We start from the raw sequence: 72,089 nt of genomic DNA, 5'->3' as shown, positions 1-72,089 counted from the left end.
TACTTGGTGATTGGTTTCCCTAGCAGACCCTGAGAAGGACTGACTGCCCTAGTGGGTGTCTTGAAATCTCTAGTTTCAATGTCCTATAGCGTCTGTCAACTCTGCTAGATACTATAAAAGATAAAGTCAACAGGCTGCACCTAAACTGGGCTTTATTCTGAAGAGAGAAAGGGTGTGGTTTCCGTCTGACCCAGTCTGGTATACAGGATGGATGACCTCAGGTTTTCAAAAATCATGAGCAAGACTTACTCCAACCTAATCACAAGATATTATAGTGCAAAAATGATAACTTGGCATTTGAATTACCTTCTGGTTTTCAAATTCAGTTGAGTTTTTTTGCCTCAGTCAGGAAGGGTAAAAGCTTTTTTTTTAATGGAAGCTGATGATCTGTCAGAATAATGTAAGTATAGGACCTTTATGAAAGACAACAAATATAGCAGCGTCATGATAAAAATCACTGACACTGGATCCATTTTTTGCCCTGAAGCATGCAGAGTGACAGCCCTTAGAATTTTTATGCCAGCAATAGTAGCTGCAGTTTCTATTATTATTTACCTAAATGAAATGTATAATCCTTTTACTGAAACATTTTCATCTAGAAATCAGCCCTAATAATTTAGTGGTTTCAGTCCAGGTACTTATTCTCTCCCCATCAATCCAGTATATGAACAGCCTCGTAAAATCAAAATATACTAAGAATTTCAAGGTCACTGCCTGTTGGCATTAATTAGTCTTTCTTCCCATGAAGAACTGATTGCTCTTTTTTTTTACATAGGATTCTATATTTGGTTTTATATGTGGTCTGTCAATGCTAGAAGATCACGGGATCAAGGAGTTCAGATTTGAATGTGAAATGAGGCTAGTTTGTGATTTTGGTCATTAATTGTTCAGAATAAGGTCAGCTATTCCACAAAATTTAAGTGTGTTTATGATCTCTGACTTTGAGGGGAAAAAAAATCCCTTGCTCCAACAGAACAGGAACGTTAACAGTGGCCAAAGACTAGGCAGGCAAGGCAGTTTTTTTAAGTCACCTATTCCTACAGCATTGAGGACATGAAAAATGAGACCAGGAGACAAATACACATGAACAACGAGATGTCTAAAATGTAATATAAATATTTCATGGCTCACCTCCTGGATTTAGAGATTTGAAAAACAGTCAGACTCAATAATCTAGATGCTTTTGTAAATCTTATTCTTTATTTGTCTTCACAATTAGGTGGCCTAGATACCTTTGTAAAGGCCCTCTCTGTCCTAATAAGAATGTGATAATAATGCAAAGTTGAAAAAACATGAATAAGGTTTGATTAGAGAGTCCCTCCTGTTAGGACAGTGGGGTTTTGATTCATGCACCAGGTCCAGCTTTTCAGGTACGTCTAAATATACTGGATTCAATATTATGGGACCACAAATATGACATGATAACATGGTCATTAACCCAAAGGATGGGGGACAGTTCTTCTGGTAATCAGTGTTTTGTGATACTCTGGACATGGAAATCTTGATATTTCTGCATGAATGGCTACAGCTGCATTAAATACAAGCTGTAAATGTATATCCTCTGTCACTAGCATGCTGCAGGGCTGGGCATGGGCCATCAGACTGTGTTTGTTGTCTTTCCTCAGCTAACCACTCTCATGATGTTATGGACTGAAGCAGGGAAACTAACTGCATCTTCTGTCCCCTCTACCAGGTTCCCCTCCCTATGTGTTACCCAAATATCACTGTGTTCAACTGCTGTCCCAGCAATGGCAAAGGGAGTTTGTGCCTAAGGGGTTAACAAGAAAACACATTCAAATTCTCAGAGACTCAGCAAATCCACCTTTCTCCACTCTAGGAGTCAACCTCCATGGCTCCCCTGTGAGGTAATTTGCCAGTGATTGTGTTAGACAAACCTGCTTTGTTTCCCTTGATTCAGAGATCAAAGTTGGGAGTACGGTTCTTTGGTATTTAGTACATAAATCCCTCCTGCTTCAGAGGCATCCACTTAAAAGAATACATTGGCCAGATATATGCATAAGTGTATATCAATTTAAGAGATTATATTTCCCACACAGCAGATGGAATGAAGAGCAGAATACCATGTTAAAAGGTGTATCTGAGAAAGGGATAAAGTCAGTAACTAAATATTCAAATTTCAATGCACCAGGTGGGGATGAACTTAGAGACCCAACACTGATGCAATTCATTTATTGCTACTGAGTTAAATTTCACTCTTCTGCCCCACAGTGTGGAAGGGAAGAAAGTCATGGGAAATTCATGTAAACCAAGCCTGACACACAAGCAGACCCTTACTTGTACCTCTGTAAAACACTCTCTAAAGCTGAAAAGAATGTAACTTGGTAGGTGTTTCATGGCTGCATAGCAGGAGAGCTATTAGGGAGCAGCTGTCCTAAAAGGCACCCCTCGTTCCCAAGTCACTCCATTTTAGTTGAACGTAGCAGAATTCACCATTCCCTCTTTTCAGCATCTTGGATGTGCTGTGGAGGGAGCTGCAGCAAGGAGCCTGCGAGAAGTGCTGCTGACTGCAGGTGTGTGATGACATGTGGTAACAGGAATGTATGGATGTATGAGATGTGAAGGTGAGGAGACCTATGCAAATTGCTACTGATGCACCCACAAGTTGATAAGCTTGCATCTCCTCCCCTGCCTTGCAGCAATCTCATTTTCCTGTCTCGTACTGACCTGACTCATGCTGGTCTTGCAGCAGAACTAGGATCCTGATCCCTGAGGCTTTTTAGGTACCCAGTCACCACTGAAATGAAGAAGGAAAAGATATCCAAAGTGCTGTTAGGGGCAGTGTCTGAAGTTCTTGTCTCTTCTAAAAAGAGGAATGCATTCGGTGGGAATGAAGCTGTGGTGAATACAGTCCCTGATATTTAGTAAGGAAGGGTCAGTGCAATCAGCACTGAAGAGAGCTGTTAGTGCAGCGTGTCTGCGTTCAGCCTCTTGCCACTGACACTGTCCTTTCTGTGACCTTGGCCATTTTACTTTTCTTTGGTGCAGAAAAATGAAAATGCTGTGGAAATACTTTAAGAGACTGGCAGTGGAGACTGACAGAATTATTGTATCTATGTGTGTGTTTGTTTGTATATACATACATATGGATGCACGCATACTTTTAGTTATCAAGGTTGGTTTTATTCCAGATATTTCCAAATTGCCTGTGTATTTTCATAGGCATAGTGAAATAAAGCAAACAAAACCCTGCACATATGTATAGTTTTTTGTTTCTCACCAAACCTACATAAAGGGTATCCTAAAAGGAAAGGTGTGGTTTGAAATCTCCCTTGAAAATAATAGAACAGTTGCACTGACAGTACGTGGATCAACACAGGCCTGTCTGGTCTCTGAGCTTTCAGTCTCAGACAGAGAATATATAGTCTTATAAATATATGTACCAGAGGTAAGAAGCATAATAAATTGAACAGAAAATTTGTATGTGTGTGAAAGAAAAAGGAAGAGACATCAATGAAGAGACGATGCCATAGTTCATTTCTGTCAGTTCTTACTGTAAGTTTAAGGAAATGCCCAAGTCAATCAGCTGGAGTCTTTCTGGTGCTACCAGTGATCTGAGGACTATGTGTAAATCCAGTCTTCAGACAACATCAGAACTGTGCAATGCTCAGACAAGAATGGAGACAGTGCTATTTTACTTTCACTTCAGTGCCTGTGATTTATACGCTCTGTAGGGCACTGTTTGTTTGATGTCCTGAATGCATATTATACATGAAGACTATTGAAGAAACATATTTTCACAGAAGTTAAAAATCTTGTGCCATGCAGCTGACTGCAAAAAATCAAGCCCCCTTTTTGCTTGCCTCCACGCATCAAGAAATTTCCACATGCTCTCACTCCAGATATTCCTGCCAAGCCCAGTGCTGCCAGGCCATTGGCACCCTGCTATTATGGTGGCAGGGACCCCCAGGAAAGCGGGAGAACTGTAAAAAATGCAGATTATCTCCCAGAAATCTGGGTGATCTCCTGCTTTTGGGGCCAGGGGAATGTCCTAACTAAATTTGTGCAGTTTGAATTCACTCAAAAGGCTCCCATTTGAGTCATACATTTCTAAGTGTTGTAGGCTGTCTGTAGTGATTTTTAAACACTGGGACTAGAGGTCTTATGCAGATTAAGAGAGGTTAAAATGTTGTGAATAGGAGACCAGGTCAATATACACCTAGTGATTTGTTTTTGTCTGCTCACTCGAGCAAATGAGCTTTTCTAGGTCAGCAGTTTTATTCACAGGCACTCTAGGCCAGATTATTCAGTTGTGATAAACTGGCAGAAGTGTCCGTGAGATTATACTCATATATACAAACTAAGAAGCTGCCCTGATGCCTCTAGCATTTCTTCACTATTTTTCAAGAAAACTCTGCCTCTGAGGGAGATGACAATACAGCCAGAAAAAAGTCAGAGTGAGGTAAAACTTGAATACAGACTAATTTGGATGTTTTTATAAAGTCTTGAAGACTTCTCTCCACAAACCATTAAGTCCTAATTGCCACACTAATGTTATTTTATATTGTAAGTGCAGCTCCCAGACTCCTGATATTATGGCACCCAGCGGAACTAAAGCAGGCATTTAGCTTTACCACCTTCTCTGCTGTAACCTTTTCAATCTGTGATTATTATTCTGCCAACGCACACTTGTTCATTATTACTTAAAGGTGTCGTCCATTCCGTCAGGACGATGTGCTGCTGTGTAAATTAGGGCCATAACTAACCTGGTTCAGTGCTGAAGCAAGCACCTTTCTTCTGACCAGCCATGAATTAAGGGCTTCTCTCCTCCCAGGGGAAGGAGCCTCTCTCCTTCGTTCCTAATAAGGGCAATGCTGAGGTGGTTTTAAAAGGCTCTTTTCTGTTAAAGGGGTTTGAGCTGTGATAATCTCCTGTAATCTGGAGACTAGGAGCAAACTGAGCATTAGTCCTGATTGCAAATCCACTTTCAGCCTTTTTTAAAATTATTTATTTATTTCAAAACTTGTTTAAATACAGTACCTTCCTTTCCCCTTCCATAAGGGACATTAAGGAAATACCTTTCCAACTGGAATTCAATTTTGATTAATTATTATTAGTTAATTGCAGTTCCAGTGATTGCATTCCTCCTTCAGGAATTTCACAACCTTTTTAGAAGTCATACAGTGTTGGACTGCAAACTGCATGCTATATCTGTATATTAGCCTCCCAGCTGATTTTCTTGTTCCGAATGTATATGGAGTAGATGCTGTGCAGTTCAGGAAACATCCTCATTTCCATTTTAACATTAAAGTACTTAGAGTTACATTTTCCAAATAAATCATCCAATGAATTTGGGGTTTTTTGTTCTTGTTGTGTTTTCATTCATGAATTGCTTCTGACCTACACTAATGTTAGCAAATCTTAGTCTCATCTGCACATAATTTTGGAGAAAGACATTTTATTCTAGCATTTGGGATTATATTGCTAATTTCAGCTGTTAAATTCCCTATATAGCTATTTGTGGTAGATCAAATGTTATTCCTTCTACTCCCTTGCTGGATGGGAATAACTTTTTCTATGGCCAAGTAATGAAGAAGACATGATGAACTGCAAATAATGAATAGAGAATACTTGTACTCATGCAAGAGTACTGTACGCTAATACAGGCAGTGGTAGAAGGACCATTCCCCATGCAGTCATATGAATGAAAAATAACTGACATAAATATTTATGAGTTGAAGATAACATGGGATAGACAAACCACACTGGAACCAAACACATTTTGAGTCTGGCTGGGTTTTCACCAACACAGGTGGTAAAGAGAGCCTCATTCCCTCATCAGATGCTTTGTACTAGGTAAAAAATAACAGGGAACAAAACAGCCAAGGGGGACTCTTACCAGTGCAGGAAAAGACTATCCCCCAGCTGTTTTGGGAAGGGCTGCTAAACAAATCATGCTGGGTGTGCTGAGGATGACAGAAAAGGAGAGAAAAATTTAGACCTGTAGAACTGTTATAATTTATACAGGTCTCTAGCACTGTCTAGGTTATACTGGGGGTTATAAGTCAGGTTAAGACCAGAAGAATGCAGATCCACCTCCGTTCAGCACATTTGGGGTTGAAGTTTTGTGCAGAAAGCATACATGAATATTTCTGTCAAGAGTTATTTCATATTTAGCTCTAATTGCCACACTCTGGTTTGTGCTTGGGTTATAAATCCAAAATAAATCCATTCTTGAAAGACTGGAGATTTACCCTGGTGGATTTTGGAGGATATTTGGTCTCATATACAGGATTTCATTCTGAGCAGCAGTATGGCCCATCTATACCTGTCACAAGTAGTACGGGTAACGGGATCATGCCACAGTGCAGTCTTTATATTTAAGGGGATGAAGTTATATAGATATATAAAATAAATATATAAAGTAATTAGCTCATTAAACAGATAGACCAGATTCTCAAAAATATCCAGGAGAGAATGAGGCCTCTGAAGAGTATGAGATTCTCTTCTCGCTAAAATGAGATCCAGGTCACCTGTCTTAGAGATTAATTCTGAAGCTTTTCACCAGGTGTAATCCATATTAATGCCAGATACAATTTAAACGGAGTGGCATTAACAGTAGATCTAACATACCTGACATAGTAATCCCTTTTAGCTGCTTGAAAACTGGGTCACCAGTATGATATTCCTAAGGGTTATACTTTGTCTTCCACTAGAACAATGACAAACCAATGGGTCTGTTTAGTCACTGTATTTATGGTCAATTTGTTTGTTAGTTTTATGATTGTTCTGAGGAAATCATCCTGAAATCGCCATCCCTAAACTACTAATCACAACTGAAAAGGTAGCAAGGCCCCCAATATTGAACTTTGTTCATGCCACCTCTTGGGAGAACACTGAAGGATGACAGATACCTCTTAGGAAATTCAGGTCCTCAGTTTGTGAGTGATGAAGGAGCTCAGTTCACCTGATCATCTTGTTACACTGAATAATTCAAACAACTGTAATTGCAATCATCAGTCACTGTAGTCAACAGCGAAGTTGCAGCAGGGTAACTGAGATTGGAGTATGGCCAGAAAATGCATCAGCCATATTCATCCTGCCCATTCTTCTGTGGTGTGCGGTTACTTCATAGCACCAACTGGGCTGAGATTTGTGGTAGATAAAAAAGAGCCTCTTGCCTGAAATCAGATGATTAATCAGTGAAGAAAGGGAATGGAGGAGGTAAGAAGCTTGGGGAGGTGGGGGGGAAGGTGCTGAGTCCCAGAAGGCCAAGCTAGAGATGTACAGTCCTTCCTTCTCAAGCAAACTCAAGCTGTCACAGGCTGATCTAGATGGCAGAAGCAGGGGGCCTCCTTCTAGACTGAGGTCCTGGAGGGATCTGTAACCTACATTCCCCAATGGTTTTGGCTGGGATAGGGTTAACTTTCTTTATAGCAGCTAGTATGGGGCTGTGTTTTGGATTTGGGCTGGAAACAGTGTTGATGCACAGGGATGTTTTAGTTACTGCTGAGCAGTGCTCACACAGAGTCAAGGCCTTTTCTGCTCCTCACCCCACCCCACCAGTGAGTAGGCTGGGGGTGCACAAGAAGTTGGGAGGGGACACAGCCGGGACAGCTGACCCCAACTGACCAAAGGGATATTCCATACCATATGACATCATGCTCAGTATATAAAGCTGGGGGAGGAAGAAGGAAGGTGGGGACATTTGGAGTAATGGTGTTTGTCTTCCCGAGCAACCGTTACATGCGATAGAGCCCTGCTTCCCTGCAGATAGCTGAACACCTGCCTGCCAACGGGAAGTGGTGAAGGAATTCCTTCTTTTGCTTTGCTTCTCCGTGCGGTTTTTGCTCTACCTATTAAACTGTCTTTATCTCAGCCCACGAGTTTTCTCACTTTTACTCTTCTGATTCTCTCCCCCATCCCACCTGGGGGGAAGTGAGCGAGCAGCTGTGTGGTGCTTAGTTGCCAGCTGGGCTTAAACCACGACACCCAAGGAGGGACAAGTTCCTCAACCTCATTCAGGATCATGCTTGATGGTCTTTGTGGAGGAATTCCAACTCAGGTGACTCTGACCCTCAGACTCTGGGTGACCAAGGCCAGCAGCAGCGCAGTGATTTGGGCACCCAGCAGCATGAACATAACTGTAGCCCAGAAGCTGCAGCCAAAACTGTATTGCTCTCATCTGAATTCATGACTGCTAACCAATGCTAACCATTAGCCAACACTCAGTGTATTATGGGCAGTTAGCTTTCAATCATTTGAGTCTGTGTAGTCATTTTGGATGTGTTTGTGTAGCAGCCCAACTGCATAGCAAGCTGAGGTTTTCTGGCAGCTGTTAAAAGCAGTTGTACTAATGGCCCCAGGACTGTGCATTTTCATGCACCTACTGAGCTTTGCACTGGCCTCGAAACCTGACTTTAAAGGTCCACAATCCCACTGGGGTTTCTTCAATAGAAAGCCATCATCTTACGGCTTGTATTAAACAGGAGGACAGATAACATCTTCTACTGACCTTAAATCTACAGACATCAGTTTCTTTGGATCAAATTTGTGCTGTACCTAGTGTTTCCTGTCTCATCTCCAAATATTACTACACAACCTGGTACTGTGCAATGGTGTCTTAGAAGATGGGATCTTTTTTCTATAAAAATTTTGTATTATATGCGTATCCAGAGGGTTATTTGAATGGAAGAGAGAATATCTGGTCTTTTGTTTCTCAAAACCATGTGAGAAAGGCACTTTTTGAGGTGATGGTGGCCTTTTTTCTGCATTATGGCACAGAATTTCATATTTGATAAAGTTGCTACTGGTTTTACTGTTGTTGCTGTTTCTGTACACATTGGTCTGTGTTTAGCAACAGTGAGACACACAGGAGGTGCACCCTAGCCTTCTTGCAAATGAGGAATGTTCTCATCATCCCTGTGAATACTCACCTGTCCATTTCCAAGCTCCTTGGGCAACCCAGTCTCATATGACAAGGACTGTCTTTTTTTAAGTCAGGCTTGACAGGGTCAGAGGCAGAAACTCCAAAACAGGAGGAGTCATTCAGAGCTTTCTTGTCCCAGTTTTAGTTCTAAGTTGTGCTTTAATTTTCGGGGTGTGAATTTTGGAAGAAATTCTTTGCTTCCTCATGGAGAATAAGATAAGGACTCCCAGCCCTTCAGATTTTGGGACAGAGCTCTCTGAAGTTTTCCTGAAGGTACTTTCTCTGAAGTAACTAGTGTTGAACACCACCACAAGATACTAGGATAGGAACAATTTATTGGACTAGCCAGGTCTAACATGTTCCTACATCGCCATGCCTCCTGTCTGTGCTGTGACCTGTGCAGCGATCCTCTCCTGGAGATCCTGCTTCATCAGGCCCAGCCTTTGTGCGTGACACCAGTTCCACCAGTGATCAGCATGCAACTCTCTGCTGCAATAACACTTGGATTACATCAGTGCAATGAGTGCCATTTTTCTGTCTCTTGTACATCAGATTTATAAGCCTAATTATTTGAAGTTTCACATCTCTGAGTCATGTTCAAAGGAAGGAAGATTAACACATCCCCTCTCTGGATTTCTGTTTAAGCCTCATTACCACAGGGTAAAAAGTAGACATTTCACTATATGCAGCCCTGCCTATACCTTCTCAGATCCTATATATCCTACCAATGTACCAATAACACTGGCAAAGAGGACCAACTTCCCTGAAACAACACAGTCTCTTTTTTCCTGTGCAGACACCAGTCTTGTGATTTGACTCATAAACGGTACGGGTGGTAATTAACTGCTCAGTATTAAAAATATTCCTGCATTGTTCATTGCAGGGAAGAGGATAGGAGTATTAATACTTTTAAAATAAACTAGTCCCATGGAAGGAACTTGAAAAGCATCACAAAAGACATCCATTCAATTTCTCATTGCATGAAAAATATTATGGGCAAACATGGCTGAGCAACTTTAACAATAATTTGATGCCCAACTCTGTAACTGTACAGGTAACTAATGGAGCATTCTCCTCTCCTATTTCCAAACTAAGATTTATGGATTTTAAAGTCAGGATTTACTTTCTCCTAGTACAGGCCATTGATTTTCAATGTTCCTGTTTCCCACCAGTTTCTCTAGCCTTGTGTCCAGGCTCCCCATATGACTGAGTATAATATGTGATGCTGTCCTCTCCCAAAAAACAAACCAACTAACAAACTAAAGCACAACATTGTCACCACATTTAAGAACACAAACAGGGGCAGTAAATGCAGAACAGTAGCTCTGTATGGCTGCTTGTCTCCCTGCAAAACATGAGTCCTCATTGACGGGAGACTTATCTGCACCATGTGATGGGAGAATCAGGTGAATAAATGCCCTAACATAGGAGTTGAGTCTTTGCTGTGGTCATATGAAATGAATGAATCCTTTCACCTCCATTTAAGTTCATTTGAAGTACTGAATTCTCCCAGCTGGGATGAGATGCAGATTATCAACTAATCTGCTTCCTAGAAAGAGGAGGTTTCTGTTCTCTCTCTTTCTCCCATTAGCATTTCATAATAAATGTAAATGTTCCTTTATTGCCAAACTAAGAAATCTGTACATCACAAACCATACAGTTAAAGAGCACAACATGTACATGTGTGCATGTGTTCACATGAACATGTATGCATGAATACAAATGCATGCACTTGCTGATATATCTATATCTGGATATATGTTTATATCTCTGGCATTTGCCATCTGTTGGGAGTGTAATACCGGGAATAAGCATCTGGCACTGTTTTGTATAGTAGGGCCTTTTGACAGCTGATGCTAGGGAATGCTGTACCTTTGGGGATTAAGGGGTAATTAATTAGGACAAGGAAAACATACTGCAGAACATAAAATTCCTATATTGAAAGCAAGAGTTTCAAGGTACTCTTTGATTAAGTTTTCATCTGGCCTACCTACAGCCTAAAACCAAACCTAATTTAATGTTTTCTGAGGGATCCCCTTATCATGTTTAGGGGAATTTAAAGGTGAACCATGTAAGATGTTAATAATGTCACTTGTCAATTCCACATCCAGAATATTATTACACATCCAGAATTGTTCAAGTATTGAATTACAAACACTGAACGCAGAGGGGAGAGTCACTGAGAAAAGGTTCCAGAGAAATAGGCTGTAGAAGGAGGTGCTGCATGTACCATATGGTGTGCTGTGCGTTACCCATGGATTAATGGGTACAAAGCATTGCAAACAGATGTGACATTCAAGCTATTCAAAGACTAAAATGTTTTCTTGGTTATCAGGTGGAATGACTCATTGGCCTCCAGGTCAGAAAGTGCTTAAATTGTTGCTGCATTTATTGCACTCACTCAGAAACCTTCAGGGGCTCTTTTTGGTCATCTGTCTTTGCACCCCTTTACTGAGTGAAGAGTGAGAATGAAGCAAGCAGAGTCTTTTGGACTGTTATTTTCTCCTGTTTCCAGAGAGAATCAATCCCATGGTGTGGGATATAAGCAGGTTTAGCAAAGGAAAAGCTACCACCTTTTCAGTCTTGCATCATAGAGAGCAGAGGTACCTTTCATTGTTTTGTTGTTATGCATTGCTTTATGAGTGAATTAATCCAAATTGTAACCAAGTACTGGGTATAGTCTGGAGATATATAAAAAGTTATCTTCCTCTAAGGGTAAGAGGAAAGCAAATCGGTTGCTGTTCTCTAGAGCTGGCAGACTCAGAAAAGACATTTGAATCCAGAAATATATTCCAATTCATGAAATCTGTAAGGAGGATATAAATTGTAAACAAACAGTATGGTCTGCTTTGCTACGCATATGTACATACTCAGACACACACACACTCTTTCATTTTCATTTCATACAACCATTTGGTTCCTAGGAGACATCAAATGAAGTCCACATCATGACTAATTTCAGAAATTTCCATTTCGTCATCTTGTTTAATAGTCTCCAGGATGATATTTTGGGGATTTGGGTTGTTTTTTTTAGGAGGACTAACTGTGTGCAAAATTTCACAGTGGAATCATATCCTGTTCTTTCAAGTAAATGGCATATCATATTTTTAGGAAAAAAGCTTATGCCACTGTTATAAAAGATGTCAAAAAAATTAACTTACAGGCATTACATGCTCATATGCAGTTGTCTTTAGTTATTCCCACAGGCTTCACTTTAAATTCTGTAGCACCTTTAATTTCACAGGCTCCTTTTTCAGAAGTTTCTTGTTGATCTCTGTTGTCCTCCTTACTCTCTGCTCTACCTGCCACTTGCATCTAAATCATATTTGGTGCAGCTGTATGTCACACTACCACGTTAATTTATGGGACAGCACTGTTACTTGAGGCCTGTATAAATTTCTCAGTGTAGGATTGTGAGACCAGGGGACTAGGCCATTGGAGCTAGCTCAGCTCCTCAATAATGTGTGAAAATATTTATTACACCCAGGTACGTGGATATCTATACACCATTTCACCAGCCACTGACGTGCAGTTGCACTCAGAAGTGGAGCAAGGGAGAATCCCTACTACACAGCAGCACTACAGAAAAATAATCAAATCCAGAGATGCTGAGTGAGGTGCACACACGAAAATGGAGGCAAAACAAAGGCAAGGTAGAGATTGGTTAGATTGTGTGTGGAGGACCCTGGGGTCACATTCATGCATTAGCATGGATTCAGCATGTAACCCAACGGAGAGAGAGCTGTCTTCAGCAGATCTCAAAGTGGTAAAGGGGAAGCCACAGGGTAATTTCAGAGGTCTGCTTGGCCGGCTGTGTAAGCAGAGCAGTGGCTGGTGGCACCTGAAGGATGATCACAACCCAGCAGGTGCCCAGGCACTAGCACCACCACGCCAGGATGGCTCCATCCCTTTCTCAGGGATGGCCATTTGCTGACTCGTTGTGGGGCTTCCTGCCTCACCTATGAGTCCCTGAGCTCTCTTCCTTCCAAATGCTGTGAGCACCAAAGGTAATTGTTGGGCTCTCATTTCATTTTCCTCAGTATTTGCAAATTTGCTGATGTGGATTGAACCTCATTCATTAAAGCTAAATAACTTAAAATCATGGTTAACAGTAATAAATGCAGCTGTTAGATCGTGGACTTTATTACCTGGGTTCTTTGGCAACTATCCATTATTTTAAAACAGTACCTGTTGGCTTACTTCCTCTAATCTTGTATGAGAAAGTGAAAGAGATGTTCTCCTTTTTAACAAAGAAAATCGTATAGGATATTGCTTTTGAAAATTCACAGCCGCATATGCTACTAATATTGATGGTGAACTCAATGGCTAAATTAAAAACAACCCAGATGTTATGTTCAAAGTGAAGCAGCAACATAATAAAAAAGTCCAACCTCACCACAGCATAACAAGGAAAAGAAAATAATTACATGAACATCTTTAAGAGTCTTCAGTACAGCATAAATGTAAATGTCATTAATGGTTAATATGAAGGTGCCATCTGGACAGTTGGATGATGTAGATTCTGGCATTAAAGGTGTCATTACTCTTGGAAACCATGAGAAAACCAGAGACTTTGAAAGATGTTGCAAACAAAGTTTGACTCGATCTCTTTTGAATATATTGATGTCAGCGGTGAGCAATAATCTGAGCAAAAACCTACAAAGTCAGGTCCTAAGCCTAAAAAGGCTTCCTCTTATTTCTGCAGATTTTGGATCAGAGTTTAAAATACATTAGTGATACAGATCTGTATAAATGTAGCCACAGAAAAAGAGGTGAAAAGCCTTTTTACAAGATCTTTTCTCATTCATTCCAAAAAGTTCTCTATTTCTTGGTTCCTACTTTATACCTAAAATCCTGAGGTAAAATACAGTTTGAGGGAAAGAGAAAGCAAACATCTACATTTTCAAGATAATTTAAAAAATAATTACTGCTCCTTACTTAGGTTTCAAAGAAGACCACAAAACAGCAAATAAATGAAAAGCAGGTATTTTTCTTTTCCCCAAGAATGTTTTTTACTGTACATTTTGTAGCAAAAAAAGAAAATAAAGGAAAAAATATTCTGATCACAGGGATGTCATTTTCTAAAACTCCAAGTAGGAAACGTGACAAATACAAGATCAAGTACACAGCCATGTCACAATATATCTCTGCACCTTTAAAAAAAATATACATAGAGTTTTTTCATGTGTTATTTTCTCTGTGCCTTGCACCCTTTCTCCCCATGTCTTTTACAAAATCATAGTAACAATGTGCAATTTCAGAATGGTTCCCAGCAGCTGATCATTGGGAGCCAACAAATAAATAAACAAATTAAAGGACAATTGAAGTAGCCACCAGAATGCTGGAAATCACAGTAAAGTCGTTAAGGACAATGAAGTCAGCTGGGTGGGCCATGTGCATTTCCACAACCACAGCAATGCTCCCCAAAACCAAGTTTGAGAATCAGTTTACAAGCCCTAAAGAGCTCCTCTTCTTAGTTAGCAAGTACCTTAATGAGGGTGAGAGACAGGGGAGCAGGAGTACCCTGGGGACCGGGGAAGGACTATCTGTAATGCAGGGACACATGGGAGACCCCACGCTCTCTGAGACACTCAAATTTAACTCGGTTTCCATGACTAGTTGGGAACATACCCAATCCCCTGAAATACACAAAAACTTACATTTCCTGTGATGCTAGTGATACAGTCATGCCTGTCATGACGACTGTACAGACAAAGAGCTTTTGTCACAATAAGGTGAAAGTCTGTGTTTTCTGTCAATTGAATGGAGTGACAGTGTGACCTTTGCCAGAAGCCATTGGTATTCATAATGTGGAGAGTTCATGAAAGCTACTGTTGTTTTCCCTTTCTTTATCCTTTAATAGGAAATCTTGATTACTATTTTTCCCATCTTTGACAGCAACACCCCTGCAGATATTAATAGCTGCTGAAATCTGCCTTGAGCACTGACAAGCAGAGAGTATGAAGAAGATGGAAGAAAGAGGATGATTTTTTAAAAATTTATTAGCCCCTAGATTTAATTTTTCCTAGGACATAAAGGGGTGGTATTGGAGGCAGGTTATACAGTACATCAGAAATTTGACCTTTGTACATATCCTCCTTTTCATCTGGGGAATTTGATGAGACTGAAAACAAAACCAAAAAATGCATGGAAACACACATTCAGCTGTGGGGAAAAAAACAACTCAAAAGCAGTAACAAGGCAAAACAGAATGGAAGTCATTAAATCCCAACCAAAAGTCCACTCAACAAGAAGTATTGTTTTCCCAGATGTCACGGTTAACACCATGAGATTACGCTGAATAATTCGCTCTGATCTGTCTCTGTGAATGCCCTGCCTGCACTCTTGAGAAAGTCACTTGCAATGACAACCAGATATGCCCTAGCACCAGTCTTAATCCACAGATGTTTATTTCTGTGGTTAAAAAAAAAGAAAGAGGTGCCCTTTAAAAAAAAAGAAAGAAACCCTGTAAAACTAAATTTGTGCTGTTAAACCCCTTTTCATCCTCCTTGTTTAATCTTGTGTGACATTTCACCAAGAGTCTGAGTAACTTTTGGAAAGCAATGCTAAATACAACTAGCAAATTCCTTGAAACATCCGCGCATGGTTTAGTTGGGACCAGACAAGAATGGTGCCATACGTGCCTATTCACATTTCATGACCTTCTTTCTCTTTTAGTATCCCTGTTTCTTATTTGTTTACCTATCTTTTTGGCCAGCACAACTGAATACGTTTCCTCCCCTCTCCTTCCAAACGCGTGGCCCTGCAGCAAACCACGCTTTATAACACATGAGGGGAGAAGAGGAGGAGGGGAGACATTGATATTTACACTGTGCTTTCCATTACCCACTCTGAGCTCCCGAAAGTCCCTTTCGCCCCTGTTAGGTCATTGTCATCATACTGCAAAAGCATGCCATTCACCGAGAGGCTCCTCTTTGTCCAAATGTTTGTTATCTTTTTTGGGTAGGTGCAACACTGAGATGTGGCGAAGTCCCCCATGTCAAAAGAATGGCTACGTTTAGTTTTGCCCTCCAGAGGCAACATGAGGAGGCTGCGAAATTTGGACTCCGGCTGGCCCAGCAGTGGCTCTTTGTCCGAGTGGCGGGCCACCGTGGAAGTTCTGGAGTCTGTCATCTCCTCCTTTTTCTGACATTTCAGTTCCAGGGAGGCAAAAGCTCCCATTAGACGGTCAATATTGTGTTTTGACCTGGAAGGAGGCCTCCACTTACTGGACAATGTGCCCTGTTCACTTTGGAGGCTATAGTCGTCACAGTCACGGCTATTTGCAGAGCTGGAGGAAGAGGAGATGCTGCTCCGCACAGACTGACAGTTAAACTCCATAAGTTCATTTCTCACCACCACTTTGGGGTTGACTTGGGGTAAGACTCCGTTCTGAACTGGTTGTGCTCCATTTGTCTGTGAGTAGACATTGCTGACGTTAGACATCTTCACCTGGGAATTGTTGCAGACCTTATAGCGGACCATGAGTATTACAATGAATACCAATAGAGTTGCCACAATGATGCCTCCGATGATCAGAATCATGGTCCCACCCAGGAACTGGCTGTGCATTGACTGGCACTGAGGGTAGTCTTCTTTGGTGAAGAACTGGGCGCATCCCACAATATTGGTGGCAGTAAGGGTTGTGGCCGTGTCATCCCACATTGCCAGGACACAGAGGTCATAGCCTGTTCCAGAAACAAGGTTGTTTACAACAAAGGCTTTGTTTGTAGCTGGAATCATCCTTAAAAAAAAGAAAAAAAAAAAGAGAAAAAATATAGGTTACTCTTGACACTAAGGGAAAAGAGAACAGACATAAGAACAGTGTGGTGTTTACTGTGCTGGGTGCTGGCAGAGAGGAGTCAGAGCCATAAAATTCAAACAAGCATTCAAGCTTCTCAGTTCCTGTGGGTCCAACATCCCAGCATTCAGTAAAGCACAAGTTCTGAGGGCCATCTCTCAAAAGAGCAATAAAAGGAATAAAAAAGCAGACCAAACTAGTCTGGGGTTTTTCTTTCCTCACTTGTGTCTGTCCTAAACCTAAACAAATAACTCAGAATAAAAATATGTGCCTACAAAGAGCAATTCTTTCTGAGTGTGCAAATGACCCTTGCACTTGCTGAGTCTGAACCTGGTCGTTGTCACGTTGCTTCACGGGTGCCTGAACATTTACCGTCTCACATCAGCAGGTTGATTACCTTGTGAAGACAAGGGGCTACGTTTAGTTTTCTCATGCCCTAAGAAGGCAAGGCAGGCAGCCACTTCTCTCTCTTTCTCCACTCTCCCATTTACTTTCCCCATCCTTTTACTCCCGACTGTGGAAAATATCTCCTAGAAATGCAGCTATCATCTTCTTTGCCAGAAATTTCTCCCTGCAACCACCTTCCTCTGTGTGAGTGAAAGAAATACTGGCATTGGCAGCATGGGCTGTGGGAGTGTAAGGAGAGGTATAAAGATGCAGGGATGGAAAAAAGAAGGTTTCTTTAAAATAAAAAATTCTACTCAAATACAAATACATTTTCAAAAACCGAATTCCTAGGCCCAAGCTGTGCTTTGAGTTTGGTCATTTATGGATATTATTCTTTGCTGTCACAAAACTTAAGCAGTCATTTGAACTCATTCAATATTAGAACATCACTAGCATTCACAATTAGCAGATGGGAATGAACATGGTCTATCCCCACTTCAAACTGGTGAAAATTGCAGCACATTAGTGGAATATAGTAGAGGATCCCAGATTCCGTGCCTGGTGGGTAGCCAAGAATAAAACCAAAGAGATACCCGTGCATGTTTCTCTTTACTTCCACATAACAAGCTTGAGTGAGAGAAAAAAGCTGACATTAAACCCAGCCCATTCTGACTTAGAGCTGCAGAAGTTTAGCACCAGTAACAAGGGAGCCCTACAGGCACTTACACCACACAACAAGCTGGCGTGACAGTAATTGGGACAATAAGGCCTGGCCAGAGGAAAAAGACATACTCCTTGTGGGAATGCCAGGCTTTTTTAGCCTCAAATTGTCATCACAGCTAGCATAAATTGCAGCTCTGCAGAGGCCCTTCTGTGCAGTGGGAGAAGAGAAGCAGCAACGTCAAGGCACTGCAAAGATGAGCTTCTGATCATCTTTGCATATATGCATTCATGCCACTTACACAACTCTTCAGTCTGGCCACAGGCGAGGATGTGGCTCCTTTTTAAAAAGCAAACAAACACACAAAAAAATTCTGTAAGGAAAAGAAATATCAGTGAGAGACACCTGGAATATAAACATCACCTGGCAGGTTTACTCACTGTTATATTTGAGATTCTTGGCACATTTATCATCCTAATGGAGATGTTCTGCACAGACATAGATGAGCTATTCAGAATGAGCCAAGAGGTCATAAAGCAGCCCTTCTGGGATTTTTAGCAGTTGCTAAAATGGTTTCTAATAGTCAAAATGGTCGGTCTCAAGGTATTTCTAATTGTTATTGTCTCCCTGTGGCTCTGAGAACAACACACCACTGGCCACAGCAGCTGGGGCAATGCCTGCACTCTGTTGAATTGTTCCAGGAATTTCATATGCACACACAGGGGATGATACACAGAATAACAGAATGCTATTGATCTTGAAACGTATGGTCTTCAAACTCTTGAACAGTTTCACCAATTGCTTCATATCTCCTTCTGTATCACCTAGTGTTACACTCCACTTTCCACCATCACTCCCAGCCATATGCTTAAAACATTCTGCAGTACATAAGTCCTTCAGAAATTATTTCACTGTGAAACCTCATTACAAACAGGTAGCACTGTTAGCAGAAGGAATAGTCAGCCCTATAAACCAGGTCTTGGACTTGGGTCATAACTCTCAAAAACCAGAGCTATAGCACCATCTGTTAGAGTAGTTCCTTTTGTTTTGCACTGATGAAGCACAGAGACCTCTATATTCTCTCCAAGCGAACAGCAAACAACTGGGTTTACACAGTACATAGCTTTGCACATATCTAACGCATATAGAAATACAGTCTTTCAGCCTAACACACTATGACGATTTATATAGAGTGAACACTAGTTACTTCAATCATTTACAACTTGTTTTCTTCAAATATGATTACACACAAGCTTCCAAGGAAATGTAACTGCCTGGAATATTTCAAGGACAGGCAGATAGTGATAGTGGCATGAAATGTAAAGCCAGTCCTTTTTTAAATGTACAGCAGTGAGGCCACAACCTGTCCTAAACCTTGGCCAGGTTAACTGTGTTGAAACTTGCCATAAAGCTCATCTTAGCCTTTAAAAGAAACTGAGTCATTTCTAAACTCCATCAGTCCTGGAAGTTACAGCTGTGATAATATTGGGACTAATAATAGCTTTATAAAATATCACAGTTGCAATCCCAATTATGGAAAAAGCAATCAACTCTCCATATACATCTAAAATGAAGAATTTTGGATGTTTCCATAAATAAACTTCAAATGGTCTCATAAAATATTCAGATTTATGTTATTGTAAAAGAACAGCTGAGTTTAGGAATAAGCACCAAATTCAAGAGTACTAGGAGTTAAGTAATTAATCTCAGAGTCAGTTTTCCTGCTTGCAGGGAAGACAATCTTGTTTTCATGAAGTTGCCAAATTGTAAGACTATTTTGGCATTTCTCCATGCTTTAGCTCACCCTCCCCAAACATACTGCCAGTCAGCTATGATGGATGACATCTCTTAACGTTTCCCACACCTAAAATCGATGCAGACTCTAGGATGTTGATGACTCTTTGATTGTCCCCAACACAGATAGCTGCAAGATGCTACTTCAGTCTTTGCTTTGCTGCCTAACAGGGGGAGTCTCTTCATGGCTGCTCTGTACATCTAGCACCATTAATCATGGACCACCATGCCCTGTCACTGGGACTCAATAGCTAGGAGCTGCCACAAAACTAAAAGGGCTTATTAAAACTGTGTCTAGGCAGAGATTTTGCAAGGCTTTGTTCAGTCAACTCATCAACTAAACACAGAAAGTTGCTTCCAGGTAGCAAGAACGTATAGTCTGGTTCACTGCAGATCAAAAACAACTTTTGAAAGTTGTTAGCTTTTGAAACTCAAAAGATCCTAGTGCTCACTTCTTAGCCCTCAGATAGTAAACATACTTAATTACAGCAGTAACTTGAGGCAAGGAGCCTGATATTGTCCAAATGGTCTCCAGGGTAGCGTGGTCTTGCAGAGATGCTTCTTATCACAGAAGAGGAAGAGAGATCTAAATTTGATACTAACCTTTCTTTAGGGAAAAAAAGAGTAACAGTTGACTGACTGCAAGAGGAGCTTAACTAGCAAAACACTTGCTTATTTTTAAACTAATGATAGGTTATGATAGGTTTTAATGTGTACAGTTTAAGGAGCCCGGGAACAGTGAGGACTGGGAAAGCAAAGGAATACTCAAATATGTTAACAGTGTAAGTGTAAATGTAGTCCTAGCTAGGACAACAAGAAATCTAAAAGTCTCATTACGGAAATTTCACTGTCCAGACACATAAGACACAGTAATTTATGTCTTTCTCCTCTAGTTTAGTTTCCTTGGGGTAGGAGGAGCAGGCAAATCTCTTCCACATTGGTGCCAGGATTTTGCTACCTGATTCTTAAGCTAGTTTCTGAATTCTATCTGAACATCAAAATACCCCAAGGAAAACTATTCATATAAGAACATGGTTCTGACCTCTCTGAAAATATTGCCTCTAAGGAATGAAATTAACATGGGGTCTTACAACTGACCTTCTTAATTTACCCTTTGGCACAATAGCATCACTTATTGGGAGAGGAGGAGATCTATGGCCAGGATTGGGGCATGGCATAAGCATCTGAAATAGAACAGCAATAGACAGATGGTCCTATGAGAGTTTATGTGTGACGAAGAGCTATAAAGCTGAGATGAAAGTTTGCAGGGCTTTTGCAAACAAGACATTCCCTTCAATCCATAGAGATTTACATCTCATTTTGTGAAAGCACCAAAATGAGACCATGAGACGTTTTTTAAAAAAGGAAGGATAGTGCTAGCATCCTTCTTTGAAGTCAACCTTATTTTCCACCACCACCACTAAAAAAATCCATGTTATGTCCTTGTAGACACAAGGTACAGAAAGCAAGCAATTTTGTAATTACTTAATTCAGTGTGTGGTAATATTAAGAAAATTAGAAAATTAGAAAATTAGAAAATTACTTAGAAATGCAGGAGAAAAAGGTTTGCTGCAGACTTCACTCATAATCCCAGATGCAAGTGGGCACTGAAGCTTGCAGGGAGCAAACTGTGCTGAGAATTTAGAAGACCTGAGTTTTATTCTCTACTTTATCAGATACACTGATATCAGGCTCTACTTTATCAGTAACTCTCAGTTCCTGAGAAATCATTTTGCTGTACTGTAAGTCTCCTCATTTATAAAATAGGGATAATGCCAGCAATCTCCTTTCAAAAGAGGCCTGTAGTGTATGGAAAGAAATTAGTAGATATTATGATTACACTGTAATATACAAATGGGTTCTTTTCTTCTTTGTAGCACTGGGGATTAGCAGGAGTGAACTGCTGGTTAATACTGTGGTTATGCAAAACAGACAAATTAGAGAAAAGACAGATTAGGCTAATTGGCTAGGCAATTCTCTTCCTTTTCTCCATCGAAAGAGGGGTATGATACCATCTAGTTTTAGCCTGAAACTGCTTTAATCACAGAACTTGCAGGGAGCTGTCAAGGAAATTCCTTAGGGAAGGCACTTGCAACTCCCAAGACTCAGTTTTACACTGACCTGCTAGACTATGTTGCTTTTCTCATGGTCCTTTTTTTGTATTATCCAGGGCTATACACTATCTATATTGCAATACGATTTCTCCTTTTGAAGTGAATGCTATGAGTTTAAAATGGAAAGTCATGTTAATTTATTAAATGCTTGTGTCTGAGAAAAAAAAGAAAAAAGCCTAATTGCTTGGTGTGAATTTTCTGTGCCTAAGCTGCTCAACCCAAACTCTTCCTGTAAGATTCTCTGTCTACATGCCGTGTCCCAGGACAGACACCTCACAAAAAATGTTCCATGTCTCAGCTGGTAAATTCTCTTTTCTTCCAGAGTGACTTCAGAAAGCTGTATATCAAAAACAGCCCTTGGAATATTAACTCCTGAACCATGCTGGAAAAAGCATGCAAGGAACTGTACCAAGACAGCAGCAGTATAGCTGATGGGGTTCTGGTGAATAGGAATGTTTCTGAGCCCTCATTAATTTATCAGCCCAGCTGTAACCTACAGACTAATTATGAAGCAACTGCTAAACAGTAGTGCTAAACATTGTCACTATGCACTATAGTTTGTAATGAAGAGAGGAAAAGGAAGAGGAAGAGGAAGAGGAGTGCCAGGGTGAAATAGCTAGTGTTCTGTAAAATCATATTCCAGTTAGTTAGCACACTAACTTTCCTGTATAGTAATGCCTTAGTGTGAAAATATCAATCTCACTGTACATTCCTATTCTTAAACTTCCTCTTACACAAAGTTGAATTCACTTAAGTGCAAAATATTACCTTGATTGCTCTCAGAACTAGAAATCTATACAGAAAAGCTTAACACTGGATCTGACCAATTTTCATTTTTCCGTGAAAATCTCAAGCCAAAAATGTTAATTTATTTCATCAATAAATTTGCCCCCTATTTTAAAATCTTTGGGTTTTTTCCTTCATTCTGGTTTCACAGGTAATTCTGAAAAAATGATGATTCCAGTTAATCTTCCTTTAAAGTCCTGTAGAAGGGTCTGATAGAGATCTACTTTTCAGGTGGAGTGTCCATCTTCAATCTCAGTGGGATTAAAGTAGGATGGTAGAGAAGGGGGAGAGGGAAAGTATCAGTGGTGACATACTGGAGAAAGACTGGTTAAAAAGCACATAAAAAGAGTGGGTAATCAGAGGATGGAGTTCATTGCCTGAAGAAGGGTCACATAAAGTATCCTTTAAAGCTTGGTGGATGTAGCTCAATGGCACACAGATCTTGCTTCTTACGAGACAGATAGTAATGAGGTGTTACTTCATTGAGGACAGGTAAGGAAAGGAGAAGGAAAAGAAGGTTGAAGTGAAAGAGAATGCAAGAAGAAAAGAACATAATGACTGCTGGTGGCTCTGGCAGTGTCAGAGCAGCAGAAAATGATAGAAAGACAAACAGGTTCAAAGCAGCCATTGGCAGGGCACTATCAGGCACGTGGCTACCGTCAAAATGATGGAAGAAGTCCAGGTGGCCACTGAATGGGGACCAAGATCACAAAAACAGCTCAATATATGGTTGAGGGCAATCAAACATAGGTGAAGAACTTCAGCAAAAATAAGACAATTAGAAAGATAGTGAAGTGAATCAAGACAGTGGAAAGAGTTCAGATGGTGGACAGAGATTAAGAAGGCTGGAGAAAAGGGCAAAAAAAGATCAGAGGAAGACTAGAAGGATCTAAATTGCAGTGAAAATGTCACACATGATATATTGCCTTGGAGCAAGAGCAACTAATTGACAAATTTGTACTGCACAATTGGCATTCTTCTCTGCTGCCAACTTTTGTAATTTCCTTGAAATTTTTATGGTATATACTGTTGTCATTTTTTTGCTGTGTTTTTGTCCCTGAAAGCCCCAGTTTCTGCAGTCATGGAATGAAAGTAGAAACTAGAATGTTGTTAAAAATTAAGTAAGCTAACAATGGAGATTAATTTCTGACCCTTCAAATTTCTCAAAAAGCCCTTGAATATATATCTTCAGATCATCCTAAAGCCTCAGCAATCAAAAAACAAAGTGCCAAGTATATTACTGTGTGAGATCTCACAGTCTCTTGATGCCTGTTTCAAGATTTTTTAATCTAAGAATCTGAGAAAGACAAAGACCTACTGTGACCTGCATCTTGAAAAAATGACAGTTGTATTTCTGGTGTCCTGGGAAAAAAGATAGTTGTTAGTATTAGCAACAGGGCATAATTCCTCTGTCAGTCATGTCAACATAAGGAAATGTCAGATAATACCAGGAGGTAGCCAGACTTGTTCAGTAAACACTAACTCAACCCAGCATGAATAATTCCCTGCATTTTGTATTTTATTAGTTTTTGGGGGTTTATGACATACAATCATAATTTTGCCTTCAGATGGAACATTTATTATTAAACACAAATCCCTTCCTGCTTTTCTGAATCTTGCCTCCTCATCACTCATGCATCCAGCCGCCCTTCAGAGACTCTGTCTTGTCAAATGAAACACACAATACATACCATTTCATTATTATTTCTTAATTTGCTTATGCTCTTTTCTGCTTATTTGGAAAAGTGGGGTGGGAGATGCAGAAGAGAAGACAGAGCCAAAAGCAATTGATACGTCTGTCACAAGATGGTGAGCTAGAGAGATACTGATAATGATATATCCCCTGTGCTACATGGGAAAAGGAAAACAAAACCCCAAACATTAAACTACTAGCTCAGAGAATAGAAATTTTTGGTGATATCAGAGAGGCTGCTGAACTGTGTCCCCTGGGAATGCACTGAAGTCATTCAGCAGGTGACAGAATAAAAAGTAGACTTCTAGGGAACATTACTGCACAAGGCTGAGAAAAGGGAACCTTGGTACATGGTATTCTGCTCCTCTCCATTAGCCATTGCTCTAAGAGGAAATTCTCCTCCCTCTATTATTCCCAACCAGATTCTTGCAAACAATAGGGAGCCACAGGCAGGCAGAACTGGTGAGGCACTTCTGGATGAATGAAGTCCACCAGAACCATCCCGTAATGCCCTGAATCAATGAAGGTGCTCAGTTCAGCTGTCCAGGTGCAAGCTACTGCACTGGGACAACCTCATTTGGTTAATGTTGGTATGACAACACAAAATTAGACTTTCAAGCTCCCTGATCTATGCTATAATTTCTTTCATGTGGACATGACAGCAGCAGACATTTAAGGCCCCAATCATTAAATTTTATCTTTAAAGGGAATGCAGACATACCCTAGGAACATTTGACAGCACAAAAGATAAATCCAGTCACACTCAAGCTATTCAGCTACACACAGAACACCTTTCACCTCAATATACCTGAGATACTAACTGCCTCAAAAAAAAAAAAACTCACACTAATTCAAATCCAACTAAAACATATGTAAGCTCATTAGCAGAGTAATTGAAATCCCACACAATATTTCTGTTAGTAAATGTGAAGCTGAAGTACTTACGGAAACAATGCATAGCCATACTAATAAATTCACTCTGTATCATGTTAATGTAGAGTTAGAAAGCTATCATAATTCACAGCAATGTTTCAAAAAGCCAGACAGTAAGTTTGAGATTAATGAAAAAATATCTAAAGTCAGTAAGTTATTCCACTGATAGTCCCAACAACACATTACAACTACCCCATTTCTGAAGACTGGAAGATATAAAATTTATCCATGAAAGGTGTGTTCAAGTCATCAGGCAGAGTGTGGGACCTGGGACACTCTTTTCCCAGGTTTTTATAGACAAATGGCCCACTCACCTGGCTGAAGTATCAGGATTATTCTGATTCAAGTAATTTTGAACTCTTCTATGCAGAGTTGGACAGTTACACCAGAAAAGTCATCCTACCATACCAACAGAAGTTCCCAGAAGAGAAGCAACAGTAGAAGTAATGAGCACATTTTGGAGCTCAGAGGAAATTAATTTGCTAAAGGGATTCTGCTATTTTCCTGGCAGAACACAGCTGTGAGATTCAGCTATATGCTGTCCTTTCTTGAGAGTTACAAGTGGGGCTTTCCACTTATTTCCAGCCAGTGAAATCTGTGCAAATTATAATGATAGGATCAAAGAGAGCTGAGTGGCATCCTATAGTGGTTAACAGCTGCCCTGTAAGAGGGGCAGCTGTAAGAGCTGTAAGAGCTCATGTGAGCTGAAGTGAAGAGGAGGGTCTTCTGGGACTTACTAGCAATTTTATTCATGCTTACTACACAGAGCACTTATGCTAGGTTGCAACTCGTATGTCCTGCAGAAACTTTGTGTCTTATCACACAGGCTAATTTTATCTCTGGAAGGTTGTGCTGGGATGACAAAAACTCCAGGCACTGCTTGAAGTTATGTTCACCCATGTTTTGTAATTGACTGGTCAAATCAAACTCCAGCATGCTGTTTCAGTCTCTTCTGTCACAAAACATTTGTGCGCTGGTGGGAGAAGTGTGGTGCCAGCTAAGAGCTCACAGGACTATTCTAAGTATTCCAACCAAAAGAAAGAGTCTTACTGAGTGAATTGGAGGTCTCACTACCTGTAGAATCTGTGTATACACTGATATATCAGTCTGTATAAAAAAGTGTTTCGACATCAGTTTAAGACACAACTTATGTGTCATTAAAAAGTTTAATCACATATCATGTAAGTGTTCCCCCACCTCAGTGATTGAACTTGTTGTGAATAGTCTCAAGAGATTGCGAATGGCTGTCCACCAGAATCTCAAGCATCTCTCTCATTATGAAGTTGAAAAAATGAGTTTAATTCCCAGTGGAGAGGAAGGGAGAACTGAATTTGCCAATTCTCAAAAAATGAGCTGAAGAAATATCAACTCACCAAAGATACAGCCAGAGTATACCTATATTCAGATAAGAACATAGCCACGATTTAGAAACATGAAAAGGTGTTTATTTCGAGAGATTTTTACCCTCACAGGCAGGTTGAAAAGCAAGGAGGAAAACCGTAAGACTGAGGACCCAACCCTCTAGCCTCTCAGCAATATCTTTTACTATCTAAAATGGATATAGTAGAACTGCTTGCTTCTTGTAAATTAAGAAAACTTATTGAAAAACAATAAGGGAAAGTTTGTATAACAAACTTATAGTATTAATCTTCAAGCTTTTAGTTTCTGAATTAGAAGAGCGAGAAAATCTTTTGCAACAAAAATCTCTGTGAAAGATGCACAACAATGCACAAGGTAAAGAGAACCAGGATGATTCAGGGTGACTTTTGCTATAACATTGGGGAAAAAAGTGGTTTTTTTCAATTGCAGAATGAGAACATGGGGTGCAAAAATCACTAATGGTCAAAAGCATTGTCTCCTAGGCTGAAAAAAAAAAGCAGGAAAAAACCCCCAAAACAGCATAGATATGTAATAAAAGCATTTCCTAAGGCAGAGATTTGACATTTTGCTACTTTCTGGGTATTGGATATAAAGAAAAGAAAAAGAAAGGGTAGAAGGACTAGATAGGCTAGAAAGACATGGAGACGTTGAATTTCAGAATGCTCTACAAAAGGCCAGAACACAGTTACATCCTTTCAGTTTGCGATACCAAAATTAGATAAAAGCATTTCCCAGCAACCAGAGACACCCTGCTTCTTTCAAAGGTGGGTCTGAACTGAATCCATACTGTCTGTAGAGTGACAAATACATTACTGAAAAGGAAAGTAAAATCCATCCAGTAAGAAAGCAAGTTTTAATTTATAATGACCCCAGGAGGAAGAAAAGGAGAAGTCAATGACAGATTCCAATAGTAGCATGATATTATCGCCTAGAAATGTTTCTCTGCCAAAGGATTTTAGGCAAATGTCACAGATTTCTAGTACAGGAACAAAGTGTACTAAAAATTAGTCTACTAGTTCCTTACATGTTACAAATGAGACCCAGAAAACTGAAGGAAGGTGACATGAGTCATCTGACAGGCTAATGGCATGACCCAAAAACTGAATGTAAGCAGCCCAGAATCCCAGGCTGTGCATCCCAATAGTGAACCCATTGCAAAGATGAAAGCATGAGCAGTATTTATTGGATTTTCTTCTTCCAAGTACTAGCCATATACTTTGCAAATGCATATTTGGCCCTCCTCATGTTATTTCTCACTCATGGGAAGTACACAGAAGGTTTGAAAATACTTGGAAAGGAATTAAATCCTACTTCTAAGTAAGGTTGCCTATTGAACGAGTTTGCAAATATAAGACTGCTCAAATTTGGTGTCTCCCTTTTATTTCAGAGAACCACAACTGATCTCTTTAGGTTTGATGGTGTAGCATTAAGAACAGACTAGAATTTCTTCTCATGTTTCAACTTCTCCAATTGATTAAAGTTTTGTCTGGCTCCTGAGATTTACCCGCTTACAGCTTTAGTTAAGCAGTTTTGCTGAATATGGTTTTACGATCAAATAGACTCGGACAATGAGCAGCTGATCAGCAAGCTAATAATCTTTCACATGAAAACCAACTACAACAAATACTAGGTATGCCACCAGTCTGTTGATATAGCTACATCCAGATCTGCTAGATTTATTATTTCTTTACCGTGATTAATTATGAGACATCATACGCGAAGGTTTTTGCGGTCATGGGTATTTCATTGTCCACCAGCAGAACAGAAGTTTCTACATGTTATAGGTATCCATATGAGGTCAGTACAGAGAATGGAAAACAGTTTGTGAAGAATTTCATTGAAGAATTCTATAAATACTGGGGAATCATATGTGTAACAATGTGTATTGTTGAAAGTGAAGTGAAAGAATGGATTTTTCTTTATCTTTGCTTGAAAAACTTTCAAAGCAGTGAGTAAAGAAGGAAGAGACTGGCAGATTGCTCTGCTCTGCAAGGTTTCAAGTGTAAAGCTTGCAATACTCTCTCTTCTTCACTCTGCAAAATCTTCTCTGAGCTTTCCTGCTATAATTCCAGATAGCATAAGTAAGTAGGACATGCAAAAATGACCCTGAGAGCTAAAAAAGGAGAGCATGGAATAAAATGCAAATCAAATACACAATGATACTAAACCCACAATTTTTGTCCACTTGGAGAATACAGAATCATTTGTCACCTCTACTATCAGACAAGGGAATGCTGTCCTCATCCTGTCAAAATAACCAGTAGTAGAAATTGACCAAATGTTCATTGATATTTAGGAGCAAAAAAGATGAGCTGGACATTGATTCATAACATCAAGCAGCATCAAAGCCTCAATGTGACCCCTCCAAAAAGGCTAAGGAGTAAAAAGCCAGGCTCTATCATTCCTAGAAAGGAGGGTAAAATAGATACTCTAAAAAAGATTTTCACGTACAAATACAAGATTCTAGGCTTCTTGGAGAGTGCAGCCAGCACTGCATTCTAGGGTACGTTCTATGACTCTGTTTTCCCATACATATATTTATCATGAGTATTACCAATAAGGGCATTCAACACAACATTTCTAATAGCCAGTGTAATCCTTCAGAGAAAACTTAAGCATGTCCCTCCTTAACCACTATATGTGCTGGGAGAGTTCCTTACATCTGCAGTCAAGAAAGAACAAAATCTGTTGCCCTCAGTAAAGCATCTTCCCTCTTTTCTCAATAAATGATCACCCCAGAAGTATTGGAGTGCAGCTCAGAGTGTATGAGCAAGGGAATAAAGTAGACAAGAACTTTACTGCCTTATGAAGTCCCGCAAAGCTGTGTTACACTAACAGGACTGCTGATTTTCGCTTCTCTGCAGTGGGCTGGGTTGGGAAGAGTCCTAAACTTGCCTCTGTACCACTTGATATACAGCTGTTAGGCTCCAGTTTCCCTACTCTAAATGATGATTGAGTCCCCTTTCTAGGTCGCACCAAGACAGTGCTGTCCATGTGATGTGTGGAATTTGGGTAGGCACTACCATCAGTCTGTGGCATGACTTTAGCACGGCACAGTGTCTGTCTTTTTGCTTGAGGACAGAATGAAGGCTAGACTTGAGCATCTCGACTGATGAGATGACCTTTCCTACTTTCTTTCTGGGGAAGTCAGCCAGCTTTGGAGAAGGAATTTATATATTTTTTAAAAGTTAACTTCCTTCCTTATTTCTCTGCCTCACCAAAATGATGGAAGGAGGGAGAGTCACCAGCAGAAGCAATGAAGTTGCAAACCTGCTGAACAGCAACTCTGACTGAACAAGAGGGGAGGATGTGGCCTGTCACAGGTAAGAGGAACGCTCACGTTTCCCCCAAAAGGTGTAGCAAAAGGAGCAAAATGGGAATGGTCTAACAAGAGCTGTCTTTTGTCCTTAAAGTCTGCTTTGGAACTGCCTTTGTTTCCACAGTCCCTGGAGACATCTCAAGCAGAACACACCCCTGTTTCGTTCCTTATGCCTTTCCCAGCAGATCATAAAGGTAAGAAAAATCCTGCGTCCAAGGACCTCAAGGGTTTTTTATCCACTTTAAGATTCAGGATTGCTTTCAGAAGAGACATGTAGGGTGTAGTCGTTTCCTGGCCATGTGCACACTGTCTTTTCAGCTGTGTATTTGTACTATCCCCCCACATTCAGTGCGAATCTTTTTCCTACATCAGACTTGGGAAATGTTGGCCCTACTGTGACAGTGCCACAAATTATTATTTGGTGATTGAAAAGTGCTACATTCAGGGATGAAGTGGAGATAGCTGTGGCACTGCAGAAAACTTCTACAAGCTGCTTCCCTTTACATAACTTGGAGAAGTTACTATCTAATGTGCCTTGTGGGCAGATTAAAATTAACTTGTCTCAGCCAACAGAAACTACAGACAGAGCCAAAAGATTCCCCACAATTCATGTGTTTCTCTCTTCCATGTTAGCCTGACTATAAGCCACAAGTCAAAGATAGTTTTGTCCTAAATTCATGTGGCTATGCACCTAATGAAGGTATAACTCTGACCCACGGTGATTAAATTTCAATGAAATATTGAAGAATGCTTAACTGGTTTTAACACCTCAGCAGTACAAAAGAATTTAATGTCATGACTAAACTTCAAAACCATGTTTCAGAAAATCAGTTCCTTTTTAATGACCATGCCGGCAACTTTTTGCCATAGAAAAGGTGAATGGATGGAAATGTTTTTGTAACCACCAGTGTAATTTCTCACTCCATAGTGTAAATATATGGTGGCCTGCCACAGGATTCACCTAGGTCTTGTTTTCTCGTGTGCACTCTGGGTTTATCTGCAGATACTGGTCTGTTTATTCTCTGAAGTGTCCCAGAACATTTGTAGACATATTTCTGAATCCACTGCTCTGTGGATTTTTATTTTTTTTTTTAGGTTGCTCTGGAATGAATCATTCCACCCTCCCTCCAGCACGAAGACAAATGTGATTGCTGCTCCTGAACATATGGTACAGCCTAAAAAAAGGGTTATCTTGTAGGAGTGTATCTGTATGGATCACTTATCACATATTCCCCAACGGAACATTTAGGAGATAGCATCTCTTTTTCTTTCTCAAACTGCTCACGTTCAGCATTTTTCTGTCTAGTGCTTTCCAACATGCTCATGATTCCTCGAGAGAGAAAAGCCCACTCCCATTACAACTGGCCTTTTATGTATTGCTCAGCAAACTTGGACCCGCTCTACTGCCAGAGACTAGTTGCATAAGATGCAAAAACAAATATATAAAAGTTATCCTCCTTTCTGTGTTCATCATCCTAGATTTGTCTAGATTAATTCCCCATAAGAATGAAATTCAGATTCTGGAGTATTTGGTGACATGGTGCCACAACTTTTTGTCTCTGAAGAGAGCAACCTGTAATCATGTGAAAAGACAGATTTTTCAAAGTTATAAATTTCTATGATGCTCTAAGTTGAGAGAGAAGATGTTAATATGATAATTTATCCCAAAGCATTCTTCTCAGATTACAAGGTTTGTCTCCGTCAGGAACATATAAACATCTTCAGAGACATCCATGTGATGAAAGCAAAGGTTCATTATTTCACAGGAACTCACTACAGTTTTAGGCAAATACTTTGAGGACTTCAGAATGCTTTAACCAATATGCAAAAGTATCTAACTAGAATAGTCTCTAAAGGAAACCCTTTATAAAATTCAAGAGACAGCTACTCTGAGTTGAGGGAACACCCGGCTCTGTTCTTGGCTATAAGGCAATCCTATACAGGTGGAATTGGCTCCTCCGATGTTTCATTGCATTGGCTAAAATAGATTTAAGGCTTGGTAGAGCAATGGCTACTGCAGTTGCCCACACAAAAGTATACTAATTCATGACAAAAGCGGACCTAGCTAGGAAACCTGACTGAAACACAAACCCCTTACTTAAGCAGAAATTGCAAGGTTGATGATGGCTGGTGTCAGGCATGCAGACTTAAGGATGGGAGGAAGAAAAGTTTACCATGGATGCAGGATGACTCAGATAAAGGTGAATTGGAAGTATATGGGATGGTATGGCCATAAAAGATGATACAGCAAAAATCCAAATGCATCATCTGATTTCATCTTGGTTTAAATCAGAGTAGAGTCATGCAGATGAGCACAATGGTCCTAGGGAGCCTTCTAGTACTGAGACTATTCAACCAGCCACCAGCACACTATGCCTTAACTCTTCCTTCAGTGAGTATCAGCAGAAGTGTCTTAAGGCTGTGCTTGTGCTCACTAGATCTGGCCAAGCCTGCACCATTGGTCTGAGTCTGTGATTATTTCTTAAGGGAAGCCTGATACTGCAATCTCTCAACTGCAGCCCTGCTGGCATTGCGATACTTGAGATGTTGACACAGGCATATCAATAACACGAGCAGAAGCAATGAAGAGAAAGACACTGATGAATGACTCTGGTGACCACTAACTATCCCAGACAACAATACACCCAAAAAGACAGATCTAGACCAAACCTCTTCCACAATGACTAAGAGCACAGAAGGCGGGCTGAAAGGATGTGTCTGCAGTGCTCAAAATATCCTTGGGTGCAACTGTCCAAGGGATTGGCTAGCAAAGAACATACCTACAGTCAAGCAAGAAAGAAGTATACATTTTCATATTTTTTCCTCTCACTTGCAGCCCAGTGCAAAGTATCATAATACCTTCTTCTCAGTTTACTCACAAGTACAAATGTTTCTTGCAAGCTGGATCTTGCTGAGATAAAATCCATTGAAAAGATTCCAGAGGAACAGGATAGGAGACACTTAATGGATCACAGTTTAATAACTTGCCCAGGGAATAAAGAATGATAGAGAGAGACTTTGTTCCTGCCATGTGCTTTTTGCACCTGTGGACATTGCTTAAGGTTTGGTAGGATCTTTCCTACCAGACTTATAGACCAGGAGTCTCTGAAATGATCAGCACCTGTTGTTTCCATCAGCCTTACTTTCATGACTGTAAGGGGAGGGTTGGTACTTGGAGACAAGCACTGACTGAAAGCTTGACAGCCTTCTACTAAATCAGTTAAAAAGGCTCTTCTTACTTCTCAAGGAAGATGAGGCCATGTAACACCTATTTTTGATACAGCCTAAGAAGATCCATTCAGCATACAACTGCTGTGACAGGACTGCCAGTTAAAGTAATGAGTACTCACGCTCACAAAAGTTAAGGCAATTGAAGTCTTAGTGCATACAATTGTAGCATTAGTGTACATAGAGATGTTCAGTTTTACTGAACCTGCTGGCTTTACTGGAAGACTTTGATTCACAGTTGGACTGCTTTTACATTCTTGCCTTTGTAGGGGGGTGGTTCCCAAATATTAAGAGCAGTACGGGTAGTCATGATCATCTAGTCTGACCTTCTGGACAGCAGAGTCCAGCATAGCCTGAGGAGTTTATCCAGGGATTCTTCCACTGAGCCCCAGCACAGCAGTTTACTGGACATACGGTCTTTCTCAGGCGATTTCTCAGGCGATGAGGAGTTGGTGACTCCACCTCCTCCTACTAGTTCATACCACAAGGTTAAAATGTCATAGCTCATTTCCAAATTGAATGTATAGGTCTTCACTTCAACCTGAGAAATATAAAGAGTGGTTTACGCATCTGCATATAAAGACAAACCAATTAGCAAACTACAGACTTTGAGGCAGGATGGAGGCAGAATCAGGCTGTTTAAAGCTGTTGCAAATTATTAAAATTGTGAATTTTGCTTTTGGAAGAGTCAGAGGATAGTATGAGCTTCTGTACTTGGGGGACGAGGGCAGGACTTGTGGAGATTTGGATTATAAAGAATAATGTCATGGGTGATGAATGGTCTGTTATTGGCCAAGATGACTGGCTAAATAGTCAATAGGTCCTCATAAAATGGTTGAGGGATAGGTTTTAGAAAGCCTAGGTGGCCACAGGCAATCTGCCCAAGGCCATGATAAACATGAAAACAAGTATCCAGAGTTTATTTATGGGAAAAGACCTAGGACAACTGGTTGAAATTGAAGGGGATGCAAAGACACCATGGAAAAAGGAAGACTATGACATTTCACATGTAAAAGGAAAAAGAAGGTAGTCCCAGGTATTTAAAGCCAGCTCTGGAGTGTCCAGAAATAGTTCATCTGTTTTGTATCCAGCCACTTCCACTTGCAACGTGCCTGTGACTGTGAGGTGCTTTTGTGTGTTATTATCACTATTAAGAGATACAGAAAAAACCCCAAACATTTAGAAGCTTTTTCTGAAGGTCACAGGACCACATGAACACAGAAGAATGTAAAACCAGTCTCTTTTTGGCTTAGCATGTTAGTTACAGTTTCTACAGTACTACTCAGTTCTAAGGTGCCTCTACTATCACTTTGATCCTCAGAAAGTCTGTGGGGAAAGCCAGTATCATTCAACCCAAGGGTTTTGTGCAGCAGGTCTTTAATGCTTTCATGACAAGCCATCTTCAAAACTTTTGTTGTGTAGATAAAATAAAGATGACCTTTATCCTTTACTTTTCTCTATTCAAGGTCAACAGCAGTTCTGTGATCTACTGACAATGGCACATGATGCCCATGGAGGATATCCCATTGCTGCCAATGATTAATAGTTGCAATTCACTCTCCTCAGGGCCATAACTCACTCAAAGCTTCAGCATTTGAGAATGATGGACCATCCCTGGAACAGATAATTCCATAAATCCTTCCAAGCCAACAAAAAATTGCCAGCTCTCTAGGAGTTTCTTCACAAGTCAGGCTATAGTTTTCAGAGTAATATATGCGTGTAACACAAGGGGGGGGGGAACACATCACCAATAGGAGAAATCAGAGAAGTAATTTAAGACTGGTTGTTGTCACTTTCTATACTCTGTTCACTGTTGTTCACTTTGCAGGAAGAAAAAGTCAGACAGGCAGACATCACTTACTGTCCACAGTATCTGCATCTCTGGCAGTCATTTCATTGGCAGTGGTGCTGGGAAGCACATTCTGGAGCATGCAACTTATCCCAAAAGGAGCTGTATAATAACATCATGAACCAGCCTTCAAAAGGACTGCCTGTGGGAGTAGTGTGTCAGTCACGTCATTTGGAGATATATCTGCTGATTTTAGCCACAAAAAGTTTTTTTTTCTGATAGCTCTGTAGAACAAATTCATGTATCAGAGAGAGCTGGATTATGTTTAGGCTAGTGCATCATCTACAAATGGCTCAGCCACTAAAAGCTCCACCTTCCTGGCTGGCCAGAGCTCAAAACGTGCCACTATGGAGAGACAGGGCCTTGCCCCCGTCCTGGCAACATGGAGGGCCAGCCCTGCTGCCTGGGGCTGTGGTCCGTCCAGCCCATGGGTCCACCTGAGACGTGAGCCCCAGGGAAAGGGAGAGCGGCTGTCACTCTGCTCTGACTGCACTCGAGCTGGCGAGAGGAGGAAGGGCAACCCTCCTTGAGCTGCCTCTGCAGTCACTGTCTAAATCAGATGCTGGAGCCAGGTGGTGCAGAAACCTCTTCTGGGGAGCCAGGCAGTCTGTTTGTGTAGGTTGTCAACTACACTCAACTTTTTCGTAACAAAACAGAGGGCATGTGAGACTGCCAAAATGCTAACTGTAGGAACTCTGAGCTACACACCGTGAAGTTCTGTGTTGAAGTTTAATAGAGCTGTTCTGGACTTATAATAGAAAAGTCTCCCGTAGTTTTCAGCAGCTGTGGTTTATTTAAAAAAAAAAAATATCAAAAAGAAGTAGTTTTATTTACATCTTTTATTTTTAAGAAGACTGATCACAGGTTCAAGAAAAAAAAATTAGCCTTTTCAGCTATCCATTTTTAAAAGCAGAACTTAGGAAGCTCTTCTTTACTGCTTGTTTTTCAGTGAAAACCTTTAAAATTTTAATGGAATAGAATATTATTTCCTACATATTTTTCTTACATGTTGTATAATTTCACTTTTCATTTTGGGGGAAAATGATCTACAATTTTCTGAGTTGTTCTACCTATAGATATTTAGAATTAGCAATGGCCTAATTAAGAAAAGCTTGAATATTCATTTGAATAGTCAGTCTCTGCAAAGTTTTGGTGCTTATCCAAATCTGACTGAACAGCAGTGAAATTTCCATAGTTTCTGAGGATGCAAAACAGGACTGGAACCCACAGAAAAGGCTGTTCTGCTTCCATTCCTGGCCTGCTCTACAGCAAAAGAAAATACCTCATGTTACCCCTGTGCTGGAGTGGAGAAAATACTGAATTTTTAGAGAACTGTGTGTGTTAACCCATCCTTGGAAGCAATATTGCATTTCTTAGCTCTAAGTCCTCATGGCGGATTGCTTCCACCTGTGTGTGATTATCTCAAGTGTTGTTGCCATTATGAATATGACAGATACATGTATCAGGAACATCCCATGTTGACTGATGAAACTGTGTCCTAAGTATATATTCATCTACCTGTGTTCAGTAAAATAATGGTTAGCATAAAACGTATCTCAAAATAGTGGGGTGAGAAGAGAGAGCGTAAGGATAAACAGCCAGTCAAATCATAGAACACAGTCTCAAATGGTTTATCTAGCAGAAACTTTTAAACAAAAAAATCTCTGCACAGAAAAGTCAAAAGTTATAGCTCTCATAATTACACTAGTTAGCAAAAAGTCTCACAAAACCTCCAGTCTGATAAATCTGAATAAAAAATAAAGCTGAAGAAATCTCAGTCTGGTCATGGATTAAATCACAAGTGGAAAAAGAGGATCCAGTCCTGATAAGTGGTCTATTGTGACTCAGCTCTGCTCCGGTCTTGATTTGTAGAAAAATCCGCAGGGGAACAAGAAAAGAAATAAGGATCGCATTAAGCAAAGTTACATGTAATTCATATTTGGGAATGGAAAGGGGGAGGAAAGACAGAGAATTTTTTCCCCCAAATGATCCCTCTGCCTTCATGTACCTTTTTATGTGTTCACATGTGTCACCCTTTTCATATTGTATCTTCCATCTCTGCCTTTAGCTAAATGTTGTGCAACCCTGCCTTTTTGAACTGTCATTAAAACAACATGTAAGAGACAGTACTGCAGATAAACAGCAATGCGTGTCACCTGGAAAATTGTGCTGTCACTGCAAGGAAAAAGACAAAACATCATGCACCCAAAATTGAGCAAAACATCTGAAAATGTAAGAGCAGCTTATTGTTTCACCTAAGTGCGAACCTTAGTGGGGAGGGTGCAGCTGGGATGGGACAAGTGTGGTATCTATTGCTAGTGTCGGAGAACGACTGAAAAATGTAATGGTTCCCAGGACAAGAACTTCAGCTGGAGGTTTTCAGCTCCTGCAGCTGCGGCTGTGCAAGGCAGAGGCGTTCAGTTTCTGTCTGGCAGAGGGATTCATTACTCATGCCAAATCATCCTCTCCCTGAGGGAGCTTATGTAAAGTGCACAAGCATTTTGCATTAGTTGGATGTCTCTCGGACCATGTGTTCAAAGCTCTTACAGGCACTAACACTAGATGCGTCTAGCAAAACCTTGGTATTCCGATGGCAAAGCTGGTCAGATAGCTCAAATGAAACACATTTTTAGTGTTAAAATAGGGGTATCTGTTAGATCCAGTTTTTTCTTGTGTCTTGTCAGGAAAATTAAAATGAAAGCTATAGCTGTGGGGAGCAACAATGCTCTTCCTCTCCCTGGCACCTGTGAGGGTGCTCTGCTTCCAGCCCTTGCTCTGCTCCTCCACCACATCCTCCACTCCTTTCCCACTCCCCCACAGACAGCTGCCCCTTCTCCTTGTACACCCCAACCATCTCTTCACCACTGCAGGGGCTGAAAACAGTGACAATATGTGGGGAAGGAAGACCTCTGTGGTGAGGGGAGAGAGAGCAAAGTGAATGTGATGAATTTAGGGAGCTTTGCTTCCAGAAGGAGAATAACTCCCCAAGGGGCATGATGTATGGTAGGGATGGGGCTGTCACTCCCAAAGCTGTAACATCCACAAAGAGATTGATAGCAACATTTCCACATTTCCAAATGAAATATTTTTAGAAGTTTTCTTTCCATAAGCAAACAAAGCAACTGTCATGGACAATTCTCAGTCTGATTCTTGACAGAAACAGATGTTGCAATATTGGAATTTCCCATGGGACAGATATTCCAGGGTTTGTTCCATTTTAAACAGGGCTAGAAAATAAAACTGAGTTGATATATGGTTTGCTTCTTCATAGCCATTGCAGAGACAGGTGGTTGGAGGGTGTGCTAGACAGATGTTGCACACTGCTGCAATGACTGTGAGGTCAACTAGTGTGGATCTTTTTTTTTTTTTTGATCAGTTTTTAAATCTGCTTCTTGTTCAATGTAAGGAGCAATCAGTTACTTTGCGGTTCTATCCCATTATACAGCAGATTAAGGTTTGTTTTGGGTAAACTGAGGCACTAGCTTCAAAATTTCCCTAAGATAACATCTCTTGTTTGGGAACTAGTAAATGTGACCTGATTTGAAAAGCAGGCTGCAGCTCGTTTCAGTATATGTCTCCCTGCCATCAACAAGCTTAACCAGGGTTAAGCAGAAGAGAGGAAAAGGGCAGAAGCCATGAAAACACTTGCACATCATGTCCTCAGGAACTTTCTCTAAGTAGGAAGAAGGACTCTGCTTCTATGGCTTTTCCTGGACTCCCTTTGTTACCCTAAAAACATGGAAAGTTTCTGGACTGAAATCATGTAAAGAGGGGTGGAAAACAGGTTTTAACCTAGTGCAGACATATACAGTTTCACTAACTGATGGACATGAAGCTCAGAAAGCATGTTAATCCAGTCTTAACTGGGGAGGTATGGGGACCAGCAAACTGTCAGGAGGTGGGTCCTCATGACTAGCAAAGCTGGAAAATTTTCAGCACCATGCAGCTGTAAGGTCATAGCTTGGCCACCTTGAGCTCGACTGTGATCCTGACTAAGTTCATAGTAAATGCAGGTTCCCAAATGTTTCATCAAAGCCCTGGCCTTGTTACTGTGACTAGCCACATCCAAGGAGTGCCAAGAAAGAAGAAAGAAGAAAATTGTCTATAGCACAATCCCACATACACACAATGAAAACAGTGAGACAGCAAAAAGTCTTACTAAGACTTTGCTCAATACCGCCTTCAATAGTTGAACAACAGCTAGTGACTCTAAATGGACAGCTATGAAATAGCGAGGAATGGAGAAGTGTGATCAGCCATCACCATTATAAGGTTATATGGATTTGGACAGGAAGGTGTAGGACTTCCCTGGAATTAGGCACCACACTCGATACGCCACGTTGCAGCAACATAAACCTTACCACCGTGTGTGCTAATCAGACCAAGGAGCAGCTCTCCCTCCTCGCCTGCTTCTCTGTGCTACTCCTTGTCTTCTTTGGGTTTTTCAAGAAAGTCCATACAGCTTTGATTCCATTCACCTGTAACCTCTAGCTCAGCACCTCAGTGAGCACCTAAATATTTGCCTACGGTACAGCTAGCAACCGGAGCAAAATTTATATACTGACAAACTATGCTTTCTAAGGAGAAGGGAATTTTTTTTTTTGTTTGGAGATGCAAAGGCCAAATTCAAAGAGCCTTATACTTGCTAGATAAAATGTGTCAGTTAAAGGTGTTAATATGAAGGTTAAAATCACTTTTTCTGTAGTAAAGCTATATCATTATTACTACTTTCTACTCTAAAGCCAAAATAATAACTAAATTTTGTAGGAAGTTTTATGTCAGTGTGCTACTCTCAGGAGTATGCCACCTCTGCTCACCAAAGTGCTATGCCTTTCACTCCAATTGGATGATCAGCATATTCATGAACTCCAGTGAAACTAGTTATAAACATCTGTGCTACCACACAATGAAATACAAAGAAAATTCTAGGAGAAACCCAAATGGAAGCTGCATAAGAACAACTGAATAAAAGGATCTACTCTAAAATACTCCAGCTTTGGCTTAATTAGCTAATTAAACCACAGCCAATATAATTATCTACCATGAGAGAGTCTGGATGGGGAAAATGAAGAGAAAAGGTGAAACAAACAACGATATTATGTTTTAGTGGGGAAAAAAACAAATAGCTAAAACCTCATATGCTTCCATTAGGCAGAGTTTGTATAGCACAAGGTCTCGCCACCTCTTCATCCCATTCCAACCTGGTGTTGTACAAAGGTGCAGTACTGAGCCCTGAAATGGGACTGTTTCAGTCCCTCAGGCTTTTGTTAACACTCTTCACGGGCATGAATCCTGCTTCCAGCGTTTATTTCATCCTTCCCCTTGCAAACAGTCCTTCACCTCGTAAAGGGCATTAATGTCCCCAGAGAAAGAAAACGGAATTTAAACTACTAGCCATACAAATAGCCTTGTGTCCTCGATGTGGCTCATCTCCTAAGCAAATCATACAAGAGCGAAGCGTGTATCAGAGGTACTTCTGCACTGTTTTTCTAGCAGAGAGATTGCAGCATTACTAGTACCACTGAGGGTGCAGGAGGTTTGTCTGACACTACCCAGAGAAGATGGGGCTGTCACTGCCCTCCGCTCAGCCAGCAGCCTGTGACAGCAGCCACCCTGGGCGCTATGAGGCCCTGGACGGGAGGAGCCAGGTTCTGAAGATGACTCCTTCCATGGTGGCTAGTCCTCCTTCCGCCTCCTCAGACATCAAGGCACTGTCACGTCATTGACTGAAAGAGAAACCAGTGGAAGCTGCAAGGATCAAGGGGTGGAGGAGAGAAGCAGGGGTCCTCTTGTCTCTATTGCCTGAACATCTGGCTCCCTTTTAGGGATGAAAGGAAGGAGGCACAGAGAGACAGGACGGTTTCAAGCTAATTACCTTCATTTCTCCTCCTGTCTCCTACAGCCCAACCTTGGCAGCGCTGCCAAATTCCTCCCCATGGCACTCCCAGGCCATGAACCTCTGCACACACCAGAGAGAAGAGCGGGCACCAGGCTAGTGACCCATCCTTGCCCCAGAGTAACCAAGGTGAAATTCTGCCTCTACATACTGAAATTAGCAAGATTCAAGTTCACTTGGATGCTACCACTCCAACTCTGCAGTACAACATGCGGGGAGGTTCAGCGATCACTGCCATGTATCTTTCTCATTCTGCAGCAGCCTTCTGGAGAAGAGGCGCAGGCATCCCCCACCCTCCCAGCTCCAGCAGACGGACTGATTCATCAAGCCTGACTCTCTGAGGCAATCTGCCAGACGACAGAGCTGCTGGTGGGGTGCCTTGATGCTGTCAGCTGCCCGTATGTCTATTGGGCAGCTACTGCCTGTGCTCTGAGAAAAATTCAGAGCACGGTTTGGGGTATCTGCATAAGAACCAAATCCACAATCCAAGCCTATTAAATAGACAAATAGATAATTAAAAAAAAAAAAAAAAAGGTTTTGGGTTGAGCAAACAGCTCTGTTATTTGTTTTCTTGTCAAAGTGAAGTAAATTATGAGGTAATAAATATCTTACAAAATTTAAACCTAGGCAAATTCAAAATGATGCAAGGGGAAGGGGAAGGAGGACAAATGGGCAAATGGAGCACAAATTCACACCTAGTTCTGGCTGTCTCAAACTGTTCACCTCTGAAAATAATCTAATCTGTAAACCAGAAGCAGCTGAACAGAAGGGGGTTACGGTATAGCCTTACCTTGCTGTCTACGGGAATTTTTCAGCCACCCTAAAGCACCACTGTAGCCTTTAGTGGATGAGCTCTTTCCCAACCAAGGATGCCAGGCTAAGTATCTCTCTCTTGCCCAGCACCAGCGCATCCCTCTGTTGCTGTAGCACACAGGTGGTTTTGCTTCCACCCTACAGTACCCTCTGCCAAAGGCTGAAGCCAATTCCTGTTTCCTTTCTGGGCAGCGTCACTTTGTGGGATTCTTGTCAAATGCTCTGGGACCTAATATGATCACGCTGTGACTCTGAGACATCAGCAGGGCTGTGGCAATAAGGCAGATCAGCCTGCTGGCTGGGCTGCTTTTTCTCTGCTATGAAAATCAGAACATTTCATTTTAAATATAGAAAATTCTCAATGGCATTATGGTTTCAAGGTTGCTTTAGATTGCAGTACTAGCCTGTTATCCTCAGCTAGGACTGGATTACCTTTGTGCTTGGCCCTATTATAGATTGTTATGGATTATAAGGTACATGTCTGTACTGCCCTCATATTAGACTGTAAAACAAGACACATTTGGGGAAAAGGGTAATATGATGATGAAATAACCCATATCACATTTTCAAAGACATCCATTACCTCACATTTTCTTTCTTTACCATTGAAAATTTGAGCTACATTTCTTCTGTGTCCTTTTAAGAACAAAGAAAGGATAAATGACTTCCTTGTAGTACAAGTCTTCAGTGAAAACCTACAAGTACAATACTCAAAAAATTACATGGAGTATGAATCTGATTTCTGCCTCAAGTTTTAAGTTCCTCAGCTTGTCTGAAATCCTCCTCTTTCTTCCTTCCCTGACCAGAGCATTAACAAAAAGACTACTCATCATCAACATCTCAATTAAAGCCTCAAAATAGGTTTAAATGAGAAACAAATGTTGCGTTCACTTTGTACTGGATCACCTGAAAAGAATGAATTTTGCTCAGAGTGCATGTATTTCGCTCAGAACATCTGCCTCTTATAGGCAAAGCCAAAAGTAATCAGGCTTGTAAGAGCTAAAGCTAATGAAGACTTTATATATAATTTATTTAGTCTAGAGTATTCTTCTTTTTAATTTTTCCAGTGCTGTGTCATTTTCAGTTCTATATTTTTCAAATGATGAGTCTTAAGTCTCAAGCTGTATCATTGCTATCATATGTTAGGGTTAACCAGTGCAGTCATTGTACAAAAAAGTACAGTTTTTCTGAAAACAGCCTGAGCGTACAATCAGAAAACCTGGTATGAAAGAGTGAGGGTATAACAGCAAATTCAGAACAAGCAATTAGATAGGTGAATCTGCAGCTACAGCAGTGAAATAAGGCACTAGGTTTTGGCTGTTTGTAACTTTGAGCTATTCTCCCCCTGACATTCTCCTTGTCCTCTCATGTATTTGATAGGTAAAGTAGTCCTACAAAAAAAATTAAACATAATTTCTTGCATGAACCCCAAAACAACGCCCACAGTCAGAACTCAACTGGTCAGCGCTGGAGAGACAAGGAGTATTAGGAACCTGCTGCAGGAGGAGTAGGTGCCCTCCTCCAAGTACCTCCTACCAAAAATCTAAAAGAAAGACAATTTTGAAAAGCGTAAAAAGGTTTCCTGTGACTTCAGCGGGGGGCTGTACCGGGTAGGGTGTCAGATGGCTGGGGAAGCAGGAGCTGTCAAGGCACCCTGTTTCACCTACCCACAGCCTGCGCGTGAGCAAGTGGGAGCTAAATTAAGCAGAATGATCTCAAACTGGCAAGGCAAATTTTAGGAACTCAATATGTTTTAGGAATACAAAATGTTTTTAAGCTATTATTCTTTATTTATAACTCTCTTGCAAAACACCTGTGGATAAAAATAAATCATCCTCTCCTTCAAGCAGGTGGTTTTCAGCCACTACTTTTACTATAGGGTCACCATTCTTGAAGGAGATTTCCTAGTAGTCTGGAGATTACCTGGATTGCTGGTGTCCCAGTTAAAATGAAGGGTGAAGTGAGGAGAGGAAAGAAGCTCTCAGATACAGATTTAGAAAGGCTAGGAGTAGTTGTCATGCTCTGCGGTCACTGAAAATTATCAGATTTGAAATGTGAGGAAGGACTTTATTAGGAACACATTGAAAGCTAAATCAGAACTGCTCCCAGCTGTGATTCTGTAGGCATGTTGTTTCTTCTACTGGCTTACTGAATCACCTTGAGCAAGCTATTTATCCTCCTTCCTCCATCTGCCTCTCTAGAAAATAATGGTAATCCCTAAAATGCAGGATTTTCAGACTGAACCAAAGCCCATCAGAGTCAATGGTGGCTACTCATTTCTGAGGGCTTTGAGTCAAGCCTTCAGTCAAGCATTTGGTCAGTTAACATTGGTAACTATCAGTGCTATTATTACTTTGCTTGACTACAAATGACATGGGAGGTTGTTACTGTTAAGCAGTCAGCAAGTGGCGACAGTTTTTTTGCACAGAGCAGCACATGAACTACTATAAATCTGTCCTAGATTTGAAATAGGAAAGAGAGCTGTAACTGTGCAGCAGTGTGCTGGCTTCTTAATTAATATTCTGGAATGGTATGAATCTGAATATGTTAAAACTTTTCATTTAGACATCAAATTGTTGACTCACCTGAAGCTTAATCAAAACCTTATTTCAATAGTTCATTTTGGCATCAGATGTGTAGCTCATTATTGCAATGATGGGTGGGGACAGCTCGTGGCATTTGGGTTCAGAACAGCTGAGAGAGAGGATGTGGCAGATGTTATGGGCAAGCATTAGCTCATCCCCAATTCCCCTCAAGTAAAAATACTGAGCCTTTGATGAGCTAAATAAATAATTAGCAGCAGAGATAAAATGGGAGTACTGCTGTCTTTTGCTGAGAACCAGTTCTGATTTCCTTTCCACCCTGTGCAACACCCTTGCCTCTAGTGGGGTTACTTCCTAGCAGCACAACAGGGGCTAAGATGAGAATCAGGCTCCTTGTATTCAGCTCCTGAGGCAGAGCTTGGACGTAGAGCTGTAGCATACAGCCTCTCCCCATACCTCACTAAATGTTGTTTGACAGTTGTTAAACTTTGAAGGAAAAGGGAATGCCTCCAAACCAGCAAAAGGTGCAGTCCTGCCCTTCTCTGCTTGCCCTTCTCTGCTCTGCTGGGGCACTGCGATGTGGGCAGCAGTAATGCAAGCACCCTCTCACATGTCCTCACATACTCCTCACATAAAGGGACATATCTTCTGTAGGGATAAGTGGCCATTTAGTATTTTGCCTTTCTGTGGTGGTTATCAAGCAAGAAAACATTGGTCTGGTTAGTGTTTCATGGTCTGCCTCTGCTCATAATGATCTGGACTGGCTCTGACCAATGGATTTCTCATCATTTTCTGTGTAAGAATCAGGTGGATGACAGTTTGTCACAACAATCTAGGACAACTTAAGTGACAATACTAAGAAGTACATCTACTTTTCTTTAGTTCTTGCTTATTCTTACATTTTTACTATGTTTCTATTTATTTCATAATTTATGTTTCTATTTTCCACAACATTATCTGGCAATACATGTAATTTTTGTCATTTTCACTGCATTTTCTTTCTTACTTTTCAAAGATTTCTTATATTGCAAAGGGAAAAAAAAAGAAGAAAAAACTAACACAAGCAAATAAACAAACAAAAAACAACCCTAAAATACCCTTTGTCCCTGTACTTCTCCCATTAAGAGAGACAAAATAAAAATAAAAGGCTAGATGAAAATTTTTTCAGCAGAAGGAAATAAAACCCCACAGTCCCAGAATACATGCTTCTGTGAAGCATCTTCTTCATTATGTCTGATGCCTTTCAGCAAGCCTGAGCTTGCTGAGGGTCCTCTAGAAGTCAGTGCACACTACTGCTGCAAACCACTTTCAAATGACTTGAAGTACCAAATGTCCATGTCAAACTTTCCTCTGCTCTGCTTATATAAATTTTGCTTCCCTTTGGGACTGTGACTTTAAGTTTTTCTTTTTATACCCTTGCTGTCTCAACCTGTCAAATACAAATTATTAGTACATGATGATTAATGTCTTCATGTGATGTCTTTCTTCTGAAAGGTTGTGTTATTCAGTGTTTAAATATATAAATGTTTTGACCAAATCAAGATTTGTATCCTGGATACAATGCGACCGGAATAGCTCAGCTCACGTGTTGAGGGTGAGGAGGGTGTTTTGTACCAGCTGTGAGCCATGGAGGAAGGTCAGTCCCTAGCCAGGTTGGAGACAAGGGTGGAACTGAAAAAGGGGTAGAAGAATGGCAGGCATTTACCCATAAATCTTCACCTGTATGAACCTGCTGTCCAAATCACGAGTAAGGATAGATGTTCGGGCCTTTCAGAATAAATTAATCCTCTGCCTTTTCTCAAATTACTAGAACCATGCATTTCTAACTTTCCTCAGAGAGTAAATAACATAATCATGTTTTACTACAGCATCAGGATGTTGAGATTATTTGCCCTAACAGCAACAGGGCAGGGCTTCCTCTGCAGTCTTTAGCTGATAGACTGCCACACAACAGGCTTTCATTGCAAGAAGCATTAGCAATCTAGACAGCGGCATCCCTTCTGATGCATGACCTGGTGTTCAGTGTGGCACTGCTGTTTGGGAGAACATCCTTACACAACTTAGATATTTCTGAAGTTTACAGCACCTTAGTCATAAAGCATTTTCTTATTGACATGCAATTGAATAGAAGAGTGCATGGGTATATTTATCCCACTATGCTGTGGGAAATTCAAGCTCACTTAATTACTTCCTACCTAGGTTAAAGTATCCATAAGTGCAAATGCTGAAGTTATTTTTTGCTCATAAAATGGAGTTGCACTATCACCTGACTGCCAAACTGCAGCTAATATTTAACTGAGAGGTGACAGGGTAGCAGTGGTTGGTGGAGTGATCTCTGTTCAGCCAGTCTGTAAAGCACTTGCAGTAAAAGGAGCTGTGTAAATGTAAATCATTATTATATTGTTTAAGTAATCAAATCCATGGCACCATTGTTTAAATAGACTGGAGATGTGAAGCCATTTATTCATATTTTAATGCTTAGACTGCCTACTACATAAAATATATATGGAAAAATTAAGCTTTCTGAGATATATAAAATACTTTTTTTTTGCAATGCTGAATTTATAAGCTAGGGAGACTATAGCGGTACAGTAATTCTTAATTTGTACAGTTGTTTTTATCACTTTTAGTACGAAATGCCACAAAATAAAACAGATCTAAAACTCTCATAAATCTAATGGCAGTGTCGCACTTCAGATGCACATTTTTAAGTAGCTGCATCATTGCTTTAATTCCAAACACAGCCAGCAGGCTCAGTATGACCTGGGAAGTTCTACAAAACACTTGCAGATTTATTCATCTCTTGAAATAGTGGTGAATTTATATATTACACCAATGCCCGATGGCCAAAACTGAGATTTGGTCCCACATCATGTAGGGTGCTCTACACATAAAAAAGACACTATCTCTGTCCCCAGATGCCTTACTTGAATTCAAGTGTTGCAGTTATGTAATGCTCCATCTTAATCATTCATTACTATCCCTGTTGCTGCAGACCACACAATGACTTCAAAGCAACAGCCTCCCTATTCATTTATGTGGGCTCCTGGTTCCACAGTATTCTCTAATGTGTTTATCCCTATGAGGCAAGGCAGTGCTGTCACCCCAGGTTACAGATGGGAAACTGAGGCCCAAAGGTACTATTTTTCAGGTTTTTATACTTCAGTTCAATCCCTAGTCAAAATGAATTAAGTATGCCAGTGCCTCAGTTGCACTGATCATAAGTCTGATGATGCTCTTAAACGTCTAAAACACTTTTGAAAGTAGAGTGTAGACTGAGAAAAATGTATTCTTAGCTTTCCCAGGAGCAGGTAGGATTTCTATGACAGAGCAAGTCTCCTAGTATTTGCTCCTTTAAACCTGAGTCTAAGGATAGACATCATTGCTTTGCAGACCTCTGGTCTTCTTCCATCCCTTTCCCTGTTGGGCGTTGGTTACTCTTCTTGCATGTTTTTCCTTCAATTAAGAAGTGATTTTCAGTTGTGCTTTTTGTAACAAACTTCTTGTTTGTTACAAGGCTAAAAGTGATGGGTACAATACACCTTTACTGTCATTGGTGTGCGTTCAAGGGTGATTTATTTTACAGAAAGAGATGAAAGAATGGAAAAGCTGCTGCATTAAAACCCACATAACTGTCTAAGCATACCCAAATTCACTTGGCTCTGGCCTTTGCAAATTGTATTGTACTTTTCTAGAGGGACAGTTACAAATATCTTTTCTTTAGTGATTAGCTCACAGTGTCAAAGGAAGTGCCCACCTGAGTGGCACTCAGGATTACAGAATCACAGAGTGGTTGAGGTGGGAAGGGACTTCTGGAGGTCATCTTGTCCAACCCCCCTGCTCAAACAGGGCCACCTAGACCCAGTTGCCCAGGATGATGTCCAGATGGCTTTTAAATATCTCCAAGAATGGACAGTCCACCTCCTCTCTGGGCCACCTGTGCCAGTGCTCAGTCACCATCACAGGAAAAAAGTATTTCCCGATGTTCAGATGGAACCTCCTGTGCACCTTCAGATAGTGCCTCTTGTCCTGGCACAGGGCACCACTGAAAAAAAACTGACTCTGTCTTCTTACACCCTCCCTTTGTACACATTGATGAGTTCCCCCCTGAGCTTTCTCTTCTCCAGGCTGAACAGTCACAGGTCTCTCAGCTTTTCCTCATATGTGAGGTGCTCCAGTTCCCTAATCATCTTAGTGGCTCTTTGCTGGACTGTCTCCAGTATGCCCATGTCTCTCTTGTATATCCAGTTTGCTGGATGGGAGCAGCATGAACCATGGCTACATGTACCAGCCAAGGGACCTTATTATGTGACAGTAGTTTAAAAAAATTACTTGCAGTTCTCAGAGAAATTTTAATTTCCTCTTTAAAAAAGCCTGCTCTTATAACCTGTATATATGAACAGAAGATATAGATAGCAATCTATTATCTTCTCTCTGTGGCACCTGCTAGCCATCATGTGGCTTCATAACATCACGAACTATTTCCATTTTCTCCATCCAGGGTAGCATGGGTTTGAATGACACAAACGTGAATAGGACAGTTAAGGAGAGTGAAGAGGAAAGAAAAGTTAGAATGAATAAACAACATAAATCAGAAAAGGGAAAAGTACAAATCCAGAAAAAAACCCAAGAAAAGCAAATAATAATAAAAAAACCCAACCAAACCAAAAAGCAAAACAAACTTTCTTCTTACTCTGCCTAGAAAGAGAGGAATCCTGGTTCTGTTCCAGGCAAAACAATATCATTATCTTCACAGCAGGATTACTAAAAACAGTGCAAGGACAAGTCAGAGAGAGAGAAAGAGCTCACTGGGAGCACATATAGATCAGTAAAGCAATGGTGTTCGCCTGTGTGTGTGACACACGACTCCAACACAGGCCCCTGTTGCAGGATCTTTTTCAATATGAGCACAGATCAAGGCACAAAAAGGAAGCTCCAAGACACCACTAAGAATTAAGTGAATTAAAAAGGGAACATTCCCTTCTGCCAATAATGTGGAAAAGATAATGTAGCACGTCACTTCTGAGCAGCCTCAGGTTATTGATTTGGTGCCAATATTAGGGGTAGTAGTTGCCTTTGCAAGTTGACATTGACCAAGCTGCCTCTTTGAGACATTTGCACAAGGTATCACTCCCTTCCCTCCAGCTTCTCCTTCTCACTCTGGGAAGCCGTGTGGAACAGAGTGCTGATCCAGGACCATGCTCATCAGATCAGTATCAGAAATATGCATCCTGAATCCACTGGAAGAGATAAAAACCTGCTACTAACTTCAGCAATGGCCCTGAGACAACAAATACAAGGGAAGGTCAGATGGGGAAAGCAGACAAACAGTGCTCCTCCTGCTAGTCCTCATTATGATGGCACTGGTGTATCCAGAGCCAAACTTCATATTCTGATACCATTTCAGCTCAGTGAAATCAGGAGGCCCAACAGACAACACTTGCCACTGTCTCCCACACCTTTGAATTTTCACAGGGCCATTGCACCCCATCACGGTCCCCCTTGCACCATCTGCAGCTCCTGCAAGAGGAAGACCACAGCTGGGATGGAAGCAACAATGGGACTGGTGTCCTGGGTAATGATCGGGAGAGATGTTAATATCAATGAGGAAGGAAGAACTTCTGCTTTTCTCTTTCACTATGAGGACAATGTTCATGAAAAATTCTTAGTAGAGAATGCAGCAAACTTTTGCCTTTTGTACGTACAACATATCTGACCTGTGAGGCAGGATTCATTCAAGCCGAGCACAGCCAGTGTGCCTCAGTCCTGGCATACCAATGTATCTTAACATATATTAAATGTCCATCATTTTAGCAGCTAAGCAGTATCTCATCCCATTTAGCACATACACAGCATTTTATGGAGCAGAGCGCTGTAGAAATCCTTTTCCCTTAGGTTTTTCGGCACGCTCATTGCGGTGGCATGTATCTGACCAATTAAAGGAAAACAGCTTTAGTTAATTAACTCTAAGGGACTGGGTAGTCCCCTGGCTGAAACTCATAAGAGCTGGTTTTGATATTATGAGTGCCGCTGATTAACTCTCAGACGCTGGACAATTCAGTTTATCTTCCTATGCTTCATTTTTCCCCGGTGCAAAATGTAGAGAAATAAAATTTGTTTTCTTTGGTGAAGTGCTGTTGAGAGCTGTGAATTAAAAGAGCTATGCATCATCAATGAATCCTCAAAAAGCCTCGATAAGAGATTTATGGAAATAGCACTGTCCTCACTGTGCTTCTGGAAAACTGAGCCACAACTGAGTAAAGCAACAAAAGTCTAAAACCTCACTGAGAGGCAGCAGTGGGGACAGGATAGGAATTTAGGGTTGCCTGACACTTTGATAGCCACTTGTTCCTCCAGGCCAGGCTAGTAAGATGGCATCTTTCTCTCATTTCTGTCCACACCACCCGATCCTCACCCCTCCAGCTACTAGATTGCATGTCTTCGCTTATGCATTGTTTGTTTTATTTACCCTGGCCATCCTCCTCAGCAAATAGACACATCCAATCACTTCCAACACCTGACAGTCTCCACTAATGTGTCTTTCTGGTTGCAGAGATATTCCTGTTCACTGGGCCAAATTCACTGTACGGTGTCATATGACTATATGCATCCTTCAGAGTATTTTTTCAGACTTCCACTGGGCTCAAGATCTTAAATACTGTGGAGTTTTTTGCCAAAAGCTTTGCCTCAGGAAAAACTGACACTAGCATAATTTCTTTCATTCTATATTTCTATTACTCTACCATTACTTTCACCTGCTAATTGATTTCATTATTTCAACATATTTTTATAATTGAGGAATGGAAGCAAACAGAACTGAATTTCCTCATATTTTTTCAGTATTTGAATAAATATCCTTTTAAAAACATGTTCTTTGGACTTGCTTGTCAATATTTCTTCTTTTGGCAAAGAGTGGCTAAGTTTGGAGCAGTCAAATAAATAACTTTATTATTTCTGTTCGACAATGGATTGAGATAAAAGTATTCCTGGCATAAAATTTTGTCCATGTGAACTAAACATCCAGTTCTAAAAAAAACCTTTAAAATTAGATTTCATTGTAGGAGAAGGGTGAGTGAAAAACATCATGTGAGCATTTACTACCTCTCGTTTTGACTTTCTCAGGTTAAAAAAAACTACACTACAGTAAAGAAGAAAATAGCAAGGTCTGTTCTGGGATCTAGAGGCTGAGTACCATGACTTGACTGGTGCCTCAGCTCTCACTGCAGGCAGTAGAAGAAGGACAGAGTAGTTTGCAGGCCAGCAGATAGTAACCCCAAGCCTACCAAGGAAATCAATGGCTTTGACTGTGTTTTGGCCAGAGACTGCTCTCAAATTATAGTCAAAACCCAAATCCCATTATTCCTCTACCAGATCCAATTTTTCTTCACCGTCTTCAGGATGCTTGTAAAGCTGTAGGTGTTTATGTGTTTGGTTCTACTTTGCCCTGAGATTCTAACTTCTGCTGGTACCTCACATATATCGAAAGACAGACTTCAGCTCAATGCATCTGATACTGCTGCCTCTGCAACAAAAAGGCAGGAAAGGGTGGTTTCTAGGGATTCAGCATTAGCATAAACTTACATCATTCTTTCAAGATAGAGGGAAAAAGCAGTAACCCTGTTTTCCTGTTCTGTTAAGCAGTTTCCTACCCATTTTTAATCCCTAAAATTTATTGCTTCTTTCTTTCTCGTAGTTAGTATCACTGCAAGAGCAACTCTTTTTTTACATCATTAAAAGTTGGAGGAGTTGTGGAGCTGGAGGAGTGCAATGAACATTCAGGGCTTGCTTTTGAAGTTACTTCTATCTCTTCTTGCATTTAATATGGTATAAAATGTTAAATGCTCCAAAGTTGTCAGTTATTACAGTTGTGTAAAACAGATGTTAGTGAGGTGAGAAAAGAGCTTTTTCATATAGGTGAAAAATCTCTTGCTAACAACCCCGAATCTTGAATCACAGAATAATTAGAGCCTGTGTTATGGGTAGACAGAACAAACTTCCTCCCACGTCGCTTCCTCTCTCAGTAGTTTGTTTCAGTCCCACCCACAGGAGGTGGAAAGGGAAACTTCTGACTTCTAGCCTGTCAAGTTTTTCTTTGTTAAGCCTAGTAAGGAGGATACCAACTGTGGTAATATTTTTTCCTAAATTGGAAGTTTTACTGAAAACAGCTGCTGTTAGAGAATGTATACTACAGAGATTTGTAATGTATGACTTAGACAGAAAAGTGAAGAACAGACCAACAGATAAACTGACAAACACAACGCAAATTTATCAGAGACTACTGATGCTACCAGTGGCAGTGGCAGTGCTACCTCAGTTCAAAGTCAAATCAGTAACATAGAAGACTTTATATCCTGCTTTCCTCCCACTGCCACCACCAGAGGACAAACCAGCAATTGCATTTACCTGTAGATCAGGACTTCATCATCCGAGCAATTATACTGCAGCTGATACATTTTTACCCGAGGGGCCGACTTGCTTACTGTCCACTTGACCAAAGCTGAGGTAGTGGTCACATCTGACACCAGGACAGCCCTTTCTGGTGGGCCTTTTGTTTCTCCTCGATTAGACTTGCTGGAGCTGGTGATGTCCGAGAGCCTGGATTTTGGTGGGGCTGCTCGGCCTGTGCTGTTGCTGAGATGGGGGAGCTGAACAATTGAGAGCTCAATCGTTGCAGTGGACTCTCCGGCAGCGTTGGCTGCTATGCATGTGAAAGTCCCGTAATCCTTGGAGGTGGTGATAAGGATATCTAAGGTGCCATTGTCATAGACAGCTGTCCTCGAAGAGTTCCCGATAAGGCGGTCATCAGGGGCCACCCAGTGAATGATGGGGGTGGGATCCCCAATGGCTTTGCATTTCAGTGTGGCAGTTTGCCCTTCTAAAACCAGCAGCTTGTGAGTATGTTGTGTAATAAGAGGAGGCTCACAAACAAATTCTTCCTCCCGTACATACCAGAAGTACCTTCCCTTTAGACCTGGAGGAGAAGCACAAGTTTCCATATCGTCATCTCTGTCAAGTCGCCTTAACCACAGTAGCTCGCAGTTGCAATGCAGTGGGTTGCCCCCAAAGCTGAGAGACAAAGGTGGAGAAAATGGGGTAACGGCTAGTGGAATTACTTGAGATCTGGCAAATATAGGGTCAGGGGGGAGCTTCTGAAGCCTGTTGGATGTTAGATCCAATCTGGCCAATTTCTGAAGATCTGCAAACGTCCCCTCTGTAATATAATCTATCAGGTTATGATCCAAACTGAGCTGGTGCAAGTTTATCATCTTCCTTATAGATTCCCAGGGAATGCTTCGGAGGTTATTGTAGGAAAGGTCTAAGTCTTCCAATGTCAGCAAAAAATCCTCAAAGGCTTCATCAGAGATGCTGCTTAGCTGGTTGTTGTTTAAAATCAAATGCTGAAGGTTAATTAAGCCTCTCAAAATATCCTCTCCAATGTCAGGAAGCCTGTTGCTGTCCAGATGTAAAGACCGAAGGCTCTCCAAGTCAGTGAAAGAGTAGGGCTGTATGTAACTGATGGTGTTTCTGGACAAAGTAAGGTCAACAAGTCCAGACATATTGGCAAAATCCTGTCGGCTGATATTAATAATAAAGTTACCCCCAAGTCGGAGTTCAACAGTCCTTCGATCTATGTCTAGCGGTACAAATAGGAGACCCTTGGAGGGACACAAAGTGCCCAGTGACTCAGACAGGTTCTGACAGACACAATATTTGGGACAAGCGTTGACCATGACAGCCATTCCGAACACTAGGATGCTGCAGAGCAATTTTTCCATGGTAAATCACGCAACAGTACCTGCAAGAAATGAAAAGAGTTACAAGGAACATCAGCAGTTATGATATAGCTACCTTTCTTCTTATGTTTTACCTAACATCTGCCTCCAGAGAGACTTTGCAGTGCCTCCTCTCAGGAGTCACATCCAAAGTGATCAGCATTCTGAGATGGGAACGTTAAGTGTTTAGCAACATGTTTCCCCACATAATGCATTTCTTTCTAAAAAAAAAAGTGGGTTTTGTTCCAAATCCAAATGGGATAGGAATTGTTAGTGCTTACACCTGGTAATAGGGTCTTGTGACTACCTATTTTCTCATTACAGTTTTATAATTTTTGTTGGGTAGCTGGTAGAGGACAAATCCTGCTGCCAGATTGCATGGCTTACTTAAAACCTTGAAAGATTTTGTCTGGAATAATGCCTGCTTCTTTGAGGGTAGAAGCTGTCTTATAGTAATTACATACTGCTGCATAATAATGTGGAATTAGTCTTAGGGTTGAAAGAGCTGATTTTATGGATAAAAATAACCACATATTTACCCTTCAGTAATGAGGTTAGTAATGACCATGTAATTATCTGGCCAGTCCTGAGGCAAGCCAGTTCACTTGCGCACCCATAATAAAATTCATGATAGGCAGCATAGGAAGCAGAAATCGCTTGCATAATCATTACCTGGATTCACCCTGTGCTCAGCCAACCTATGGGAAGGTTGACATCGTCTAGCTCCAAAGAGAAGAGATGCAGGGGAAACCTGTGCTAGCTTAGGCTCCTGGCAAGCATTCTGATGCCTGCATGTTCACACGCTGCAATCCTTTCTGTTCTAGGGACAGCAGGGTTCTCACCTGCATCCGCAGTCCTCCCTTGCATCCTGCCTATTTGTCTTTGCACCATCAGCTCTAACATGCTTTTCCAGCTTGGGCTGTAAGGTATGTGTCTTTGAAGAATAAACAAAATGTATTTACAGGCTGACTCGGAGGGCCAGTTGTGGCTGGGAGAAGTTGCAGCCCTGCTTCAGGTTTGGGAATATCTTCTTACATAGGTTTGCTGACCTTCTTCCCACATGTGCAGGATATAGGTAAAATTATTTTCTTTCTTTTTCTCCCTTGCCCAGACCCTGTTTTCAAGGAGGGCTGTGGAATGAGCAGATCATTCGTTTCTAACCCTTTGAGGAATGGGGCAGGTTGACAAAGAGCTATATTTTTGTGAGGGATCTCCCAGGCTTTTTTGCCAAGATGGTGTGCCCTAGTCTCCAAGCCCCTCACTTGTGGCAGTAGCTACAGGCACAATTCAGGCTATAATTTCCAATGTGGCCATTTTCCCTCAATTTTACCTACATGACCCCAACATGTAACTTTGCATCACTGTCCTCAGTCCTTGGTATACACCATATCCCTTCTCAATCACGCGGGTACTCATACGCTTAGCACCTTTTGGCACCTGTGTTTGAAGAGCAGTCATGGCACAATAAGAGATGAAACACCCTCATGCTTCATCAATTGCCCCTCCAGTGCCTACGCAGTGGATGGCAGTCACCTGTGCCTAAGCTGATTCTCTAACTGCTGTACACATGATGGGATAATACACAGTGTCTCATAATGACTCCAACAATTACTAACACAAGGCCACTCAAACTTTAGCAAACATATGACACAAGAAACATATTTCACAAAAAAGTCACATCACAATTATTTAGACTTCAACACACAGCTGAAATGACAGTTATGCAGATGTTTTATAATAATTAAAAGACATCACAAAGGTTAGTTATTAATCCCCCAGTAACACACACCAAACACAAAACAAAATCTATCACTTCAGTAAATTTTTTTTTAACTGTTTAAACAGGTCTTGGTCCACTTCCCTGTGAAAGGAATGAAAACAAGGGCCCTACATTTGGGCTTCTGCCCAAAGGTGGACGATTCCTCTCCTGTGTAAGGTGGTTTGGTTTCCCCTCTATAGAATATGTGAGATGACTCAGAAGGAAGGAGCTGTAGAAATGCAAGATGTTATGAATGCTGAACTATGTATAACATGTTCTTTATGGCAAGGTTTTCTGCATGGTGTGATGTTAGTAATTATATACTGTTATTACAATTTCATAGAAGAGGAAAGGACGGAAGCATCTGTGTTTGCTGAACTCTGCAAACAAGATGAAAGCGAGATACTTTTGGAAAGGATGGCTTGAGAAGAGTCATCTCACCTTCAATAGTAAATAAAAGGCTACTGAATAAAATGCTTGAAGATTAGCAAGTATGTTATTGATGCAAATCTGCAGCATACTTAGGAAAGAGCTATAAATATCCCTTACATTATTACCAATTGGTAGTTTACTAACAGGCAATTGGCCTTTTGATTCTTAATTATAATTGTGTTCTGCAGCTTTAATTTAGTGTATTACCCTACCAGCTGAAATGATAAACAAAAAGCAGTTTAAAAGGGGGAGAAATAGACACAGTTAATTAGTAATAAGCCCTTTCATAGCTTCTCCCTCATCTACATTCCCACCCTCTGAATATCTATTCAAAAATGTGAATGCACACTTACGAGAGCAGTGTCTCCTTTAAGTGTCCCAATTCTCTAACCACATTTTTTCCGGATGCTGTTAAATATCACAGTGCTTTGGGGAGACGGTTGACTCTAATCATCAGAGTGAAAAGCGTTTGGAAAAAAAAATGGGGGGAGGAACAGAAGTTAATTACAGAAAATAGGGAATGCAACACCGAGAGGAGGCTGTGAAGCAGGAGATCTAAACAGCAAAGTAAACCCTGATGGGGAAACCATCTGTGGATGGCTTGAAAGCGCATCATCTGCCTGTGTGTCCTTGCATGTGTGCATGAAAAAGGCACTGGGAGCACAGTGTGTGCTTTTACCAGCAGGAGGACAAATCAGTAACAACCATACTAGGATGGAAATATCATGGCTGCTGTCATTCCAGTTATTGAATGCATTTGAAAGTATTAATGTAAATATTGGTTTTCTGCAGAGGAAAATTCTAGCCTTTGTGATCTGTTGCCAGCATCAATATTTCAAGCTTCTGAGCCTTCGGTTTCTCTACAAGGTAGTCCTGAAGTGACCAACCAGTTCACGACACAGCATATATGGTACAAACCCAAAGGGCTACCTATAGGACATTGGAGAGAACAGAGGTGGCCAGGGCTCCTTAAGGAGAACATCTGGGGTGTTCATAGGGCAGCTGGTTTTCCTTTTTCTCTCCAGACAGACAAAGCACCTGGACCACAGATGTAATAATTTGTGAGTCTGCACAATTATAATAGTATCTACTAAAATCTAGACTTTCCCACAAAGTCATGGTAATTGCTAGTTGCCAAGGGGATGGATGTATAATAAAAATTGTTTTGATTTCAGTTTGGTAACTTTCATATAAGACAGAAAATAAAGTGTCAAGTTTAGGGTCTGTTTTTGCTGACCAGTTTGCTACCTTTTTCCCAGTCTCTTGTGACTTGCAACACCAAGCATTTTATGGGCTACTAATGGCAGCTTTGTGATAAGCTCACCATTCTGATTTACATTTTAAAGGTATCTATCAGCCAGATAAAGTAGATTTCTCACAGCACGTCGGTAAATCTGGCAGAGTTCCTGTCTCAGCCCAAGATGAAAAATAGCCCTTTTAGTCCTCTTATAACATGGATTGGTATGAATTAATATGTGCAAGAGTCATAAACCTTGGTGTTTTGTATTCAAATTTTCCTCATAAAGATACAACTTCTGAGATTTGGCATCTCATTTCAGGAATGTCTCTGAGGCATTTTTTAATTCTATATTCATCAAGCTTTCCATATAAATTCCAATAACCTCTGCATACCACAGCACCAAGTACAAGGTAACTGTCAGAAAAATAAGCTATAGCTGCAGCTACAGGCTGGGAAAAAAAAGAAAGACAAAAAAAAGAGAGAGGTGGGTGGATAGTAGCTCTGTTTCTACTGTCTCCAAGTGCCCTGGGATCCAACTTCCAGAGACTGTATGGGTGAGTTCATATACTCTTCTTCAACTTTGTAGGTGCTGTGGAGGAATTGTGTTTTCTTTTCTGGAGTTGCCTTTTTTCTTAGCCTTCTCTTACCTCTGTGACTAGGAAATCTACCCCCCAGCTACAAAGCTTGAAGGAGCGCAGTGATGGGTGAAGTTTCATGCATATTCTCTGAAGCAGTTTAATCTACAACATGCAAAAGGGGTTGGGACCCTGTCAGGACAAAAATTACTCCTTAAGCCCTTGCGCTGCCAAAAACTGTGTGGGAAAGGTCGGTCTCGTGTACTCCCTGATCATGCAAGGTAGTTTATGCCTAACTCACCAAGGGTTGGCTATGGCAGTAAGGAATATAAATGTCTGCATCTGAATCTGTCCTCAGTACTACCTACATTGAAACATGGTTGGTGCTAAGCCACTGGTAGTTTTGTGAGCATCTGTGAGACCATTCAGGTGTTTAAAGTCAGTTATGTACCCACGTGCTTACAGGCTCAAACTCAAGATAACTAACACTACTTTTGTTTCGCTTTTGTCTTTTTTGTTTGCCTAGGTTGCTGCACAACTTGGGGGTAAAGCGGCTTATCATCAGGTGTGCATATGTACAGTACAACTTACGTTTTGACTAGGCCTTTTTAGGAGTTAGTTTTATTGAAAAGAATTAATAGCTTTAACATGAAGTGCTTGCTTTCTCCAACGATCTTACATTTTATAAATCACAGAGGGGGAACATTTACAAGCACACACTTCTTCAGGTACTTGTGGCTGTCTTTACTAAGCTCCACCCATATTAATTTGACAGATACTGCTTCCACAGTAACAGAAAAAAAGGAACTCTGGGTGAACTGTAACAAATTTATTGCCCTTTGTACAACTCCTTGAATACTCCAGCCATAGCAAGGTTGCAACCAAAAATATTTTACTACCCCAGTACCATTACTGATTAATATATGTGGCTTGCTTCATTTGAGTGCTGTTCCCTTGTTTTCACCTTTCCAAGAAGTTGGGGGTCCATCCTACCTGCTCTGTGCTCCCCAGCCCTGGAAAGTGTCCTAGTTTGGTAGTATTTAGGAAGAGCTATGCTAAAGAAAGAGGTGCATGCCTCCAAATGGAATTGACTCATAGGATGGTTTCTGTTATGGTTGCAGTCTTTAAAGAACTGTCTGTAACTGGATCCAGAAGAGAGATAAGTATAATCCATAAAAGGCAATTTTCAAGAAGGCTAACTCTTTGAAGGCTGATTTAATCCATCCAACAGATCCCAAGGAAATAACCCAATATTTTCTTAGGCAGGGCTATCTCACACAGGAAGATATTGGTCTCTTTCAGTCTTTTATTGGCAAAACCTGTGTCTATTTGTGTTCATTTTTGGGAAACTTTTCTTTATTTTTCATAATTCTTTCCTGATCTTTCCCTGACACTAGTCATGTTATTTCTTTTTTTAAGTACTAACTTCACCCAATTACTTTACCAGTCCCAAGACTGAAGCAATGCATTTATCAAAAGCCCAAATTATCATGTAGCCAGTCAGGTGCAGAGCTAGGTCAGATGTAATTCACTTACAACCTCAGCATCCTTGCATCATCAGGCTATGAGTGTGCTGGAACATACATTACTTTACACACTACAAAGCTCTATTCACTGTAGGATTTTGGTAGGATTTTGCTCTGACCCCATAGCAGCTTTTCTGCTGAAGTACATGGCTATAACACTGATGGTGTCTGGCACAGAAGCCTCACAGCTTTAATGTAGATAAAGGTTTTCGTCCTTTTGTGTCTCCTAGTTTACTAAGACATGTCATTTCTTCCATTAAAAGCAGTACTTTCCATACACCCTAAAAGAACAAATCCATATGCTAATGTTCCAGCACAGTTAACCCCTTCAATTAGTCACCTCTTCACATTTCAGGTTACTTAGGCCAAAAAAAGAACCTTGGACACTTCTATGAAGGTTTAACATCTGTAATACTTGGAAAACAATAGTAACCCCAAATATTATCAGGCAATTTTCAGAGGCAGGCAACAATATCAGCACCTTGTTTCTGTTCAACATAGTTAAACTACTACCAAGTGCTTCTTAGGTGACCTCTTGAAATACATGGTACAAATTCCCTTCCTAGAGTCACTTTCTTGCAGTATATAGACATTACCTGGAAAGGGCCTTTTGAGCACTAATGGAAAAATGTATGTGCTCACATATGTGTGTACATGAGGATTTTCATTTTTCACAGTGGTTTTGATCCAGGAGAAACATAATATGTTTGTAGCTTCTCTGCCAAAGATATGGACCCCTGGCTGCTGGAGAGTATGTGTGTCTAATAGCCTTAGTGACCCTAGAGTGCTTACATCCTAGAATGTGCTTACATCCTAGTTCCTAGGAAATGCAGCAAGAGATCTTAAGTCAAGAGGAAACCAGGTGTAAGTCTGTTAGATCCCACCTCACTTTTACTGGCAGTGTGCTGAAATGAAGACATCATGAGAAACCATTCAGTTTTAAGAAATGTGCAAAATTAGTCAAGCTTTTGGGATTCATTTTGTGAGAAAATAAAACTTAGTGAACAAATTCTGTGTACTTCTGAGCATCTGCCTGTCTGGCACTTCCCCACAATGCATTTGGGACATTTTCATCACTTCAGATAAAATCTGAAGTGCAGAAGCCTCAGAAATATTTACTACTCACACATTTCAAGAATATAGAGTAAGTTTCATGAAAGCAGAGGGGAGAGACTTCATTAGCTTTATTAGACTTCTGCAAAGGAAATAATGCATTGTGAGTCCACCTCTTGTTGGGCATCAGAGAATCCACATGGAACAGAGACATTATTAATAACCTGGCTGCTGAAAAGGCTTTAACCTGAGCTCAGCCTTTTCAGAGAAAAGGCAGTCCACTCTGCTGTTAGGTGGTCTGAGCTGTAGTACAGGTTCTCCGGCGTCTAATAAGCAGTAAGCTCACTCTGCAGTCCTAATATAATTCAGGAGCAGGTCAGTCAGGGACACACATCCTTTGGAAGCCAGACTTTCTTCTAGTTTCCGCAGAGAATTCCATTCCAGACAGCTCAGGGATGTAAATGCTAATGAGGATGCAGACCTGGAAAACTGTTCAGGGAACCTGGATGCTCCATTCCAGTTCACTTCAATGGGCCTTGAAGGTCCATGTTCCTGAGGTTTTTTTTAAAGAACTAGCACTAGATAGTAACACCATTCTGTGAAAATAGCTACACTGCTGTTATAGTGGGGGCTGCTGTTTCTGCAAACACACTGTGCAAATTTAAGTATTATTTAGTGATCTAGTTAACAAAATAAGAGAGTTTCTACCCAAAGTGTACAGGTGCCATTACTTCGTTATAACTAATCTCTAGACCTTGTCGGATCTGGCATCATGCCTCTTGAAGCTCAGATTGAAAAGCCTTCATGCACACACAAGAGAACAGAGCAAGTGAAACATGGGCTTAAAATTCCGCTTAGCAATTAGCCTAAATCTCTTGCGCTGCAGAAGATGGAAATTTTTACTCTAGAATGACATTTACCTTCAATGCCAAGGTCAGTTTCACTGCATCTGTCCTGAAGCTTATGGTTCAATTTTTAATTCCTGAATGCTGATTGTGGTCACTAAATTAATTCAGTCCTGTAGTGTGAATCCAACAGGCATGTTTTATTTACTCATTCATTAAAGATCATGCTACTTTAGGCAAATACCTACACAAAACATATAATTTCAAAATGAAAATATTACGTCTCAGAAACACTAGAAACAAATATTTTGAATGCTTCATTTAATATCTTTCCTAAAGTGGTCTTATGAAACCTGAACAATCTCACAACTAGGTTTTGTCAACATGGACTGATACATATCAGTGGGTAAAACTTCTGGCCAAATAGAAAAAATTCTCTGGCTCTAGCCGGAACTTGTGAATGGCACATTATAACCTTAATAGTCATAGCCAGATTTTGTTGACAAGTGTGATTTTACCTGTGAAACAGCTGCACTTTCATTATTTTACCTTCACTGACTGGAAAGCACAGGCTTTAACTGTCTGATTTGTTGGGACAAAAAACTGCTTAGCTACCTGCGTGGTTTTTGAATATGCACAAAATTTAAACATGCAGACAGTTACTTGTAAGCACACAAAACCAAACTGAAGAGAAAGAGGCCATTTAGAAAATTCAAGTGTGGACATTTGGTAAACAGACAGACTTAGGTAACACAACCTGATACGTGCATGTGCATCTGTATTTATTCCAGCTGCATGCAATGTCGCTTTTCTTTAGGGGCAAGACAGTGTCCCTGAATTGGCTGAGCCAACTGATGAAAAGCTGCAGGTGGGGGGTAAGAGAATCCCAGAAGCAGCTGAGCAGTTACCTGGTGGGTCCTGTCCAGGGGAAGAAATAATCCGTTCCCCAGGCATGGGGATGTGTTGCATCAACAACAGGTCTAATTTGACCTGTTTCTTAGAGCTTTCCACTGCAGCCACATCTGTGGAGGACGGTGATTTCCCAGTGAGAGGGACACAGGAAATGCAGAACACTATTTTCAACAGCACTAATTAGAAATGGCTTGGCTTGGTTTGTTTCTTTCCCCCCAGACCATTTGCAGGTCCATTCATTTTTATTTGTTCCTTTAATGCCCCCCAACTTTTACCTTTGCGTCCTATTTTAATGCTGTGTGCCGATCTCCATCAGATTTCATCTACAAACTCATGAATCAGCTAAGCTGAGACCCTTTGCTATTTTTAGCCATCCAGTTCATTTATTTATCTGGTTCTTCACAGCAATCCTGCATTTTGCTTTATCATCACAATAGAGAAGTTACCAGTTATTCCATCTCTTACTCATTTTGAACACATAGTGAAGCTGCACAGGTAATAAAGAGCAGCTCTCTCTGAGATATTGCCTGCAGTGTAAAACATAAATGTCCATCAACAGACCCTATTGCTTTCTGCAAACACAATTGGAGGCCTGTTCTCATCATCTGAATCCAAACTCCCCTTGGCTCTGAGCCATAATACCAACTCCTCAGGTAGCTCCTCATCCCTAGCTTACCCTAATTCTTATAAAAGCCGTTAGATATTCTTATTTCCTTCCACATCAAAGGAAAAGGGGGATAATTAAAACTGGGATTCTCTTCTTTATCTGGGCTTGTTACCTTTTTTATTTAATTGACCCTTCATTTAGCCCTAGAGACAAACTCTGTCCAATATCCCTTAGGAAGTATTCTTTATTTGCAATATGGACTGCAGTTTTCCTTTCACGTACAACCTACACTGAAAGAGGCACTGGTACGAAAACCAAGGCTTACATGCAAAAAAATCTTTTCCTGATGTTTCTCATAAATTTAATTGGGCACAGAAAGTCATATGCAAAGATTTGGAGATGCTGTGAAACATGGGCAAGGCAAACTGAATTCCAAGCTAAAAAATTAAATAATAATTTTTGCCGAATGTCCCAGATTAAGATTCCTAAGCGTGTTAGCATGGGCATTCAGTAGCAGAGGTCCCCTGTTACAGGGAAGACAATCCCAATGTTTTGTCATTGTGTTTGGCTCATGGTTTGGTAAGAAATCAACAGACGTCTGAGAAGGAAACATGTGACCGCTGCTATACCGTTGCATGACACAACACACGGTCTCCACACCCTCCAGGCTCTTTCTTCAGCCTGGTAAAGTTTTTACTCTAATTTCTTGTTTTTCTCTTAGTTTGGACAGAAGTAGATTTGTCAGTTAAATCTCTTTCTAGTCACTCTCAATTTCCAATTCCCATGCAGGAGGATAATTCACTGTTTCTCTGTCCCATTATTTCTACTGTGTGAATATTGGGTTTTTAAAGTTGTAGACCATGTCATATCTGGTTATACAGTTATATATTTCCAAACTGTTCTGTCACTGGACAGAAAAGAGAAGAGAGGCGTGGAGTTTTGGTAGTAATACCTGGTCTTTCATATCAGATTCTTAATGCACTTTACAGGAGAGACTGATACTGCTACCTTGATTTTACAGGTGAGTGAGAAGAGGCGCGTTCTGGCTCAAACATCTTGACCAAGGTTACTCACCAGGTCCCTCCTGGAAAACCCAGCTCTCTCAACTCTTATACTTTCTCTTTGCACAGTGCTGTTTCCACACATAAGACATGGCACTGTACAATTTGTTAATACAAATCTAGTGTCGTGGATAAGGTTTGCATAATTACGTTGAAAGGAGAGACTGTGAGCCTGCATCCCTGGGGAAGAAATCTGGCCTTAATGCTAATTCCTGGATTACTTTACCACTGTCTTGATACATAGCCCTGGATGAGTTTCACTTAACTTTTCTTTCTCCCCTGCAAGACAAAGATAAATATAGCTATTGACTTTTACTAATCAGTTGTTTGCAAGGTACCTGGAGACTGTACGTGTATGTAAAGACAGTTTACTGGGAAGTCTGTTGTCATCGCACAGAAAGGGAGATTGCAGATAAGAGACAGCTTTTACAGCCCTGTCTGTAGCTCAGTCACTGGTTCATTATCATCCTAAGGCTGGCAGTCAACAAAGTCAGAGGCAGTGGATGTCCATGCACAGCTGAAGTGACTCTAGTCCCAGGTGCCCCGTCAGCTGCGCTGAGTACCTGCTGCACAGAAGCCCTGAAAGAAGCTCTGCCCGCTTTCCTGACATCTCACATTCTTCTACTTCAATGACTTAACTATAGCTCAGAGTCTCAGCTTTCACCAGTACTAAGTTCCTATATAGTGAAGTGCGTTTCTAAGTCTCATGTCTGTGGAGACTAGTGCAAATGAGTACACAGGGAAACATCACCATAAAAGCAAATGGAAGGTAAACAAAAAGCACCCCTAGTCTATTACTTTATAAATAACAATAGTATAAGTGTATCATGACGTTTCAGTCATGCTGAAGGTTTTGAATGTGAAACCATGCAAGGTAGTACTATTTTCCTGTCAAACACTGGCTGGTCTGCAGAGACCTTGTTCCAGGAAATATGGAAAGTCTTCCAGGTGAGGCTAGAGGAAGGTGAGTGGAAGGCAAGATGAGGATAGCTGCTTTTCTGCTACACTTGCTGTGTTTATTTATGAGGAAACAAAAGCCTTCAGTCCCCAGGGCTCTCCATATAGCTCCTTTCACCGGCACTAAGTCAGCAAAAAGAACAAGTCTCTTAAAATTAAAATGAAGGGAAAACGTGATAAAATAAAACATATAAGCCCCAAATATTTAAAATATGTATTCTGCTTCACTTCGCAGTTTCTGCTCACCAACTACTCACAGAATGACAGTCTTATCAGATAAGAGCGGCCAGCTGCTACGTGCTGCATTTAAATTTATATTGCAAACAACAGGCTCCATTACCCCAGGATTTTCTTGTTGCATTCCTAATATTGTCTTTCTGCATGCTTTATTGTTACTCATTTCCTTACATGCTCTTTGCTTTCTAGTGTGTGCCAACACATCCTGGTATTTGTCTCAAACATTTTGGTTTTTTTACTTAGTCTGACTTTTACTAAATTTCCTTTTTTAAGCCTCTAAACACTCTGTGCTTCTCAAACACCATCTCTAAAGCTGCTGCCTCATACAGTCTTTGCTGTTTCTTTCTCCCTTTCTGCTGCCCTCCCTCTTCCTTCATCCCCTAATCATTTGATCACTGCAATTCTTTGATGTGCGAATCTTCCAGTTCAGGCCCAATTTAATTACGTTTTTCAGAAGACTGACCTCTGTGGTCCCAATTTGTTCAAGACGTTTCCTTCATTGATCCAGGGCCAGATCCCTGTACTGCCTGTTCTAAACTAGATTCCTGATATTAGAAGCAGCCATGTATTAGCTCTTAAGGTCAGTTTGCATACATCAGCAGTTAATTGCACTGATTTATTTGCAGTGGATACAATACACTCTTCCCTGACCTTAGGTCTAGATGCATTAACACAAAATCAAGGGGAAACAATTAGAGGTATTCTCATATTACAACCGACACACTTGCTTCACTATTCATAAGCATCCTCAAAGAATAGATTGCATTTTTCAGTAAATTGCAGCACATCCTAAAGGTCTGTATATTTAATTTCTGTTGGGCTGTTACGAAAACAACATCCAACACTATTGGACTTTCCCTTCTTAAATTCTCCTCCTGTCATCCACCATTAAGGAAATAATCAGAAAGATGTTTCAAGCTTTGAGGTGGAAAAGCAAACGTGTGGTTTCACACATTTCACAGAATAAGAGTCCTGTACAACATTTACAAAGTAAAACATGCTGTCTTGATGGCACCCAGAGTGGGTAGAAGCTAGCTCTGTTTATAAAATACCAGTCTGATAAACATGAAAAACTTCCCTGCATAAGCAAACAAACAGCTGCATTCTTCAGTAGAGTAGCACAAGCTTCCTATCTGCAGCAGAAAAAGTTATGGAAAACTGAAATATTTTCTTTTTATCTCAGGGAGGGAAAACTGTAATATTCCAGGAAAGAAAAGGGGAAAAACTGTCCATGGTGATTGCTGTTACTCATTGCTTCCATAGGGCCTGAGGTAGTGGAGATCCAGAAGCTCCAGATCTGGAGATCCAGACACAGAGCTCAGTGGCAACTGCACAGTAACATCACTGTGCCACTGAGCTGTGCACGTTCAGTGAGCACGAGGTGTGGCAAAGAATTAGATTGAGCTAATTAAATACAGCTCTGTGCTTGACAGGATCTACAGATCACAGAATCACAGAATGATGCCTCAATCCACTTTGTCCAGTTCTACCCAAGGATGATGTCAAATCTAAGTAGACGAGCACGAGCATGCTATCCTTGCCTGCTGCCAAAAGCTGAGAGCCTGAATAAGATCAGCACAACAGTTACGCTTGACCATGACCAAAAAGCATCAAGGAAACTGAGCCTCTGGACAAAACCAGAGCTGTTTCAGGACCACAGTGTCCATTCCCCAAAGCAGAAGGCTAAAACTGGGATGGCATATCTGCTACTGTGAAAGAAGAGGTGCTGGCCTCCTGGATTTTAATGCGATAGGTGCTGAAATCCAGAGAGATCTTGACAGTCCCTCCTTCCTCACCTTGACCATCACAAGATGTTGCTTTTCATGTTGATGGAAGATTTTTTGCTTGGGTTGAGTTTTTCATTTTAAATATAGGAGAAAAGTACTCTCACCTCCCTTGTGCTATCTGTATACTTATAGCCACATAGTGTGAGAAATCATAGAAAATCTTCCCAGGAGATGGATGTTCATATAAAGGAAGAGATTAAAACAATGAGATAATCATAGTTCAGAAATAAATAAAAAATAACTCTTGGATTACCTATCCTACTGTCTCACAGTTCCCACTGATTTTCCAACGTATGTTTAAATGACCCGAGAAGCACATCTCTTATCTCAACCAAGCAACTCACAGTGTAACAACTTTCAGTCTCAGAAATATTTTATAACACTCCAGCCCAACCCGGCTTCCTGATAAAACTTACCTATCCAACACACACCCAACTCATTGTCCCACTTCTGAGTTCACTCGCAGCAAGGTCTGCAAACACATGCGCATCCTCATAATGACTACTTGAAATGGGAAGGGGGAGGGAAGTGTCCATCCTGCAGTTCCTGCTTGGTATTTCCCCACTCATGCTTCCTCATGCCTGTTGGCTCATGGAGGATGTTCTGTCTGTCTGAATTCTGGAGACTGAGCTGTCCCTTCCTTTTTCCGGACTAAGTTCTGGAGTCTCCACTCTCAAAATCTGTGGGAGGTTTGCCCAAGCAAAATATGAGTAAGGATTTCAAGACATGGACCTCTGAGACAGAGACTCCTTGAAAAAGGCACCAAAAAATGGCAAAAAACCCTGTCCAATGTACACCATCATGTTAATTGGGAGCCATGTCACAAGGACGTATCAGTTGTCTCAGTACAGAGGGACTCAGTGGTGCCTGCTGACAATAATAATAGGGATGGTGAATACAGCATCTGTGGCAGGCCCCCTTGCCTTTGTGGTGAAGAACACCAACAGCCTCCTAGGCTGCAGTAGGCAGAGTGATGCCAGCAGGTCGAGGGAGGTGTTCCTTCCCCTCTTCTCAGCACAATCTGGAGTGCGGGGTCCAAGCCTGGGCTCCCCACAGGAAAGACACATGGACATACTGGAGCAAGTTCAGAGAAGGGCCATGAAGATGATCAAGGGAGTGGAGCATCTCTCCTCTGAGGAAAGGGTGAGCGAGCTGGGACTGTTCAGACTGGAGAAGAGAAGGCTTGGGGAGATCTTATGAATGTGTACAAATACCTGATTGGGGGCAGGGAATAAAGATGATGGAGCCAGAGTCTCCTCGGTGGTATCCAGTGACAGGATAGAAAGAAATGGGCACAAATTGAAATACAGAAAATTTCATTTAAACATAAGAAACAAATTTTTTACCTTGAGGGCAGTTGAACACTGGAATGGGTTGTCCAGAGAAGTTGAGAAGTCTCCATCCTAGGATATGTTCAAAACCTGACTAGACACAGTCCTGGCTAATCTGTTCTGTTTGACCCTGCTTTGAGCAGGCGGGTGGAATAGATGATCTCCAGAAGTGCCTTCCAAACTCAACTATTCTCTGATTCTGCGGTGTAAACTGGTCGCATATTTTTACGCTACTTATCTATAGGGCATTCCTGATCTCAGTGCAGAGCCAGACCAGCTTCCGCCCTTGTGCTGTCTGCAGTATTACCTCTCTCATACACAACTTTGAACATGGTGGAGATGAGTAACTAGACTAGTGGATTCTACAATAATGAACTCTATTCATAAGGAAATTAATTTCTAGTGAAGATGATTCTGTCAAACTGGCTCTTATTATATTAAATACCTCTCTCCAGAACACAAGCTAACAATTTCCCCTATCCATCACAGTTTGTAGTCCTGGCTCAGGTACCAAGCAGAGCCGAGAAGAGTCAACTTTCATAGATCAATATTCCACACACAAAGGGGGGGGGTGGGGGTCAGATTACAGTGGTTGACAAATTATGGTAAAGCCATTGCTAGAAATCAATCCTTTGTTGCAGGGTGATTGCAACCAAATGATGGTCAGGGAAGCAAGGGTCCTAGACTCCCTTTTCTGAGATTATTGCCCACTTTGGAAATCAACTTAATTTGCACAATTTTTAAAATTGTTTTTCTTTTTTTTTTTCAGTTTAGGCAAATTGTGGTAGCAAATGAAGTGATCATCTCACTTCTTCCTAAGCCTGTCATAGGAGTGGGAGTGCAATGGGTGGGGAGGAGGTGAAAAGGAGACTTGTGCTCATCACTCTAAGGAGGGAAAGTGAGAACAGTGATAAAATAGGCTTTGTTATAGCACAGAGACAAATAAAAGGTAGGCAGTTCAATCTCTCCGGCTTGTCCCGAATTTCCACCTTTCCTGGCCTGATGGTTCAGTGCATGTGGTTCATTACAGCAATGCCACTTGCCTGAACACGCAAATTTTCTCTGGCGAAAGGTGGAGAGTAAAGATCATCTGGAATTAATGTCTTTCCAGAAAAAGTGCTGAATATAAAATGCCTGTGAATACAATCTAAGGAATTACAACATTTAAAGAAAAGCTCCGTCTCCAGAGATACAGATGCATGTCTGGTACAATATAAAGAGCCACAGAATACAGGGATGACACAAACATGTTCAGAAAACAGACTGAACCTAATCAGATATATGGAAATATTTCCCTCAAGTATCCTATCTTCCATTTGATCACGGCTCATGCCAAAGAACATGGTCAGACACTGCAATGAAAAATGATAGAGGAGAACTACAGGGGAAACCTGCAAATAGAAAGTCACACCCTAAATCAGCAATGGAGCTTGTAGAAATACCCATGAATTCCTTTACCGCTTTCCAGTACATGAGGCTCTAAAAACAAGTGTTGTTGCCACCTCTGGAACTGGGTACATCATCGCTGTGGTGACATAGAAGCCCAAAGTATTTACAGCATGTTTCATCTCAAATACAGAAAGATTACATTTCTATGTCAAAGCCATCTTACAGCCAAAATGACTCCTCTGTCAAACTGTTCATAACCTGACAACCACAGCTATTTTACTGAAGCAGGAAAGAAATCTAACTTCTCTTAACAAAGTGTCTATTTAATAAAGTGTCTGTTGCTTAGGAGCCTTCAGTTTCTATGGATTTACCATCCTTAAAATCCAGTAAAACTGTGAGTTACTTCTTTACCAATATGAGTCAGGAAACATCTGGAAGCTGCTTCCCATATGATGCAATATACTGAAATAATACAAGCATCTCTAGGTTCGGCTACACTCACACAGTGCAGCTGCTTATCAAAATGCAAGCAAAGGATTAATCAAAGCACAAAGAGCTGGGATAGAATGTGAAAGGTCCCATCTCATTTCAGGTGCCTAATTCACTGCTTTCCAGCATTTCCAGACTACAGTGTTTCTATTGGTTCCTTGTAAGATGTTGTCATTTCTGCAAGAGATTGCTGGCATGGGAAGAATATTCTTTAATGACAGGGCTGATTTTACCAAGCTGCCCTCCACTTTCTTTGTACAGAAATGAGATGAATGAGAGGTTTGACAAAGCAAACATGGAGAAAAAAATGCAGAGAACTGGGGACTCCTTGACTCTAGTTGTACCTGAATTGCAGGTGCGCTGTAACTGGGATCAGTTAAAGTCTTCAGCATTTAACCTCTTGTTCATCATTCTACATTTAAAATAATCAGCAAAAGAAATAATGTGTACTGGTCCCACCAGTTTAACAAAGTTTGGTCATTGGCATTACGGTCAGATGAGATTCCCCTTCTGAGTCTCCCAATCATATGTATTTTCAAACAGTTTTTCCTTCCTGTAGTGCAAAAGGAAGATGAAAGTTAACTATGGGGCTTTAAGAGGGTGGTTTAAAGTGGTCACAAATTAATAGAACATAGAAGAATTATACAAGACTTGCTATTTTTCCTGTAAGGTTTTTTCACCCTCTCATAATAGTAATTGTTTAAAATTATACTACTTCAAGAATTGGTTTATTTCAGGACATTCCTGATATCTGATATCAGGAATCCTGGAGTGATGAGGTATGTATTCGACCTTTCATACCCTTGCTTTTGTGAGGTTTTCATGGAAATTTCCATGGCTGGAAATTGGAAGAAAGGCGGGAGACTGGGGACTGCTGCCAGTGGCACGGCTGCGTGCCTGGAGCTTCACCTTGCCATCATGTCCCACCCTGGCTGCTGAAAACTGCAGAGAGAGCACATTTCACTGAGGAGACAGCACATCATTGGTACATAGTCTTTAAATGTTTTACAGGGTATAATTTCACAGATGGATCCAGGGATGTTTTAACAGAACTATTTGGTTTTTTTAGGAGGACAGATTGGAAAAAAAAACAAAACAAAAATGAAATGTATATAGCAATGACTGTCTACAAATAGTTGAAACATCTGACTGATCAGGATGAAAAAGAATTGTTTAACATGTTGCAGAGGTATATAAATCATCAGAATTTAGTGTGTATAAACCAGCTGAAGATGAAAAGGAGAGATGATCTTGTCATACACAGGGACTTAATTTCACTGCTTTGTCACAGACAACTGGTACTTGTCCTTTGGAAAGTCTCTTAATATTCTTCTATGTGAGTTCTCTGTCCTTACAACGAAAGCAAAGACTTTCACCCCTCATTGTTTTTCTGTCCTGTCAACACACTTGAAAGCAGTTTGGGCTTACATTGTTTCTTTCTATGCATTCACATAGTATGTGAAAATTATAAACCAAATCGCTTTGGGGGCCTCTCGGCACTGCCCTAATTAAATAATTATACTAGTACAAGAAGTGCCTTATAAATGTTAAATGTCATATTCTACTTATTCTAATTATATTATGTACCTAGTGCTATAATGTATAATAAATTACTGTTTTCAAAGGATAATATAATCTGAATATCAGCAGCCTCATTAAAGGCAAAAGCTACAATTTCAAAGAATCTTAGTGGTTTAGGAACTGCATTTCCATGTATGCATTTCCAGATGTATTTCCAAAAGTGACTAAGGCACCTACAGGCTCTTGGTATCATTGAGAACCTTTGGGAATCTCACTTTCAGGGAACTAAATAATTTATGAAAGTTTTATTTAGGTATGAAAGACAGTTAAGGACTTCTGAAATTTTGATCCCAGAAGTCTTGACTGTGGAATAGTCTCCCAGGAAAGCAGTGGGAGTCGCATTGCCAAAAAGCATATTTAAATGGTCTGGACAAAGCACTCAATTTGTCGCAAGGAAAATCCTAGAGTAATGAACAGAGACCCCATGCTAGAAGGATAGACCACTATGAGC

At 40.8% G+C, this 72,089-nt stretch overlaps 1 protein-coding gene across 1 annotated transcript; it reads right to left on the bottom strand.

Annotated features, from left to right (window-relative positions):
* Positions 1-15,712: 15,712 nt before the first annotated feature.
* On the bottom strand, positions 15,713-53,860 carry LRFN2 (leucine rich repeat and fibronectin type III domain containing 2). The gene is made up of 2 exons (XM_009822010.2): positions 52,488-53,860; positions 15,713-16,631 (listed from the first exon to the last, which is right to left on the bottom strand). Exons 1-2 carry the CDS (start codon positions 53,858-53,860, stop codon positions 15,713-15,715), a joined length of 2,292 nt encoding a protein of 763 aa, XP_009820312.1.
* Between the last annotated feature and the right edge of the window lie 18,229 nt (positions 53,861-72,089).

This window comes from Gavia stellata, chromosome 2, assembly GCF_030936135.1.
Source record: "Gavia stellata isolate bGavSte3 chromosome 2, bGavSte3.hap2, whole genome shotgun sequence".
Lineage (NCBI taxonomy): Eukaryota > Metazoa > Chordata > Aves > Gaviiformes > Gaviidae > Gavia > Gavia stellata.
Note: the sequence above shows the minus strand (reverse complement) of the source record. Positions and strands in the feature narration are given on the sequence as shown.

Coding starts and splice junctions, on each gene's coding strand:
- LRFN2 (XM_009822010.2), bottom strand. CDS start 53,860: ATGGAAAAATTGCTCTGCAGCATCCTAGTGTTCGGAATGGCTGTCATG. Junction 16,632..52,487: donor GATGAAGTCCTGATCTACAG/GTAAATGCAATT, acceptor CTTTTTTTTAAG/GATGATTCCAGCTACAAACA.